The 72,089-nt window shown below is 39.8% G+C and overlaps 2 protein-coding genes across 2 annotated transcripts; one reads left to right on the top strand and one right to left on the bottom strand.

Annotated features, from left to right (window-relative positions):
• Positions 1 to 20,051: 20,051 nt before the first annotated feature.
• On the bottom strand, positions 20,052 to 21,551 carry LOC119805246 (germ cell-less protein-like 2). Its single transcript, XM_038317170.1, has one exon. It carries the CDS (start codon positions 21,549 to 21,551, stop codon positions 20,052 to 20,054), a length of 1,500 nt encoding a protein of 499 aa, XP_038173098.1.
• A 15,532-nt stretch (positions 21,552 to 37,083) lies between these two features.
• LOC119805223 (germ cell-less protein-like 2) lies at positions 37,084 to 38,583 on the top strand. Its single transcript, XM_038317137.1, has one exon. It carries the CDS (start codon positions 37,084 to 37,086, stop codon positions 38,581 to 38,583), a length of 1,500 nt encoding a protein of 499 aa, XP_038173065.1.
• Positions 38,584 to 72,089: the final 33,506 nt, after the last annotated feature.

The raw sequence follows: 72,089 nt of genomic DNA, 5'->3' as shown, positions 1-72,089 counted from the left end.
TTGCTCCTGCAGACCAGGGGAAACTGCCTTTCCTCAGGTAATCAGGGAAAACAGGGGTCCTGCTCTATGTCAGGTCTCTTAGGGAGCCTGGATTTCAAAAGAAAAAGCTTTGTCTTTTCAAAGGTGACTGAGGACGATTTGTGTCTATTTTCATGTGCATGCTTATATTTCATTTACATTTGTATGTGCAGTCTTTCACTGTGATAAAAATGAGAACATGTGGAATATTTATCCAAGTATTTAAACATTTAATTGGAGTGGCCAATATTGTAGAAATACAGCTTAGATGACTCAGGAAAATACAGAACTATAAAGTGACCAAGAACAATAAGAAGAATTTTCCCAAAGTATTCTACAGTTAAATGGACACTAAATCTCAAGTTCATCACATCTTATAGAAAATCAAAGGAATACAAGAAAGAAGCCATTCTACATTCTACATATGTAGCATGTAGTAAAATGACAATGGGTATTACTGTAGACAATAAAGAAACCAGCCAAACATACTCAAGGAAATAAAAGGAAACTGATAAAGAGAAATTGTTGTTAGAAAATTCAGTAATATATAAATCACATGATATGTCAGGATCAAAGGCCTATCATTAGCAAAAATGTATCCCAACCCACGGTGTTAACAAACTATAATATGGAATGTGTCTCTATCAATCATAAATAATAAAAGTGATAAATAACAAACTAATCTGATAACAAACTGTTCATATCTCTGAGAAGGGAAAGGAACTTTCTCATTCCATAATACTTAAAACCATAACAGAACTGAGATGCAGCTCAGCAGGAGAGCTCTGCCTACATGCTCTGGGCTCTGGGTCCCAACACCAACATCACAACAAACCAACATGCAGAAAACTGTGACATCATCCACAATAGGGAGTAGTAAGAGCTTTCCTTGTGAAACCGAGCAACACATTGTTTTAATGATTCTTTTGTACATCTTAATTCACTGAGTGAGACAAATAATTGAACTGTGTAGGCAGAGAGGAAGAAATAAATTTGCCGTTACTCATACTATCATTACTGATTTGTTTATGGTATAAGACATATAATCTATTTATAAGTTATTAATGTACATTTACTCGATTGTGGGCATAGGCTCTTGGTACAGTGTTTGCCTACTATGTACAAAGATCTGATTTGAAATCCCAGCATTGTAATAAGAATTAAATAGGGCAAAGTCACCCAGGCCTTTTCTAAAAGATTCCATGTATCCTGGGTCCCACAATTGGCACACCAGCCTAGTCTCGCGTTCCTGACTTCACTGCAGAAGAGGTCTTGCTTGGCCCAGTATCCTGTCTACCTACTCACCACATCATAGGAATCTCTAATATCAGATCCAACATTTCCACTCAGACTTGTCTACTCCCATACTCCCATCTTGGAACAGGAAGAACAACCTATGTGCTGGTCCAGTAGCCTCTGTCCATCTGAATTCATTACCCCCCAAGCCGTTTCCAACTTCAAGACCTAACGCAACCATTCATCTTCTTTTTACCCCAACCCTGCTCCATCATTCACAGACTCAGAACTAACAAAGGATGTGCACATACCCAGATCTCATCTTAGGTATATGAACAATAAAAAAGATCAAAACAGTATCTTCTTTCTAGAAGCCAAGAGTCAGAAAAATGCTTACCAATGAGATTTTCATACATAAGTTCAGGGCACAGAAGTTAAAAAAAATGATAAACCTTCTCAAAGAATTCAAGGAATTGAAAGAAGACACAAAGAAAGATCTCAATGAAATAAAAAAGATTGAGCTTAAAGATCAAGCAGCGAACCTAGACCAAATAAGCTGGGATCATGGAAAATCAAAAAGTGGGGTAATATGAAAAAATGACTAATAAGCATAAATCATGGGGAACAATAGCAAGCCTATGGCATAGACCAGGTCTTCAACAAGCTCCTGGAACAATCCCCAAACTAAGAATAGATACACCCATCTAACACACTGAAAACATAGAACACCAAATAGAAAAGACCAGAAAAGAAAATCCCCACAATATATCACAGTTAATATTCCAATTATACACAACAAAGAATGTACATTTAAAATTGTAAGAGAAAAACTGCACACCAGGTATAAAGGGAAACCTGTGAAAATGACTGCTGATTTTTCAGTGGAAGCTTTGGAAGTGCCTTGAGCAATGTACATTAAGTCCTAAAAGACTATGACAGCCAGCATCTAATAATATACTCACCACTACTATGTGTCATGATTTAAGGTGAAAGAAATTAAGAAAGCTTTTTATAATATTAACAGCCTAGAGAGTTTATGCTTGTCTTTACAGCCAAATATTACATGGTGTATATGTACCACATCATCATTATCCATTTGTCAGCTGAAGAGTATTTAGGTGGTTCCCACTTCCTCGCTATTGTGAATAGAGTTGAGTTGAACATGGATGACCAAGTATCCATGGAGAGGGATGTCAAGACCTTTGAACATATGTCAGAGTGTTGTAGCTGGATCATATGATAAACTAAACTTTTTTGTTATTCCCCTCCTGACTTTTAAATTGGATGTGCAAATTTGTTATCGGTGAATGATGTTTCTCCACTCATACATCTCTAACGTTTGTGGTCTGATGTTTTGTTGCTCTTAGAAAAAACTTATATATTTTATATCAGTTTTGTGTGTGTGCACGCGCATATGCTGTGACTCTTGAGCTGACAATGATGTCTCCAAGAACTATAGACTAGCAGAAACTCGAGTATTAGGCATGAAAATCCTCTTTTGAGATGTTGCTGAAGAGTGTTCAAGAAGTGTTCAAAACAACATGGGCTAGTTTTCATAATATCAGAGATCATGTGTAAGCTGACAGGATGGGACACCGTGGCACCTATGAGCCACAAAAATGACTAGATGCTCTTATAGCACTGAAAGTGGAATAGTAAGCTCATATCTCGACAATAACCAACAGCGGTCTAATAAGGTATAAGGCCCGTTCAACGGGAAGGATATCATACCTGGTCCTGGAAACCTATCCAGTGTGCAGGGCTAGTGAGGTCATGTGTCTTAGAGAACATTCTATGGTGTCTTTACTAAACCAGCATAATTCCTAACTGCATTCTAAATACTCATCCTTATGCCCACAGACAAGTGTAGCTCTGAACCTCCATTGAAGAAGTTTCTGCAAAGTTTCTCTTTGCAGCAGAAAGAGACCATTACAAATTACCATGACTATTCAAAATACAAAGAACAACTGATACTGGGGTTCCCAAAACCAATGGACACATCTATAATACAGCGCTTGTACCTAAGACTCAGGAACATCATGGAAGAAGAGAAGAAAGATTGGACGAGTCAAAGTACCAGGAGGTCTGCTGTGAGATTCTGCATCCTAAAAAGTACAGACATGCTTCAACCGTGAAACCTTACCAATAGGAGTGCCTAAGCACAACCTGAGAAAGTAGGCCCCCCATAGACATACTAACATGAAAGGAAGAACTCTCAGGGATCCTCACTCCTAGGTAAAGAACTACAGAGAACTCTGGAAAGCTGAGTGCAGGAGAAATAATCTTCCCCAGTGGTAGAGACCCCTAATTGGTTATTAAATACCAAGTGTTCTACTCTGAAGTTGCATCCATGCAGTAACATTAAAATGAATTCAGCAGGTTGTTTAATATATTTATGTGGCAATATATGTAATAAGTACAACGGAAGAAAGGGGGATCATTGAATAGAGAGAAGATGAGGCAGGGTAGAGGGAAGGGATGGGAGTGAGAATAGTGAAGGGAAAATTATATAATTACATTTTAATTGAGACACTTACCAGGGATAATACTAAAAAGACATGAAATTAAAAATATATGAAACCAGGGAAAACAAATAAATACAAGCTCAGACTAGGACTTTCTGAAAGGGAGTCCAAGAGCTCAGGAAATAATACTAAACTTGTCAAAGACTATCATATGGAGTTTCAAGGATGGTGTACAACGATAATAGATTGTAGAACTGAACTACAGCATGTTTGTACAATGGAAAACATCATTGGTAGATGATTAGTATCTATATAATTTGTATTTTATATATGAAACCATTACTTTAAATTAAAGCATTCAGACAGCCTATTCAAAATGGAGTACTGAAATGAAAAAAATGGTTCTCAAAATATGGAGTGTAAGTGGACAGACAATAAATATGGCCCAACATCTTTAGTCATACAGGAAATGCCTATTGAAACTACATCATGACTTTAACTCTCTCCAGTAAGAATTCAAATATGGTAGAATATACCTTATTCTCAGCACCTCATGGAACCTTCCCAAAAGTTTACCACATACTACGTAATAAAGCAAACGTCAGCAGACATTAAAAAAATGGAATAACCCCATGTATCTTATCAAATCCCCATGGCTTAAAATTAGAATTCAGTAGCAACACTAATTCCAGAAAGTCCACAAAACACATGGAAACTAAACAATGCTCACCTAAATCACCAATGGGTCAAGGAAAAAATAAAGGAAGTAACAAAAGACTTCCTAAAATTCGATGAAAATGACCACACAACATACCCAAACCTATGGAACATGATGAAAGTGGTGTTAAGGGGAAAGTTTATAGCACTAAATGCCTACATAAAGAAGCTGGAAAAATCCCACACTAGTAAGTTAACGGAACACCTGAAAACTCTAGAACAAAAAGAAGCAAACTCACCCAGTAGGACTAGACAGCAGGAAATAATCAAATTGAAAGCTGAAATCAACAAAATTGTAGAGAAACCTTTATCCAAAACGTAGAGTAAGAATATCGGAAGGGGGAGGAGGAGGGGAGGAGATGGAAATTTTTAATAAAAAATGAGAAAAAATTAATCCATGATACAGAAAAAATAAATAAATATAAAAATAAATAAAAAGAGAAAGAATATCCAACTAAGCAAACTCAGAAATGAAAAGGGGGACATAACAGCAGACATGGGAGAAATCCAGAGAATCATCAGGTCAAACTTCAGAAACCTGTATTCCATAAAATTGGAAAACTTAAAGGAAATGGATAATTTTCTAGATAAATATCACTTACCAAATGTAAATCAAGACCAGCTAAGCAAACTAAATTAAAGAGACCTATAACTGCTAAAGAAAAAATACAGTTATCAAGAGTCTCCCCTCTAAAAAAAAGGAAAGAAAGAAAGAAAAAAGGAAAAAAGGAAAAAGAAAAAAGAAAGCCCAGGACCAGATGGCTTCAGCACAGAATTCTTCACACAATAAAAACAGAAAAAAACAAACTCTTTTTATGACCTGATACCCAAGCGATACAAAGACATTACTAAGAAAGAGAATAACAGAGCAATCTCACTCATGAACATACTCAATAAAATACTGACAAATCAAATCCAAGAACACACCATGATCAAGTTGGCTTCATCCCACAGATGCAGGGATGGTTGAACATACAAAAATCTGTCAATGTAATCTACCATGTAAACAAAATGAAGCATGAAAGACCACATGCTGATCTCAGTAGATGCTGAAAAAGCCTTCTACAAAACACAACATCCCTTCATGGTAAAGGTCTTGGAGAGAGCAGGGATACAAGAAACATACCTAAACATAATAAGGGCAATATACAGCAAGGCAACAGCCAACATCAAACTAAATAGGGAGAAACAAAGTGATCCCACTGTAATCAGCAAGAAGACAAGGCTGTCCTCTCTCTCCGTATCTATTCAATATAGTACTTGAGGTTCTAGGTAGTACAATAAGACGACAGAAGGAGACCAAAGGGATACAAATTGTAAAAGAAGAAGTCAAACACTCACTATTTGCTGATGATATAATAATTTGCATAAGTGACCCCAAAAATTCTAACAAGGAATTTTAAAACTCATAAACACCTTCAGTAATGTAGCAGGATACAAGATTAACTCAAAAACATCAGTAGCTCTTTGTTTCCATGGGGGATAAATGGACTGAGAATGAAATCAGAGGAACATCACCCTTCCCAATAGTCACAAATAACATTAAAATATTTTGGAGTAAATCTAACCAATGAAGTGGAAGACCTGTATGACAAGAACTTTAAATCTTTGAAGAAATTGAAAAAGACACCATAAAGTGGAAAAATCTCACATGCTCTTGGGTTGGTTGAATTAACATAGTAAAAATGGCAGTCTTACCAAAAGCAATCAACCATCAAAATCCCAGCAAAATGCTTCACAGAACTTGAAAGAACAATATTCAATTTTATATGGAAAAGCAAAAAAAAAAAAAACCCAGGATAGTCAAAACAGTCATGTACAACAAAGTAAATTAAAATAAAATGGATAAAAGAAGGCATAATCAACAAATGGTGTTGGCATAACTGGATATCAACATGTAGAATAATGAAAATAGGTATCGCCATATCTGTTGCCATGCACAAAACTAAAGTCCAAATGGATCAACAACCTCAACATGAAGCCATCCACACTGAACCTCATAGAAGAGAAAGTGGGAAGTATAATTGAGTGCATTGGCACAGGAGATCACTTCCTAAATATAACCCCAGTAGCACAGACACTGGGAGCAGCAATTAATAAATGGGACCTCCTGAAACTGAGAAGGTTCTGTAAAACAAAGGACACGGCCAACAAGACAAAACAGCAGCCTACACAATGGGAAAAGATCTTCACTAACACCACATTATACAGAGGGTTTATCTCCAAAATATATAAAGAACTCATGAAAGTGGTCATGAAAAGAAAAAATACTCCAATAAAAAATGGGGTACAGACCTAAACAGAGAACTCTCAACAGATGAATCCCAAATGGCGGAAAGACACTTAAGGAAATGCTCAACATTCTCAGCCATCTGAGAAATGCAAATCTAAACAACTCTGAGATTCCATCTCACACCTGTAAGAATGGCCCTTATCAAAAACACTGATGACAACTTATGCTGGAGAGGATGTGGGGAAAAAGAAACACTCCTGCATTCTTGGTGGGAGTGCAGTCTGGTACAGCCATTTTGGAAATCAGAATGGCAATTTCTCAGAAAATTAGGCAACAACTTACCTTAACACCAAGCAATACCTCTTTTGGGTATATTCTTAAATGATGCTCGATCATACCATAAGGACATGTGCTCAACTATGTTCATAGCAGCATTATTTGGTATAGCCAGACCCTGGAAATACCTAGATGCCCTTCAGCCAAAGAATGGATAAAGATGATGTGGTACATTCACACAATAGGGTATTTGTAGGCAAATGGATGGATCTAGAAAGCATCATATTGACTGGGGTAACCCAGACCCAGAAAGTCAAATATACTACGTACTCACTCATAAGTGGGTTTTAGACATAAAGCAAAGAAAAGCCAGCCTACATTTCACAATCCCTGAGAACCTAGACAACAAAGAGAACCCTAAGAGAGACATATGTGGATCTAATCTACATGGGAAGTAGAAAAAGGGTGAATTGGGAGTGTGGGGATAATGGGAGAAGGTAGAAGGGGAGGGAAAAGGAAGGAAGGGGAGTGGAGAAAAAATATGGCTTAATAAAAACAATTTTTTAAAAAAAGCAACGATAAATGCTGGAAATGATCCAGAGAAAGGGAATCCAATATATACACTTTCTGAGAGTGTAAATAATTCTACTCACTTTCAAAATCAGTATAGACTTCTCACCAAACCCAAATGTGGAACTTTCATGTCATCCAGACATAGTGCTCCTGACTGCATACACCAAGGACACTATGTTAGCCTACCAAAGAGATACTGGCACATTCATTTTAAGCCTTTCCTTCTACTCCATCTCCATTCTCTGTAACTCCACTGACCTGAAGAAGAACTCTGTACCAGGGACCCACAGCCACCACACTAGGCTAGGAATCACATAGGTGATCTTTGTCCTCCATCCTCTCCTCCATTCTGATCTCTCTAGCCTTGCTCTCAGCTCTGCTGCAGCCTGCCCGAAGAAGCTCCTCTGGCCAGCCACCTCAACCCCTGAGGGACTTGGCCTCTTGGTGCAGACCCAGGGTCCCACTAGTTCTTCCCCGACTGTCCCCATCGCCCCTCTAACTCATCTCCATTTCTTTGTGGTCTCCCATTTACTGGAAGAATCGTTCTCTATAAAGGACTCTAGAGCCACCATACTAGGCAGGAATGCAGAACTGACCCCACAGGCACCACTCTTGGCTGGGATTCAGAGACTACACAGCCACCATGTGTCTAGGAGGTCCCAGAGCAGACAAAAGCAAGTAACTAACAGAAAACGCACCTAACAAAGACAAGATTAGACATCCACACCAAGAAATACTTCAAACAACATGACTCCAGATACCTCGATCCATACAAACAACCAAGACAAAAAATGTCTCTTCTCAGAGCCAATAACCCTGAGAAAAGCAATTTAGCTGAAGGACAAGACAGGGATTTCAAATTACAAATTATGAATATGTTAAAGGACATTAAATAAGATATGAATGAATGCCTTAATGAAGACCACGAGAGCGCAAACTAATAACAGTTGAATGAGGTAATAAAACCTACTCAAGAAATGAAAATAGACTTTACCAAGGAAATAGAATCACTAAAGAAAACCCAAACTAATATAAAATGTGTAAAATGAAGATGAAAAATTTAGTAAGTCAAACAAATCACTAATAGATTTCAAAAACCATGCAGGGAAATATCTGCATTGTCTTGAAGAACAAAATAGCTGAAATACATAAACTAAGTCAAGGAAAATGTAAGATCTAAAAAAGATACAATCACAAACCATCAAGGAAATCTGGGACACTGTGAAAAGACCAAACCTATGAATGACAGTTACGGAGAAAAAGAATAAGCACACACAGGTCAAAGGCACAGAAAATATTTTTAATAAAATTATAGAAGAAAATTTCCCCATCATAAAGAAAGAGATTCCTATAAAGATATAAGAGGCATACAGAACACCAAATAGACAAAATCCCAAGAGAATCTTTCCATGACACGTAATAACCAAACAGAAAAAAAGTATATTAAAAACTCCAAGGGGAAAAGACCACGTCACATATAAAGACAGATTCATTAAAATAAACACCTGCTTCTCAATGGAGACTCTTAAAGTCAGAGCACCCTAGATTGAAATTCTCCAAGCCACACCATACTATTTTACCCAACAGAATTATCAATGGAAATCTCTGGAGAAAGAAAAAATATTTCATAAATAAAACAAGTTTTAGCTAATTTTGTGAACCAATCCATCTGTACAAAAGGTACTAGAAGGAAAAAACAACCCTCAGTCAACACCGTCCTAAGCAGAGTGAAAAACACAGCTAGTCCATTAAAATGAAGAACAATCTTGTCTTGAAGCCTGTCCTGGAACTCGCTTGTAGCCCAGGCCGGCCTCAAATTCACAGTGACGGGGTTAAAGGCATACACCATCGCCACCTGGACTCTACTTGAAGTCTTAACTAGAGCAATAAGACCAATGAGATTCAAAGAGGAACTGAAAACTCAAAGCAGCCTTATTTGTAGAGCATATGATTTTATACATAAAAGACCACAAGGTTCCATCAGGAAATTTCTTCAGTTGAATAGCACCTGCAGCAAAGCAACAGTATATAATAATAGTGTGTGTGTGTGTGCGTGCGCGCACGCACACACACACACACACACACACACACACACACACGGGGCGGGGGGAAGAAAGAGAAAGCAAAATTTCTCACAGACCTCGAAAGAACAATCCTCAACTTTATAAGAAAAATAAAAACTCAGGATAGCCTAAACAATCTTAAAATCCTGTACAATTACGGAACTTTTTAAAATGTATCACAATCTCTGACTTTAAAACTTTACTATAGTTCCACAGTATTGAAAACTGATTAAAGCATATAGGAAGATCAAAGGAACTGTTATCAATCCATCTTGGATATGAAGTTACATGTCTACAATCAGTAGATTTTTGACTAAGAAGGATAAATTGTGAAATGGAAAAGAAGGACATTTAATCTGCTTATTTATTTTTAATTGTCCTAAAGCTGCAGTTTCCTGAGGTTACTTTTTTTTTGAAACCCGCCTTTTTGCTTCTAGTTGAAACCACGCCAAATGGCAGGGGTAAGACACAGGCTCTCTCTGTTTGTAACCTGTCATCACAAGCTCTGTCAGGCATAGCTGCACCTGTTTAACTATCATTTTTTTTTAACTTTTAATCATAAAATTAAGAGAATTTTTGAATCCTCTCCTCTGTTTTATTGACTGACTCTGGGGTAAAATTTGTTTTCTAAACTTACTCCTGCTTGCCTTTTATGCTCAGTTGGGTGAGATTTCGCTGGCTACTGGACCTGCATGTGGCACCTCAATCTCAGCAGTAACCAAGGCGATTCTTGGGCCACCTTACAGATTTTAAAAACTTCTGCCTTTGTTTCTGCTCCCCTATAACTTTCTCTAGCTATCAACATGGATAACTGAATACTCTTTTTTTATCATTTACAAATTTTTATTTCCGATTTAAATTTTGTCTTGCTTCTCTATACTTTTTTAAATTTTGATTTTTATTTTTGAGTGCTCAATACTCACATATCCACCTGTGGTGAAATTTTTACTCGCAGGTTCCTCACGTTCTCCTTCGTACTTCTTCCATATTTTGTGGGGTTTGCAGATCAGCCCTACGTTGCGTGCCATTATGGTCATGGTCTGGTGGTAGCCCCAACCATAAATTATTTCTCTGGACCAGCGTGGAGGTGTGGGAATAAAGACACAACGCACATGGCTTTATCGGGAGGGGCATTCTCAGTAATCCCTCATTAAAATCCTGATTTCACCTTCTGAAAAATTCCTCTCATTTATTCTCCAAACAGCTTTTATACCAAAACATAAACCGAGGGGTAAAGTCATTAGTATTCTGTTTCCTAGGTAACAAGGTAAATGGCTTTTAGTCACATCCACATCTACCTGTGTCTCCTCCTCTGTCACATCGTCCTGGTCTTTATTCACACATTCTCCAAATTAAAAAAAAAAAAAAAAAACAAGAAACAACAACAACAACAACAAAAACCCCAGAGCAACGTCCTGACCTTTTGTTAGGTTAACGGCAGCCTGTCTAAAAGGTTATGTGACTTCTTCTTAAGGTACTGTCTATAGCATGAGAGCCTGGCTGTCATGCCATGTAAAAATATGGACCTACAGTATATATCCCCTAAAATGTGGATGTTAGCTTTTAAGTCAATGATAAACAAGCTAAGATCCATAGAACAAGTGAGGTTAGTTACATATTAAGTGAGTGGGGGTTCAGACAGATGTCATTAGGAAAGGAAAACAGAATAGAAAGCTATGCATGGGTTGTGTCGGTCTGTAACAGAGGATCAAGTAGAAATGTGGAGGCAGAAGGGGACAGTGAAGAGAATATGGAGAGAACCCTCTAAAATTCAGGGCCTTTGGAGGGGTAGTATGGAAACCCAAAACAGTAAGAGCTTCCTAATTAGTATGTACATATATGCAGGCTATCTAAATGAAATCACCAAATGATGGGGAGACGGAGCCCTAATTGACCATCTCGTTACCAAATGAAGCTTCAAGTACTGAGACTGGGTTTCATCTAATTGAGTTGTTAGTTAAAGGGGTCCCATAAGAATCCTCAAACGAGAAAGGCTGTTGCCAAGACTATAGGTTACACTTCACAAACTGACAGTGAGGCCCCATTGCTGAAGGTACCAACTACAAAACTCATTGAACGTTGAGAAGTTGAGCTGATGCCACATACTTCCTTCACCCCTAGGTTCTAATTTTTCTTGGTACTCTGTAAGCTGCACAAATAAAAATGTAAACACCAGGCAAGCCACATACTCTTGGATCTATGATGGTGTCCTGCCTGCAAGATATAGTCAGGCTATTGTGGCACAAACTTGTGGGAATGACCAACCAAAAATTATATTGGACTATAGGCTCCTCTACAAGATGGAATACATACCTGACACTGCAGGATAACCAAGAACTCTGGTTATAAAGACCAGGGACCTAGAATAAAACCAAATACTAACTACTGATCCAGAGATAGATAGATAGATGGAGAGATAGATAGAGAGAGAGAAAGATAGATAGATGATAGATAGATAGATAGATATGAATAAAATTTAGCAATAAAATGTCTCTCAATAAAATTTTGTTATACTCTTAGATTAGTGACTTATTCAAGCATCATCAGAGATGCTTCCTCCCGTAGCAGAAGGGAACAAAGCAGAGGGGCACAGCTAGGCATCATGCAGAGAATGAGAGACCTACAGCCAGATGTTACAGAGAGAGTGAGAGACCTATAGCTAGATGTTACAGAGAGAGTGAGAGACCTTGGAACACTCAGGTTCCAATGGGATGTCTTTGTCAAATCCCTCCCTTATGTCTGAGGAAACCTTGTGGAAGAGGTGGCAGAAAGAGTTCGAGAGCCAGAGGGGATGGAGAACACGAGGAAAACAAGGTCCACTAAACCAACCTGATCAAAGCTCATATGAACTCACAGAGACGGAATCAGCAAGCACAGGGCCATAGGTCTGCACCAGGTCCTCTTCATATGTATTGCAGTTTCCTGTCTACTGATTTTATAGGATTCGTGTGAGAACCTGTGGGTCCCTGTTTCCTGCACCTTGTTTGGACTCTTCTGCTGCTGCTTGCCTGTCTTGCTCACCTCCAATGTGTTACTTTTTGTTTTCTCTTATTAAAGTTTATTTTATTATATGTTCTTATTATCCCTTAGATGCCTGTTTTCTATTGAGATACAGAAAGGAAATGGGTCCTTTCTGTAAAGGGAATAGGAGGGGAGTTACGTAGGAACTTGAAGGAGCAGAAAGAGGGGAAACCATTATTAGGTTATTATGTAATACTCCATGATGTGAGAAAGAATATCTTCAATAAAGGGGGGAAAGACGTGTATAGTTATTATTTTTATTGTAAAAAGAATATAGAAGAACCAAGTAGCCAAGGAAATAGTATAAAGTCATGTGTGATTTGGACACACGATTCTCTATTTTCATCTGACACTGATAATTCAAGAAGCAACCTCTAGGTCCAAATTTAAAGCCAATTGAACTGTCCAGCAATGGAAGCACCACATATGAAGTATGAAGCCTTGGGGAAATGTTGGAGACGTGATCTTGCTCCATGGCCCAAGCTGATGTCCAACTTAAGGGTGGATGTCTTTTCTCTTAAAATTTTTATTGAATTTTTTCTTTGACAATTTTGTGCACATATAAATTATATGCAGGTTTCTGTAAACTCTATATCTTTTCTAGTCTCCTCCACACTTCTAACAATCCTTCCTCCCTGTGGTTTTCTTCCAGACATTGATTTTTTGAGAAGTCCATAATTAAACCAGAATCTCTTGTATGACCATGAGTTCTATCCATTGGAGATTGACGTGGGGAGGGTGGGGGTACAAGGCTCAATGGGTTCACTACTGATGATAATGACTGTCCATCCCTCAGAATGCACCAGTACCTAATATTTCAGTAAGGGAAAGCCAGGCTGAATGAGTTCCTGCCAGACCCATGGTTGACTGTTGAGAGGCTCAGCCGTGAGTGAACTTATTGCATACACTCACACCTGGCCTCTATTTGAAGTCTTAAGTATAGCAATAAGGCAACTGAAGGAGACCAAAAACATTCAAAGAGAAAGTGAAAACTCAAAGCCTTATTTGCAGATCATATGATTTTCTATATAAAAGACCACAAGATTCCATCATGAAATCTTTTCAGTTGATTAGCACGTATAGCAAAGCAGCAGTATATAACATTAGCACACACAAACCCATTTGGGGGAGAGAGAGAGAGAGAGAGAGAGAGAGAGAGAGAGAGAGAGAGAGAGAGAGAGAGAGAGACAGTATTAACCTTCAGATATACAAGTGACAAGCACATTGAAGAAGATATCAGGAAACATTATCACTCAGAAAAATCTCAAGACATCTTAGGACAACTTCATCCTATCAAGTTAAATACTAACATAATAAAATCTTAAAGACATTGAAGAAAAAGTTGAGGAAAACACCAGAAGATATATTAATATAATAAAAATGGCCAGCTTAACAAAAATAACTCTACTGATTCAATGTAATCCCCATGAATATTTCTTTATATTCCTCCACGTACCTTGAAAGGGCAATTCTCAGTTTCATATGGAAAGAAAACAAAACAAAGGCAAGGTGTAGAGTAAGACTGCTCATTCATTTTCTGACCATCCAGACCCAAATAACACCACAGAAACTATATTAATTGCAATACTGTTTGGCCAATAGCTTATGCATATTTCTAGCTAACTCTTATATCTTAAATTAGCCCATTTCTATTAACCTGTGAATCACCATGAGACTGCGGCCTACCGATAAGCTTCTGGCTGGCAGCTGGCGTCTTTCTTCTTTCGGCAGCTACATGGCATCACTTTGACTCTGCCTGCTTTCTATATCTCTGTTTATATTTTCCAGGTGTCTTTCCTAAGTTATTGGCTGAAATGGCTTCTTTAATAACCAACGGTAATAAAATACATTCATAGCATGCAGAGAGAAACCCACAACACCAAGGAGAGCTCAAACAATCCTGAGTTTAAAAACGTAAAAAGAAGAAGAACTGCTGGAGTTCTTGGCATTCCAAATTTTAAGTTATACACAAAGCTATAGTAATAAAAACAGTGTGGTATCTGAGGAAAAAAAAAACAGACTCTGTGATCAATAAAATCCAGATGAAGACCCAGAATGAAAACCTAATTTTTGACCAACAAAAGCAATATTAAACACTGGAGATAAAAATATATTTTCAATAAATGATGCTAATTACACTAGATGTCTGCATATAAATGAATGCAAATTTAATCATATTTATCATCCTGAAAAAAGCCTCAGCCCCAAATGTATCAAGGAACTCTTTATAAGGCCACATACACTGAATTTGATAGAAGAGAAAGTGGAGTATAACCATGAGCTCATTAGCACAGGAAAAAACTTTCTAAATAGGAAACACATAGGCACTAAGAACAACAATTAATAAATGGGACCTCATGAAATTGAAAAGCTTCTGTATGGCAAATGATGCCATCATTCGGATATAGAGAGTCTACATAATGGGAAAACATCAGTTCTACATTTGAGAGAGGGTTAGTGTCTAGAATATATAAAGAACCAAAATGAAAAATCCAAGATAACAAGTAACCTATTTAAAACCCAGAGATAATAAAACTAGAGAGTTCTCAAAACATGAAGCACAAATGGCTGAGATACATTTAAAAATTAGTCAACATCTCTAGCCATCAGGGAAACGAAAATTCAAACTACTTTGAGACTCCATCCTACTCCAGTCAGATTGGCCCAGATCAATAAATCAAAGGACAGCACATGCTGTTTCGAATGGGGAAAGTGGAACATTTTATTCATTGCTGGTGGGAGTGCAGACTGGTACAACCCGTATGGAAATCACTGAGGAGGTTTCTCAGAAAGCCGAAAACTGATCTACCACAAGATCCAACCATATCACTCTTGAACATATACCCAAAAGATTCTACATTCTACCTCAGAGGTATGTGCTCATCCATGTTCTTTCTTACTCTATTCATAAGAGCCAGAAATTGGAAGCAGCTTAGATGATCAGCAGGTAATGAACAGGAAAGGAAAATATGGCAAAGCTATGCAATGCAATATTATTCAGCTGTTAAGGCCGAAACTATGAAATTTTCAGGTAAATGGGTGGAGGCTGAAACAACCATCCCGAGTGAGATAACCCAGACACAGAGAGAGAAATATTGCACATTTTCTCTTCTATGTGGACGTTAGCTTTTAAGGTTAGATATGTGTCTTTCTGTTCAAATAACAATAGAGGTCAGGTAACTAAGGAAGGATGGAAATGGAGGAGGGGATCTTCCCAGGAAGGGAGAGAAAATGTGATAAAAGACTTAGGGAAACTGGACTAGAAGGGTTAAATAGGGAGAGGTATGGGAAGGCAAGGAAAGGGGGCTGTAGTGAGGGACAACTAAGGCAACGGGCTTTTGAAAAGCCACATGGAAACCTTCTACTGTAGAGGCTTCCTAAAATACATCCTTTATGGGGATGGTCGTTCGTTTATTTTTATTTATTTATTTACTTATTTGTGTGTGTGTGTGTGTGTGTGTGTGTCTGTGTGTGTGTGTGTGTATGTTTGAGGGAGAAAGAAATAGAGAGGGAGAGAACATGAATTTATGTGGGAAGAGAGGTGAGGAGGATCTGGGAGGAGTCAGGGAAGAGGAAAGAATTTGATTTCAATATATTGTTGGAAAAAATTAATAAGAATGGGGACATTCAAAAAAATGAATGAAATAATATTGTTTCTGGAAAATGGATGCAAGTTGAGATCACCATATTAAGCAAACTGAGACTCGGAAAAACAAAGATTGTATATTCTTTTATTTATGGAACCTCGATTTTGTATAAAGATCTAAAACATTTTATATGACATATATGTGACATGAAAGCAGAAAAAGAAAGCAGGGAAGAGATTAGCAGGAGGAAAGATGGAGAAACTGAAAAAAGGAACGGTTTGGATAGTGGATATGGTAATGTCTTACTACTTAAACTGTCTGTATGACACCTAACAATATGTGCAATAGATATTGACCACTGAAAAATAAAAAATTGAAAACTTAAAGATTTAAATAAATATAAAAAGACCAAACAGCACAAGTAGGGTGTGATTCTTAATCTTGTCATCTTGAATCTATAGTCACCCAGGAATGGTGGCATGCCTGTGTGCGGTATGTTAATTATGCTCATAGGTGGTGTAGTTTCCTGTTTGGGGACTCCTAGACTGTATAAAATAGATGAAGCAAACTGAGAGCTAAGAGAGCATTTATCCTGGGATGGTTGTGGCCACAATGTGACTAGCTAATTCAAGCTCCTGTTGCCTTTGACGTCTTTGAAACCCAGCTATAAGTTACCTGACATAGTGGGCTGTATCCTTGAACTGTGAACCCTTAAGTTTTCCCACTTAAGTTGCTTTAGGAGACGATTTCTAGCACAGCAATAGAAAAAGAAATTAAGACACAAATTGGTAGAGAAGTGGGGCTGTTGCTTTGAAGAACCTAAGTGATCCTTTGTCCTCCCTCGGCTTACCTGTTTTGGGCTGAAATGTGCAGGAGTTTGGTACTCTGGACTAGAAAAGCTTTAACGTGCAGGAAGGAGATGGTAATGGACAATTCCAGTAGAAGCTCAAAGACGAGAACTCTGAGAGACATGTGGACACTAGTGGCCAACACATGAGGTTTCAAAAGGAACTCTATCCTGATATTTTGCTCAAGAATCTGTCTTCATTCTCACCATATTCTGAGATCCCGAATAAAGCTCCACTTAAAGATAATGGGTTGGTTTGTTTTGCAGAAGAATTTCAAGACAGGCAAGCATAGGCTGGAGAGATGGCTCGGTGGATAAGAGTACTGGCTGCTCTTCCGGGGTATCTGAATTCAATTCCCACCCCCACATGTTTGCTGACAACCTCTGCAACTTCAATCCCAGGGGGTCCAATGCTCGTTTCTGGCCTTTTTGAGCACCAAGCACAAAGTAATATACAGGCATACATGCAGGTAAAATACCCGCATGCATAAATAAGATAAATTTAAAAACAGGTGAGTATTCGGGCTAGTTCTGAGGAAGCAATTGGAACTGTTACAGAGATCAGCACTACTGAAGGGAAAGCTGTGCTTCCCTGGGGCCTTAGGGAAGGTGTTCTGAGGGCAAAGCACAAGTCCTTAGAGCCTCCATCATGTGATGATCCTAGTCCATTTAAAGAGAAAACGTCTAAGTGAAAGACCTTATTTTATTTATTTATTTGTTTATTTATTTATTTATTTATTTATTTATTTATTTTTGGTTTTTCGAGACAGGGTTTTCCTGTAGTTTCTAGAACATGTCCTGGAACTAGCTCTTGTAGACCAGGCTGGCCTTGAACTCAGAGATCCGCCTGCCTCTGCCTCCCGAGTGCTGGAATTAAAGGCGTGCGCCACCACTGCCCGGCAAGACCTTATTTTCTTTAAAAGGGAACTGCCCAAGAGTGTTTTCCCTAGAAGTATATAACTTATTTTTTATTTTGTGTGTTCACAATTAAGAAACCTTCGAGTTTTAAGTATTTGAAACTCTTTGGGGATGGTCACCCCACACCTTACAACTCCTCCTCCCAAGGTTCAGGAAATACTGAAGAAAAGGTTGGTAGAAAGCTTATTAAGATCCAGATGTCAGGGAAGACCATCACAAAACTATGTCTTTTACACATGACAGGAAGTGACACTCAATTTTCCACAGCCATAATTGCATACACAATACACAAGTCTTGCACACGAACTCTCTCTTCACTATTCCAGCATAGTTGGTGGAGAAGTTCACTATAGTTGATTGGTAAGCTCCGGACAGTTGAGAACTACCAGGGGAGAGAAAGTCAGTTTCCTTCAGAGATAAGATCCCTGGTAAGTTATCCATATACAGTGGACAACCCTACAGCCATGGGAATATGGACAACAAGTTGATCTCAGACCTACAGCCATATGCATATGGATAGTAAGTTGAACTCAGTAGATTAAATAAAAACAAATGAAGCTGGTAGGGGATGTGGGAAGATAGACCCAAAAGTTGGTGGGAGTCAGAGAGCATAGAAACAAAATATATTCATGTATGAAGGAAAACTAATAGAGAAATACAAAAATGAATTGTTGAAAATATTTATGGGGACTTTTAAAGTTGAACTAAATGCATTATTTCTTTTCTCTTCATTTTTATTGAGCTCTACATTTTTTCTGCTCCCCTCCCTGCCTCTCCACCCCCTTCAATCCTCCATCAAGGTCCCCAAGCTCCCAATTTACTCAGGAGATCCTGTCAGTGTCCTCATTGTTGTCTAGGTTCTCTGGGGTTGTGGTTTGTAGGCTGGTTTTCTTTGCTTTATGTTTAAAAACTGCCTGTGAGTGAGTACATGAATGCATTTTATACCACGACACGGTGGTGAGCCTATGAGGACGAAGGGATTGAAGGTTGTGGCTGAAAAGTGGTGTGGTTGAGTGTCATGTGGCCAAGGGGCAGATTTGTGACAGCTAGGGCTGTCAGCTTGGCAGTGGAGAAAGCTGAGGACTTGCACAGCACTCATCTCTTTTTATTATTGTGGATGTCATGTGATGAGCTGCGGCAAAGTCCTGCGGTGATGGAGCATCCCCTTGAAGCTTGGGATAAAATAAACCCTCTCCCTTAAGTTGTTCTCAAAAGGGTGTTTTATCACAGCAATCGGGAAAGAAACTAAGGCAGGGAAAGTGAAATAACTCTTTCTTGATAGCCAGAAGACTAGAATCATGAAGATCCATGTTCCATTTCCTGGCTTGTTTATCCCTTTCAAAACTTGCATTCTTTGCTACTTACAGTGACATAAATATATACATATATGTGTGTAAACATAGATACCTCCATGTAAACACACTGACTACTTAATTCACTTATTTGCATAGCAGATGGCATGTTCGATTATAAGATAAATATCCATTTTGTGCATAAATAGTTAAAAATAATCAGCAGTAAAATTTATCCAAATCATGTAAAATGATCTGAAAAACCAATTTTAAAATATCAATATGTTATATGTTACACTATCTGGAAAATCCTGACACTATTTGGTTATTTGAAAGCACACATCAATAGTGACTAATCTCAATTATTTTTTTAACCAATGACTTATATCTTATACACACATAAATAAATTACAATTCACAACAGTTTCAGCAATTAAGAGATTTTTTTTTTTATTCTGTCACAAGCTTGGCTGTTGTCAGATCTACTCAACAAGTTCATTTAGCTGATTTCCTTTCAAATACGTCTCTTATTGCCATTCGAAGTTTGACCACTGATGGTAACTAAAAATCAAAAGACCAGTTTCTTCTGATTTGCTTTGACAAATCCTTTGTTGGCTGTGTAATTTTTCTTCGGAAATGCATTAAAATGAAGTGAAGATGGAACTGAGTCGCCTGTGCTGGTGCTAGACTCCTAAGAATTTTCATTTTGTTGTCGGTCATCTTAACTGCATTCATAGCACAGGGTTGAAGTTAATGAATCATTCAATGTTTCTAAGCTGTTTCTATGGTCTAATAATTGACAAGATCACATGTGTTCTGTATTTCCTGGTGATAAAAACAAGAAATTGAAAAATATATATAAAGGGAAGTTTAAAGCTATGCGATCTAACTTCATTACGATTTTTCTCTCCTTATATTCAAAGGTAACCATTTTGTGACCAGTTGTTTTACTGAATGTTACTTTCCCGTTGGAATCAAAACACACCAAAGTTATTTTGAACACTACGTTTCGTACATGTTTTAAACAACAGCCATTACAACGCAGAGTACATTGCCTGAAAACGATGCAACGGTTGGTAAAGGTAATGTGTAGAGGGAAACAAAACCTAAACGCTCTCCACTTCCAGGAGTAACTACCATCTCTGCTAATCATTGTACCAAATCTCATGCCGCAGTCTTCAAATTCTTCACTGATGATTCGTGGCCCTATTTCCCTGTTTTCTTGTTCTTGAAGCAAAGCCAGCCATTGCTGTTTATAAATGGGTGTCAACCATTCTAAAGGTATTAGACGATCTCGTTCAAGAGTAGCTGTGTCACTCAGATCACAGATGATATGTTGAAATCTCAGTTTTTTAAATACCGGTTGATATATTAGTCCTTCTTCACTTTCAAGAAAACTGATGTTATCAAGGCATTTCATGTGCTTGGAAAGCCAGCTGTTGGCATTAGGTAAAATCTGCTTCACTGAGCCTTTCCAGGAAGGATTATAACAAAGGAATATCCACTCCTTCAGGGTGGTGTAGATGTCCATTTCATTCCGCATAACTAGTAAATCAGGTGAAGAAACAAGGAGATACATGAGCTTTGTATCAATTTCCCTGTAAAGTTCAACACTTGGGTGAGTCATCAAGTGGCAGAGAAGCCAGTCAAAGCAGCGTGTCTTTACAGATTTCAGTCCATATGTTTCTGCTGCCATGTAGTATGAGCACACGGTTTCCCTAGTGATGTTGTTGTTCATGGTCTCTTTACATTGCCGGATGACATGCTCCACCTGAAGCAGGCATGCTGCTGCCAAAACGTGAGGAACTCGACGGGGTATTATTGGCAAGTCCTCGTCCCTGTACAATGACCCAAACACATAGTGCAAGGAGCCGACATCTATGTCCTCGTTCTTAATCTGCAGGTCAACAACATTACTGTGGGATTCTTTCCAAGTACCTTTTAGTATCTTAGCAAAGAAGGCTGACTGGCATAAAAATGCCTTGTGTAGAGGCCATTCTACCTCAAGTGCCCGGATTCTAATATCGCAGTCCTTACCGTCCAAAAATAAAGTTTGGTAAGCATACTTAGATGATAGTTTCGGTTTTTTCCTGTAGATGTTGCCAAAAAGTTGCTGTAGGTTGACTGCCTGGTTCCAAGATCCGTGGATGTTAGGGGTTGATGCCACACAGTCCCAAAGGCCCCCTTTGCGCTTGCGACTGCCAGAGATGTAACTGGGACCTGCTTTTTCTTCTGGCGGCGGCGCTGGCTCTCCCAAGCTGGAATCGCTGCATCTCAAACTGCTGAGGCTGTTTACAAGCCCCATTGATTAAATCATCCAGCAGCTCTCAAAGAGACTACCAGAAGCTTTTCTCCCATTATATTACTGTACGTTTTGTGTCAGCCACTACTGCCTAGGCTAGCTGAATTTCTCTAGCTCAGCCTCAGACGTCACAAAGACAGCCATTCAGTCATTAGTCATTGTCTACTACTGCCCTTCTGGAGCAGTGGCCCCGCCCCCTGGCAACAGGCCCCTTTAAAACTATTGAAGTGTGATGTAGCTTCTCCCCTTCTTCCCCTTAACTCCTGCTCCTTCCTCTCTCCTTCCCTCCTCCCCTCCTTTCCCTTCTACCTAATTTCCTTCTTTCTTTCCTTTCTTCTTTTCCTTTCCCCATTCTCCTTCTCCTTTCCTCTGCCCCCCCTTTCCCTCCATGGTTTCTAAAGGGGTCACACTATGGTGCTGAAGATGACCTCACTCAAATAGTCAAAACCACCTGCCTCAGTCTTTTAAGTAGAATCATCTTTTCCATAAACATAATGACCAAGTCAAAGCTATCATGATGAGTGTTAAAGTTTGCACATATTCCAACTTCCACCCCTGGGGTGCGATAGATCACTCCCTGTCAGTAGTATTGAACGTAATATTTACCAACAACTCTTAGCAATTCAAATTCAAACCACTGTTATTGCTTATTTTATTAGTCATTGTTTGATTATTTAGAAGAAGAGTATTAGTTTCATGTATGTAATAGTATATATACATATGCCCAAAATTTCTGTGTATGCTTTGCCTTGTCTGTATCGATTTAAAAATATTTTGTATACTTAGGGTTCCTTATAAATCCAGTTATTTTATTAATGTATATGTTATGCATTTTTTATATTTATGTTTTACAGATTTGCCTTTGCCTATTAAGTGATTATGGGACTCTTTTAAATAAACTGCAATTCTTTCAAAACCAAGCAAATTTTTAATTATTTGTTTTTATGTTTCAGACAAATATCTCTCATGTTTCCTTGCTGAATTTTAGTAGTAACACTGAACTTATTTTCTATAACTAAATATTAACTTTTTACCACTTAGTGGATTCTCATATTTTAAAATGACAAGGCATTTTACAAAAGAGCGTATTTACTGTAAGCCAGTTTATTTTTTCAATCAGAAAAAGGTTCATCTATGCTCATGTACACATAGAAAAAATGCAGACACTAATATAACACAATTTACCAGAGACTGTCTTGGAAAGTTGGCTGTATGGGCCATGTCAGGCCCACACCCATACAGGATAGACTCTGTCACATTTTTCATCCTTTTTACTTGCAGATTGTGTGAGTTGGGCTTTATTATATAGTGCAATGACCATCATGACTTCTCAAAGCACACCAATCTCATAGTGATAGGCATGTGCAATGACAATTAAATGCTCAAGTTATTTTTACACAATAGTTTTTGTCTATTTATTAACTATCACAAAATGAGCAATGAATGCAGTGTTTGTCAGATTTTATTTGTGGAATCAGTAACTCACATTTCACCCCATTTTCAAATATCAAACTATTCTGATTTATAATACCAAACTAAACCATTGTTTTGGTATTGTTTACAATTGACAACTCAAAATTGTTTGCATATATGGATTGAAATGAGGATACAAAATGGAATAGTTAAATGAGGTCAATTTAACATATTGATCATCTTAACATTTTTGTGATAACATACTTGAAATATATACTGTCTGTTACTTGTAAGAAATACAGTGTATTTTATTGACATTTCCTTGTACAAGTGCAAAGATAGTTTTATACCCTGCTTTCTAGAAGCTGATAAGAATAAAGGGTTGATAATTTTTTATTAAAAATTTCTGCCTCTTCCCCACCTCCCATTTATCTCCCCCTCCCCCCTCCACTCCTCCCCCCTCTCCTGTCCGAAGAGCAGTAATGGTTCCCTGCCCTGTTGGAAGTCCAAGTTACTCCCCCCTCCATCCAGGTCTAGGAAGGTGAGCACTCAAACAGGCTAGGGGCCCCCAAACCAGAATGTGTAGTAGGATCAAAATCCAGTGCCATTGTCCTTGGCTTCTCAGCAGCCCTCATTGTCCGCCATGTTCAGGGAGTCTGGTTTCATCCCGTGCTTTTTCAGTCCCAGTCCAGCTGGCCTTGGTGAGCTCCGATTAAGGGAGCCATTTTAGGGTTGGCAAGAGACTTGACTCTAGAGGGGTTCCCAGGTATCTAGGGAGATGCGCCCAGCTAGTTCCTTGGGCAGCTGAGGAGAGGGAGCCGGAAAAGGCCAGATCCTATAGCCATACTGATGAATATTTTGCATATCACCATAGAACCTTCATCTGGCGATGGATGGAGATAGAGACAGAGCCACACATTGGTGCACTGTACTTAGCTCCCAAGGTCCAAATGAGGAGCAGAAGGAGGGAGAACATGAGCAAGGAAGTCAGGACTGTGAGCGTTGCCCCACCCACCGAGATGGTGGGGCTGATCTAAAGGGTTGATAATTTTAAAAAGCATAAAAAACTTAATTCTTTTAGTCTGCATGCATTTTCAAAACTGCTTTGAAGACATTTGCTTTAATTAGGACATGTCACCTTTCCCAGATTTGTTTATAAGCTCTCCACCTAAACTTGTTAATTCTCTATATTATGGGTTTCAGAGGTAATAAGATGTTTTGTTAACTAACTTGCTTGCTCTTTGTCATCTCTTCTTATAACTCTGATTTTGATCTTATCTATGTAGTTTTCATAGATCAGAATGGCCTTTTTATTTTTACTGTTAGTTTACAGGAATAATTCACGAGGATACTGAAGATCCCCCCGCACTAAATGTCATTAGGGACTGTGCTCCCAACAGTGTTATTATCAGGTTGGGCTATAGAGGCACCATAGGTCTTCTACCCCATCCAAGGGTCACCTCATTTTTCTCCATTTATTGATATTCTGTGTTGAGACTTTCTTCTCTAATATGTTCCCAGAAAATGCATAAGTTGTGAAAGTATTTGCACTCTTATAAGCCCGATGCCTGATACAATCACAAATACAAAAAATCCACCCATGAGGAAAGTTTGAGCATAGATGGCTAGAAAAATGATGACATAAGGTTAAATAAAGGGTTAACTAAAGCTAAGGATACATTTTAAAAGTCATATGTAAACTTACTACTTTATAATCCCATTCAGAACATGTAAGTTACAAAAGAGAGATTTAGAAGGCAGACATCCTGTATGTCTACATAATGCTGCTTCTGAAAGCCAAGCAAAACACAACAAAAAATTCAGTGCCAGACATAGGATACTTCCACATAAATTGTTGGTCAGGAAGTTCCCTGAAGTCTCCAAAACAATCCAGGTTAATGCCATTCTTTTTGTTTGCCCACCATAACTAGTTCTGCTTCTAAAGACAAAACACCCTTGGTCACAAAATGTCGAGAAATCAGGCTGGAATGAAGCTTCCTTCTTGCCAGTTAGTTCTTACAGGAGTGGAATTTCTATGCAGGATGCTGGCAGAGTAATGGAATCAATGTTCTTACCCAGACATGAAACCCATAATCTACAATACCAACCTGCCAGCCAAAATGTGACCACCTGCACAACTAGTGACATAGGGGTAATCAGTGTATCTCTGATTGGATCTGAGGCCCATTCTGCAAGAGGGAATTCATATCTGTTACTTTCAATGTGGTCAAAGACCATGGCTGAGAAGGTCTTTGGCCCTAGGGGAGAACTTACAACATGGAAACATGACATGTAGACTGTATTGGTGCCAAGCCCCCTTCTAAGTGTCTATTTGTATATCCATAGAGAAAAGCTACTCCAAGGCTAAATCAGAGAAGCCCCTTTGGCTATAAACACTGATGAATCAAGATACAGGTAACTGCTCAAAGTGCTTGATAATAAGTGATGGTTGGATGGTATTAATGTCCTCTTTAGGGCTGAACATGCATGGATAATACCAGAAAAAAGAGTTTGAAGAACATAAAAGATGACAGATAAAAGAAGGACTATGAAAAATTAACTTTTCAGCACAGTACAGTCAATGTCGTCCTGTCTGCACAGCAGTTGTGAGTGTATGCAATAAGTCTGCTCATGGCTGAGCCTCCCAAATGTCAACCATGGGTCTGGCAGGAACTCATTCAGCCTGGCTTTCCCTTACTGAAATATTAGGTACTGGTGCATTCTGAGGGATGGACAGTCATTATCATCAGTAGTAAACCCATTGAGCTTTGTACCCCCACCCTCCCCACATCAATCTCCAATGGATAGAACTCATGGTCATACAAGAGATTCTGGTTTAATTATGGACTTCTCAAAAAAATCAATGTCTGGAAGAAAACCACAGGGAGGAAGGATTGTTAGAAGTGTGGAGGAGACTAGAAAAGATATAGAGTTTACAGAAACCTGCATATAATTTATATGTGCACAAAATTGTCAAAGAAAAAATCCAATAAAAATTTTAAGAGAAAAGACATCCACTCTTAAGTTGGACATCAGCTTGGGCCATGGAGCAAGATCACGTCTCCAGTCTCTTCCTGCAGGGGTTATTCTCCCCGGATACTGCCTCTCTCTTCCTGTCCCTTCCCAGCTTGCACCCAGAATCCTCCCCCCCTCCCCCTGCCTCATCCTCCAGTCTTTGGGGCCACAAAATCCCACAGCTCACCCTGTTTGGGCTCTGGGGACCTGGAATTGAGTGCACCCAGGCCGGTGGGAGGTCCCCTCCTTCATTTGACTGCCTGGGGCAAGGTAGGCCTTTGTCTGAGAGCTGCTTGGCCTGCAAGGGGACCTGACAGTCTGCCAGAGGATCCATCATTCTTTGGGGTGAGTGAGGAGTGAGTGCCTGAACCGCGGCAGCTGCCCGGAGAGGGACCACCGACATTCCACAACTCCCCCGCCACCCGCACACTTCCTGCTCTTCCTGCAGGGGTTATTCTCCCCGGATACTGCCTCTCTCTTCCTGTCCCTTCCCAGCTTGCACCCAGAATCCTCCCCTCTCCCGCCCCCCCTCCCCCGCCTGATCCTCCCGTCTTTGGGGCCACAAAATCCCACAGCTCACCCTGTTTGGGCTCTGGGGACCTGGAATTGAGTGCACCCAGGCCGGTGGGAGGTCCCCTCCTTCATTTGACTGCCCGGAGCAAGGTAGGCCTTTGTCTGAGAGCTGCTTGGCCTGCAAGGAGACCTGACAGTCTGCCAGAGGATCCATCATTCATTGGGGTGAGTGAACTTAATTCATTGGGGTGAATTGAACTTCTAAAAGAAGACCCAAAGGGGATTATTCAGAGGAACAAATGGGCAGGCGCCAATGCAAGAATTCCTTCAACAATTTGAAAAACAACATGAAAGCACCAGAACCCAGCGAACTTATAACAGGAGGACTTGAACACACTAATCAAGAAGAAGTAGAAAAAATTGACTTTATGAAAGTAATAGAGTCCCTTAAACAGGAGGTGAAAAACTCCCTTTAGGAAATGGACGAGAAGAATAACAAAAAGTTTGAAGAATTGAGTAAATCCGTAAATGATATCCTAGGAAACCAAGAAAAAACAATCAAACAGATAATGGAAACAGTACAAGACTTGAAAACTGAAATGGAGGCAAGGAAGAAAACACAACCCGAGGGCCAACTGGTTTTGGAAAATCTATGTAAACGAACAGAGACTACAGAAACAAACATAACCAACAGAATACAAGAGATAGAAGAAAGAATCTCAGATTCTGAAGATACCATAGAGACAATAAATGCACTGATCAAAGAAAACAGCAAATCCAACAAATCCTCATCAAAAAACATTCAGGAAATCTGGGACACAATAAAAAGACAAAACCTAAGAATAATAGTCGTAGAAGAAGGAGAAGAAATACAGCTCAATGGTTCAGAAAATATATTTAATAAAATTATAGAAGAAAACTTCCCAAACCTAAAAAAAGATATTCCTATTAAGGTTCAAGAAGCTTACAGAACACCAAATAGACTGGATCAAAAAAAAACATCCCCTCGCCATATTATAATCAAAACATACAGAATAAAGAAAGAATATTAAGAGCTGAAAAGGAAAAAGGTCAAGTAACATATAAAGGTAAACCTATCAGACTAACACCTGACTTCTCTATGGAAACCATGAAAGCCAGAAGGTCCTGGATAGATGTTTTGCAGAAACTAAGAGACCATGGATGCAAGCCCAGATTACTATACCCAGCCAAGCTTTCATTCACTATAAATGGAGAAAACAAAATATTCCAGGATAAAAACAAATTTAAACAATACATAGCCACAAATCCAGCCTTACAGAAAGTAATAGAAGGAAATTCACAAACAAAGGAGTCCAGCATTGCCCAAAATAACTCAGACATCTAGCGACTCTTCACCAGCACATCGCAAAGAAAGGAAACACACAATCTCTACTACCAAATAAAAAATGACAACTGGAATTAACATCCACTGGTCATGAATATCACTTAATATCAATGGACTCAATTCACCTATAAAAAGGCACAGGCTAAGAGATTGGATACGAAAACAGGATCCAACATTCTGCTGTTTACAAGAAACACACCTCAACCACAAAGACAGACATCTACTCAGAGTAAAGGGTTGGGAAAAGGTTTATCAAGCAAATGGACCTAAGAAACAAGCCAGTATGGCCATACTAATTTCTAACAAAGTTGACTTCAAACTAAAATCAATCAGAAGAGATGGAAAGGGACACTTTATACTCATTACAGGAAAAATCTATCAGAATGAAGTCTCAATCTTGAATATCTATGCCCCTAATACAAAAGCACCCACTTATATAAAAGAAACATTACTAGAACTCAAGACAGCCATCAAACCAAACACACTGATAGTGGGAGACTTCAACACCCCTCTTTCACCAATGGACAGGTCAATTCGACAGAAACCTAACAGAGAATTAAGAGACTTAATAGAGGTAATGAACCAAATGGACTTAACAGACATCTATAGAACGTTCCACCCAAACAGGAAAGAATATACCTTCTTCTCTGTGGCTCATGGAACCTTTTCGAAAATTGACCACATACTCGGTAACAAAGCAAACTTCCACAGTTACAAAAACATATTAGTAACCACCTGCATCTTATCGGATCACCATGGATTAAAATTAGAATTCAACAACAATGCTACCCCCAGAAAGCCTACAAACTCATGGAAACTGAATAGTCAACTACTGAACCACAGCTGGGTCAAGGAAGAAATAAAGAAAGAAATTAAAGTCTTTCTTGAATTTAATGAAAATAAAGACACAATATACTCAAACTTATGGGACACTATGAAAGCAGTGCTAAAAGAGGAAAATTCATAGCACTAAGTGCCCACTTTAAAAAAAAAAACGGAGAAAGCACACATTGGAGACTTAATAGCACACCTGAAAGCTTTAGAAAAGAAAGAAGCAGACTCACCTAGGAGGGGTAGAAGACTGGAAATTATCAAACTGAGGGCAGAAATCAACAAAATAGAAACACAGAAAACAATCCAAAGAATCAATGAAACAAAAAGCTGGTTCTTGGAGAAAATCAACAAGATTGACAAACCCCTAGCCAAACTAATCAAACGGCAGAGAGAGAACACACAAATTAATAAGATCAGAAATGAAAAAAGGGACATAACCACAGACACAGAGGAAATCCAAAGAATCATTAGATCTTACTACAACAGCCTGTATGCCACAAAATTGGAAAATGTAAAAGAAATGGACACTTTTTTAGATAAGTACCATGTACCAAAGTTAAACCAGGACCCGGTAAATGCTCTAAATAGTCCTGTTAGTCGCGAAGAATTGGAAACTGTTATCAGAAACCTCCCTACCAAAAAGAGCCCAGGACCTGATTGGTTCAATGCAGAATTCTACCAGAACTTCCAAGAAGACCTAATACCTATACTCCTTAAGGTATTTCATAATATAGAAACAGAACAGTCATTGCCAAATTCCTTTTATGAAGCTACAATTACCCTGATACCTAAACCACACAAAGACTTAACCAAGAAAGAGAATTACAGGCCAATCTCACTCATGAACATCGATGCAAAAATTCTCAATAAAATACTGGCAAACAGAATCCAAGAACACATTAGAAAAATTATCCACTATGATCAAGTAGGCTTCATCCCAGAGATGCAGGGCTGGTTCAACATACGAAAATCTATCAATGTAATCCATCATATAAATAAACTGAAGGATAAAACCATATGATCATCTCATTAGATGCAGAAAAAGCATTTGACAAAATTCAGCACCCCTTTATGATAAAGGTCTTGGAGAGATTAGGGATACAGGGGTCATTCCTAAATATAATAAAGGCTATTTACAGCAAGCCGACAGCTAACATCAAATTAAATGGAGAGAAACTCAAGGCCATCCCACTAAATTCAGGAACGCGACAAGGCTGTCCACTCTCTCCTTATCTCTTCAATATAGTACTTGAAGTTCTAGCAATTGCAATAAGACAAAACAAGGGGATCAAGGGGATTCGAATTGGAAAGGAAGAAGTTAAACTTTCATTATTTGCAGATGATATGATAGTGTACATAAGCGACCCGAAAAACTCCACCAAAGAACTCCTACAGCTGATAAACTCCTTTAGTATCATGGCAGGTTACAAGATCAACTCCAAAAAATCAGTCGCCCTCCTATATACAAAGGATAAGGAAGCAGAGAAAGAAATCAGAGAAGCCTCACCTTTCACGATAGCCACAAATAGCATAAAATATCTTGGGGTAACTCTAACCAAGGAAGTGAAAGACCTATTTGACAAGAACTTTAAGTCTTTGAAGAAAGAAATTGAAGAGGATACCAGAAAATGGAAGGATCTCCCTTGCTCTTGGATTGGGAGGATCAACATAGTAAAAATGGCAATACTACCAAAGGCAATCTATAGATTTAATGCAATCCCCTTAAAGATCCCATCAAAATTCTTCACAGATCTTGAGAGGACAATAATCAACTTTATATGGAAGAACAAGAAACCCAGGATAGCCAAAACAATCTTATACAATAAAGGAACTTCTGGAGGCATTACCATCCCTGACTTCAAACTCTATTACAGAGCTACAGTATTGAATACAGCTTGGTATTGGCATAAAAACAGAGAAGTCAACCAATGGAATCGAATAGAAGACCCAGATCTTAACCCACAAACCTATGAACACCTGATTTTTGATAAAGGAGCTAAAAGCACACAATGGAAGAAAGAAAGCATCTTCAACAAATGGTGCTGGCATAACTGGATGTCAACCTGTAGAAGAATGAAAGTAGATCCGTGTCTATCACCATGCACAAAACTCAAGTCCAAATGGATTAAAGACCTCAATATCAATCTGAACACACTGAACCTGTTAGAGGAGAAAGTGGGAAGTACTCTACAACATTTGGGCACAGGAGACCGCTTCCTACGTATAGCCCCAGCAGCACAGACATTAAGGGCAACATTGAATAAATGGGACCTCCTGAAGCTGAGCAGCTTCTGTAAAGCAAAGGACACTGTCACTAAGACAAAAAGGCAGCCTACTGACTGGGAAAAGATCTTCACCAACCCCACAACAGACAAAGGTCTGATCTCCAAAATATATGAGGAACTCAAGAGACTAGACTTTAAAATGCTAATGAACCCAATTAAAAAATGGGGCACTGAACTGAACAGAGAATTCTCAACAGAAGAAGTTCGAATGGCCAAAAGACACTTAAGGGCATGCTCAACCTCCTTAGCAATCAGGGAAATGCAAATCAAAACAACGTTAAGATACCATCTTACACCTGTCAGAATGGCTAAAATCAAAAACACCAATGATAGCCTTTGCTGGAGAGGATATGGAGTAAGGGGTACACTCATCCATTGCTGGTGGGAATGCAAACTTGTGCAACCGCTTTGGAAAGCAGTGTGGAGGTTTCTCAGGAAATTTGGGATCCACCTACCCCAGGACCCAGCAATCCCACTCTTGGGAATTTACCCAAGAGATGCCCAAACATATTACAAAACCATCTGTTCAACTATGTTTATAGCAGCATTATTTGTAATAGCCAGAACCTGGAAACAACCTAGATGCCCTTCAGTGGAAGAATGGTTGAAGAAAGTGTGGAATATATACATGCTAGAATACTACTCAGCGGTAAAAAACAATGACATCTTGAATTTTGCATGCAAATGGAGGGAAATAGAAAACACCATCCTGAGTGAGGTAACCCAGGCCCAAAAAGATGAACATGGGATGTACTCACTCATAATTGGGTTCTAGCCATAAATAAAGGACATGGAGCCTATAATTCGTAAAAATCCTAGAGAAGCTATATAAGAAGGTGAACCCAAAGAAAAACATATAGTTATCCTCCTGGATACTGGAAGTAGACAAGATTGCCGGACAAAAAATGGGAACATATGGGTGGGGTGGGATGGGGGGAGGGGGGATGGGGCAAGAAAAGTGTGAAGTGGAGGATGGGAAGAGCTTGGGGGAATAGGATGGTTGTGATATAGGAAGGGTGGATATGGGATCAAGGAATTATATATCTTACTTAAGGGAGCCATTCTAGGGTTGGCAGAGGCTTGACTCTAGAGGGGTTCCCAGGTGTCCAGGAAGACGCCCCCAGCTAGGTCCTTGGGCAGCTGAGGAGAGGGTGCCAGAAATGGCCAGATCCTATTGCCATACTCATGAATATCTTGCATATCACCATAGAACCTTCACCTGGCATTGGATGGAGAAAATGACAGAGCCCCACATAGGAGCACCGGACTGAGCTCCCAAGGTCCCGATGAGGAGCAAAAGGAGGGAGATCATGAGCAAGGAAGTCAGGACCGTGAGGAGTGCGTTTACCCATTGAGACGGTGAGACAGATCTAACGGGAGACCACCAAGTCCAGTTGGAATGGAACTGATGGAACAGGGGACCAAACCGGGCTCTCTGAATGTGGCTGACGGTGGAGGAGGACTGAGAAACCAAGGACAACGGCAATGAATGTGAACTCTACAGCATGGACGGGCTCACTGTGAGCCTTAACCTTCACCTGGCGATGGATGGAGATAGAGACAGAGCCCCACATTGGAGCACCGGACTGAGCTCCCAAAGTTCTGATGAGGAGCGGATGGAGAGAGATCATGAGAAAGTCAGAACCATGAGGGAAGCGTTCACCCACTGAGACAGCAGGACAGAACTAATGGGAGACCACCAAGTCCACTTGGAATGGGTCTGATGGAACATGCGACCAAATCGGACTCTCTGAGGGTGGCTGATGGTGGAGGCTGACCGAGGAGCCAAGGACAATGGCGATGGGCTTGGTCTCTACGACATGGACGGGCTCTGTTTGAGCCTTGTCAGTTCGGTTGCTCACCTTCCTGGACCTGGGGGGAGTTGGGAGGACCTTGGTCTCAACATAGTGTAGAGAACCCTGATGGCTGTTTGGCCTCAAGAGGGAGGGAGTTGGGGTGTGGGTGGAGGGGAGGGGAGGGAAGGGGGAGGAGGAGGGGAGGAGATGGCAATTTTTAATAAAAAATAAATAAACTGGAAAAAAAAAGATCACGTCTCCAGCATTTCCCCAAGGCTTCATACTTCATATGTGGTGCTTCCATTGCTGGACAGTTCAATTGGCTTTAAATTTGGACCTAGAGGTTGCTTCTTGAATTATCAGTGTCAGATGAAAATAGAGTATCTTGTGTCCAAATCACACATGGCTTTATACTATTTCCTTGGCTACTTGGTACTTCTATATTCTTTTTACAATCGAAATAATAACTATATGCATCTTTCCCCCCTTTTTGAAGATATTCTTTCTCACATCATGGAGTATTACATAATAACCTGATTATGGTTTCCCCTCTTTCTGCTCCTTCAAGTTCCTACGTAACTCCCTTCCCATTCCCTTTACAGAAAGGACCCATTTCCTTTCTGTATCTCAATAGAAAACAGGCATCTAAGGGATAATAAGAACATATAATAAAATAAACTTTAATAAGAGAAAACAAAAAGTAACACATTGGAGGTGAGCAAGACAGGCAAGCAGCAGCAGAAGAGTCCAAACAAGGTGCAGGAAACAGGGACCCACAGGTTCTCACACGAATCCTATAAAATCAGTAGACAGGAAACTGCAATACATATGAAGAGGACCTGGTGCAGACCTATGGCCCTGTGCTTGCTGATTCCGTCTCTGTGAGTTCATATGAGCTTTGATCAGGTTGGTTTAGTGGACCTTGTTTTCCTCGTGTTCTCCATCCCCTCTGGCTCTCGAACTCTTTCTGCCACCTCTTCCACAAGGTTTCCTCAGACATAAGGGAGGGATTTGACAAAGACATCCCATTGGAACCTGAGTGTTCCAAGGTCTCTCACTCTCTCTGTAACATCTAGCTATAGGTCTCTCACTCTCTCTGTAACATCTGGCTGTAGGTCTCTCATTCTCTGCATGATGCCTAGCTGTGCCCCTCTGCTTTGTTCCCTTCTGCTACGGGAGGAAGCATCTCTGATGATGCTTGAATAAATCACTAATCTAAGAGTATAACAAAATTTTATTGAGAGACATTTTATTGCTAAATTTTATTCATCTCTATCTATCTATCTATCTATCTATCATCTATCTATCTTTCTCTCTCTCTCTATCTCTCTCTCTCTCTATCTATCTATCTCTGGATCAGTAGTTAGTATTTGGTTTTATTCTAGGTCCCTGGTCTTTATAACCAGAGTTCTTGGTTATCCTGCAGTGTCAGGTATGTATTCCATCTTGTAGAGGAGCCTATAATCCAATATAATTTTTGGTTGGTCATTCCCACAAGTTTGTGCCACAATAGCCTGACTATATCTTGCAGGCAGGACACCATCATAGATCCAAGAGTATGTGGCTTGTCTGGTGTTTACATTTTTATTTGTGTAGCTTACAGAGTACCAAGAAAAATTAGAACCTAGGGGTGAAGGAAGTATGTGGCATCAGCTCAACTTCTCAACGTTCAATGAGTTTTGTAGTTGGTACCTTCAGCAATGGGGCCTCACTGTCAGTTTGTGAAGTGTAACCTATAGTCTTGGCAACAGCCTTTCTTGTTTGAGGATTCTTATGGGACCCCTTTAACTAACAACTCAATTAGATGAAACCCAGTCTCAGTACTTGAAGCTTCATTTGGTAACGAGATGGTCAATTAGGGCTCCGTCTCCCCATCATTTGGTGATTTCATTTAGATAGCCTGCATATATGTACATACTAATTAGGAAGCTCTTACTGTTTTGGGTTTCCATACTACCCCTCCAAAGGCCCTGAATTTTAGAGGTTTCTCTCCATATTCTCTTCACTGTCCCCTTCTGCCTCCACATTTCTACTTGATCCTCTGTTACAGACCGACACAACCCACGCATAGCTTTCTATTCTGTTTTCCTTTCCTAATGACATCTGTCTGAACCCCCACTCACTTAATATGTAACTAACCTCACTTGTTCTATGGATCTTAGCTTGTTTATCATTGACTTAAAAGCTAACATCCACATTTTAGGGGATATATACTGTAGGTCCATATTTTTACATGGCATGACAGCCAGGCTCTCAGGCTATAGGCAGTACCTTGAAGCCTGTCCTGGAACTCGCTTGTAGCCCAGGCCGGCCTCAAATTCACAGTGATGGGGTTAAAGGCATACACCATCGCCACCTGGCCTCTACTAGATGTCTTAACTAGAGCAATAAGACCAATGAGATTCAAGGGCAGGGAACCCTTACTGCTCTTCGGACAGGAGAGGGGGGAGGAGTGGAGGGGGGAGGGGGAGATAAATGGGAGGCGGGGAAGAGGCAGAAATTTTTAATAAAAAATTATCAACCCTTTATTCTTATCAGCTTCTAGAAAGCAGGGTATAAAACTATCTTTGCACTTGTACAAGGAAATGTCAATAAAATACACTGTATTTCTTACAAGTAACAGACAGTATATATTTCAAGTATGTTATCACAAAAATGTTAAGATGATCAATATGTTAAATTGACCTCATTTAACTATTCCATTTTGTATCCTCATTTCAATCCATATATGCAAACAATTTTGAGTTGTCAATTGTAAACAATACCAAAACAATGGTTTAGTTTGGTATTATAAATCAGAATAGTTTGATATTTGAAAATGGGGTGAAATGTGAGTTACTGATTCCACAAATAAAATCTGACAAACACTGCATTCATTGCTCATTTTGTGATAGTTAATAAATAGACAAAAACTATTGTGTAAAAATAACTTGAGCATTTAATTGTCATTGCACATGCCTATCACTATGAGATTGGTGTGCTTTGAGAAGTCATGATGGTCATTGCACTATATAATAAAGCCCAACTCACACAATCTGCAAGTAAAAAGGATGAAAAATGTGACAGAGTCTATCCTGTATGGGTGTGGGCCTGACATGGCCCATACAGCCAACTTTCCAAGACAGTCTCTGGTAAATTGTGTTATATTAGTGTCTGCATTTTTTCTATGTGTACATGAGCATAGATGAACCTTTTTCTGATTGAAAAAATAAACTGGCTTACAGTAAATACGCTCTTTTGTAAAATGCCTTGTCATTTTAAAATATGAGAATCCACTAAGTGGTAAAAAGTTAATATTTAGTTATAGAAAATAAGTTCAGTGTTACTACTAAAATTCAGCAAGGAAACATGAGAGATATTTGTCTGAAACATAAAAACAAATAATTAAAAATTTGCTTGGTTTTGAAAGAATTGCAGTTTATTTAAAAGAGTCCCATAATCACTTAATAGGCAAAGGCAAATCTGTAAAACATAAATATAAAAAATGCATAACATATACATTAATAAAATAACTGGATTTATAAGGAACCCTAAGTATACAAAATATTTTTAAATCGATACAGACAAGGCAAAGCATACACAGAAATTTTGGGCATATGTATATATACTATTACATACATGAAACTAATACTCTTCTTCTAAATAATCAAACAATGACTAATAAAATAAGCAATAACAGTGGTTTGAATTTGAATTGCTAAGAGTTGTTGGTAAATATTACGTTCAATACTACTGACAGGGAGTGATCTATCGCACCCCAGGGGTGGAAGTTGGAATATGTGCAAACTTTAACACTCATCATGATAGCTTTGACTTGGTCATTATGTTTATGGAAAAGATGATTCTACTTAAAAGACTGAGGCAGGTGGTTTTGACTATTTGAGTGAGGTCATCTTCAGCACCATAGTGTGACCCCTTTAGAAACCATGGAGGGAAAGGGGGGGCAGAGGAAAGGAGAAGGAGAATGGGGAAAGGAAAAGAAGAAAGGAAAGAAAGAAGGAAATTAGGTAGAAGGGAAAGGAGGGGAGGAGGGAAGGAGAGAGGAAGGAGCAGGAGTTAAGGGGAAGAAGGGGAGAAGCTACATCACACTTCAATAGTTTTAAAGGGGCCTGTTGCCAGGGGGCGGGGCCACTGCTCCAGAAGGGCAGTAGTAGACAATGACTAATGACTGAATGGCTGTCTTTGTGACGTCTGAGGCTGAGCTAGAGAAATTCAGCTAGCCTAGGCAGTAGTGGCTGACACAAAACGTACAGTAATATAATGGGAGAAAAGCTTCTGGTAGTCTCTTTGAGAGCTGCTGGATGATTTAATCAATGGGGCTTGTAAACAGCCTCAGCAGTTTGAGATGCAGCGATTCCAGCTTGGGAGAGCCAGCGCCGCCGCCAGAAGAAAAAGCAGGTCCCAGTTACATCTCTGGCAGTCGCAAGCGCAAAGGGGGCCTTTGGGACTGTGTGGCATCAACCCCTAACATCCACGGATCTTGGAACCAGGCAGTCAACCTACAGCAACTTTTTGGCAACATCTACAGGAAAAAACCGAAACTATCATCTAAGTATGCTTACCAAACTTTATTTTTGGACGGTAAGGACTGCGATATTAGAATCCGGGCACTTGAGGTAGAATGGCCTCTACACAAGGCATTTTTATGCCAGTCAGCCTTCTTTGCTAAGATACTAAAAGGTACTTGGAAAGAATCCCACAGTAATGTTGTTGACCTGCAGATTAAGAACGAGGACATAGATGTCGGCTCCTTGCACTATGTGTTTGGGTCATTGTACAGGGACGAGGACTTGCCAATAATACCCCGTCGAGTTCCTCACGTTTTGGCAGCAGCATGCCTGCTTCAGGTGGAGCATGTCATCCGGCAATGTAAAGAGACCATGAACAACAACATCACTAGGGAAACCGTGTGCTCATACTACATGGCAGCAGAAACATATGGACTGAAATCTGTAAAGACACGCTGCTTTGACTGGCTTCTCTGCCACTTGATGACTCACCCAAGTGTTGAACTTTACAGGGAAATTGATACAAAGCTCATGTATCTCCTTGTTTCTTCACCTGATTTACTAGTTATGCGGAATGAAATGGACATCTACACCACCCTGAAGGAGTGGATATTCCTTTGTTATAATCCTTCCTGGAAAGGCTCAGTGAAGCAGATTTTACCTAATGCCAACAGCTGGCTTTCCAAGCACATGAAATGCCTTGATAACATCAGTTTTCTTGAAAGTGAAGAAGGACTAATATATCAACCGGTATTTAAAAAACTGAGATTTCAACATATCATCTGTGATCTGAGTGACACAGCTACTCTTGAACGAGATCGTCTAATACCTTTAGAATGGTTGACACCCATTTATAAACAGCAATGGCTGGCTTTGCTTCAAGAACAAGAAAACAGGGAAATAGGGCCACGAATCATCAGTGAAGAATTTGAAGACTGCGGCATGAGATTTGGTACAATGATTAGCAGAGATGGTAGTTACTCCTGGAAGTGGAGAGCGTTTAGGTTTTGTTTCCCTCTACACATTACCTTTACCAACCGTTGCATCGTTTTCAGGCAATGTACTCTGCGTTGTAATGGCTGTTGTTTAAAACATGTACGAAACGTAGTGTTCAAAATAACTTTGGTGTGTTTTGATTCCAACGGGAAAGTAACATTCAGTAAAACAACTGGTCACAAAATGGTTACCTTTGAATATAAGGAGAGAAAAATCGTAATGAAGTTAGATCGCATAGCTTTAAACTTCCCTTTATATATATTTTTCAATTTCTTGTTTTTATCACCAGGAAATACAGAACACATGTGATCTTGTCAATTATTAGACCATAGAAACAGCTTAGAAACATTGAATGATTCATTAACTTCAACCCTGTGCTATGAATGCAGTTAAGATGACCGACAACAAAATGAAAATTCTTAGGAGTCTAGCACCAGCACAGGCGACTCAGTTCCATCTTCACTTCATTTTAATGCATTTCCGAAGAAAAATTACACAGCCAACAAAGGATTTGTCAAAGCAAATCAGAAGAAACTGGTCTTTTGATTTTTAGTTACCATCAGTGGTCAAACTTCGAATGGCAATAAGAGACGTATTTGAAAGGAAATCAGCTAAATGAACTTGTTGAGTAGATCTGACAACAGCCAAGCTTGTGACAGAATAAAAAAAAAAATCTCTTAATTGCTGAAACTGTTGTGAATTGTAATTTATTTATGTGTGTATAAGATATAAGTCATTGGTTAAAAAAATAATTGAGATTAGTCACTATTGATGTGTGCTTTCAAATAACCAAATAGTGTCAGGATTTTCCAGATAGTGTAACATATAACATATTGATATTTTAAAATTGGTTTTTCAGATCATTTTACATGATTTGGATAAATTTTACTGCTGATTATTTTTAACTATTTATGCACAAAATGGATATTTATCTTATAATCGAACATGCCATCTGCTATGCAAATAAGTGAATTAAGTAGTCAGTGTGTTTACATGGAGGTATCTATGTTTACACACATATATGTATATATTTATGTCACTGTAAGTAGCAAAGAATGCAAGTTTTGAAAGGGATAAACAAGCCAGGAAATGGAACATGGATCTTCATGATTCTAGTCTTCTGGCTATCAAGAAAGAGTTATTTCACTTTCCCTGCCTTAGTTTCTTTCCCGATTGCTGTGATAAAACACCCTTTTGAGAACAACTTAAGGGAGAGGGTTTATTTTATCCCAAGCTTCAAGGGGATGCTCCATCACCGCAGGACTTTGCCGCAGCTCATCACATGACATCCACAATAATAAAAAGAGATGAGTGCTGTGCAAGTCCTCAGCTTTCTCCACTGCCAAGCTGACAGCCCTAGCTGTCACAAATCTGCCCCTTGGCCACATGACACTCAACCACACCACTTTTCAGCCACAACCTTCAATCCCTTCGTCCTCATAGGCTCACCACCGTGTCGTGGTATAAAATGCATTCATGTACTCACTCACAGGCAGTTTTTAAACATAAAGCAAAGAAAACCAGCCTACAAACCACAACCCCAGAGAACCTAGACAACAATGAGGACACTGACAGGATCTCCTGAGTAAATTGGGAGCTTGGGGACCTTGATGGAGGATTGAAGGGGGTGGAGAGGCAGGGAGGGGAGCAGAAAAAATGTAGAGCTCAATAAAAATGAAGAGAAAAGAAATAATGCATTTAGTTCAACTTTAAAAGTCCCCATAAATATTTTCAACAATTCATTTTTGTATTTCTCTATTAGTTTTCCTTCATACATGAATATATTTTGTTTCTATGCTCTCTGACTCCCACCAACTTTTGGGTCTATCTTCCCACATCCCCTACCAGCTTCATTTGTTTTTATTTAATCTACTGAGTTCAACTTACTATCCATATGCATATGGCTGTAGGTCTGAGATCAACTTGTTGTCCATATTCCCATGGCTGTAGGGTTGTCCACTGTATATGGATAACTTACCAGGGATCTTATCTCTGAAGGAAACTGACTTTCTCTCCCCTGGTAGTTCTCAACTGTCCGGAGCTTACCAATCAACTATAGTGAACTTCTCCACCAACTATGCTGGAATAGTGAAGAGAGAGTTCGTGTGCAAGACTTGTGTATTGTGTATGCAATTATGGCTGTGGAAAATTGAGTGTCACTTCCTGTCATGTGTAAAAGACATAGTTTTGTGATGGTCTTCCCTGACATCTGGATCTTAATAAGCTTTCTACCAACCTTTTCTTCAGTATTTCCTGAACCTTGGGAGGAGGAGTTGTAAGGTGTGGGGTGACCATCCCCAAAGAGTTTCAAATACTTAAAACTCGAAGGTTTCTTAATTGTGAACACACAAAATAAAAAATAAGTTATATACTTCTAGGGAAAACACTCTTGGGCAGTTCCCTTTTAAAGAAAATAAGGTCTTGCCGGGCAGTGGTGGCGCACGCCTTTAATTCCAGCACTCGGGAGGCAGAGGCAGGCGGATCTCTGAGTTCAAGGCCAGCCTGGTCTACAAGAGCTAGTTCCAGGACATGTTCTAGAAACTACAGGAAAACCCTGTCTCGAAAAACCAAAAATAAATAAATAAATAAATAAATAAATAAATAAACAAATAAATAAATAAAATAAGGTCTTTCACTTAGACGTTTTCTCTTTAAATGGACTAGGATCATCACATGATGGAGGCTCTAAGGACTTGTGCTTTGCCCTCAGAACACCTTCCCTAAGGCCCCAGGGAAGCACAGCTTTCCCTTCAGTAGTGCTGATCTCTGTAACAGTTCCAATTGCTTCCTCAGAACTAGCCCGAATACTCACCTGTTTTTAAATTTATCTTATTTATGCATGCGGGTATTTTACCTGCATGTATGCCTGTATATTACTTTGTGCTTGGTGCTCAAAAAGGCCAGAAACGAGCATTGGACCCCCTGGGATTGAAGTTGCAGAGGTTGTCAGCAAACATGTGGGGGTGGGAATTGAATTCAGATACCCCGGAAGAGCAGCCAGTACTCTTATCCACCGAGCCATCTCTCCAGCCTATGCTTGCCTGTCTTGAAATTCTTCTGCAAAACAAACCAACCCATTATCTTTAAGTGGAGCTTTATTCGGGATCTCAGAATATGGTGAGAATGAAGACAGATTCTTGAGCAAAATATCAGGATAGAGTTCCTTTTGAAACCTCATGTGTTGGCCACTAGTGTCCACATGTCTCTCAGAGTTCTCGTCTTTGAGCTTCTACTGGAATTGTCCATTACCATCTCCTTCCTGCACGTTAAAGCTTTTCTAGTCCAGAGTACCAAACTCCTGCACATTTCAGCCCAAAACAGGTAAGCCGAGGGAGGACAAAGGATCACTTAGGTTCTTCAAAGCAACAGCCCCACTTCTCTACCAATTTGTGTCTTAATTTCTTTTTCTATTGCTGTGCTAGAAATCGTCTCCTAAAGCAACTTAAGTGGGAAAACTTAAGGGTTCACAGTTCAAGGATACAGCCCACTATGTCAGGTAACTTATAGCTGGGTTTCAAAGACGTCAAAGGCAACAGGAGCTTGAATTAGCTAGTCACATTGTGGCCACAACCATCCCAGGATAAATGCTCTCTTAGCTCTCAGTTTGCTTCATCTATTTTATACAGTCTAGGAGTCCCCAAACAGGAAACTACACCACCTATGAGCATAATTAACATACCGCACACAGGCATGCCACCATTCCTGGGTGACTATAGATTCAAGATGACAAGATTAAGAATCACACCCTACTTGTGCTGTTTGGTCTTTTTATATTTATTTAAATCTTTAAGTTTTCAATTTTTTATTTTTCAGTGGTCAATATCTATTGCACATATTGTTAGGTGTCATACAGACAGTTTAAGTAGTAAGACATTACCATATCCACTATCCAAACCGTTCCTTTTTTCAGTTTCTCCATCTTTCCTCCTGCTAATCTCTTCCCTGCTTTCTTTTTCTGCTTTCATGTCACATATATGTCATATAAAATGTTTTAGATCTTTATACAAAATCGAGGTTCCATAAATAAAAGAATATACAATCTTTGTTTTTCCGAGTCTCAGTTTGCTTAATATGGTGATCTCAACTTGCATCCATTTTCCAGAAACAATATTATTTCATTCATTTTTTTGAATGTCCCCATTCTTATTAATTTTTTCCAACAATATATTGAAATCAAATTCTTTCCTCTTCCCTGACTCCTCCCAGATCCTCCTCACCTCTCTTCCCACATAAATTCATGTTCTCTCCCTCTCTATTTCTTTCTCCCTCAAACATACACACACACACACACAGACACACACACACACACACACACACACACAAATAAGTAAATAAATAAATAAAAATAAACGAACGACCATCCCCATAAAGGATGTATTTTAGGAAGCCTCTACAGTAGAAGGTTTCCATGTGGCTTTTCAAAAGCCCGTTGCCTTAGTTGTCCCTCACTACAGCCCCCTTTCCTTGCCTTCCCATACCTCTCCCTATTTAACCCTTCTAGTCCAGTTTCCCTAAGTCTTTTATCACATTTTCTCTCCCTTCCTGGGAAGATCCCCTCCTCCATTTCCATCCTTCCTTAGTTACCTGACCTCTATTGTTATTTGAACAGAAAGACACATATCTAACCTTAAAAGCTAACGTCCACATAGAAGAGAAAATGTGCAATATTTCTCTCTCTGTGTCTGGGTTATCTCACTCGGGATGGTTGTTTCAGCCTCCACCCATTTACCTGAAAATTTCATAGTTTCGGCCTTAACAGCTGAATAATATTGCATTGCATAGCTTTGCCATATTTTCCTTTCCTGTTCATTACCTGCTGATCATCTAAGCTGCTTCCAATTTCTGGCTCTTATGAATAGAGTAAGAAAGAACATGGATGAGCACATACCTCTGAGGTAGAATGTAGAATCTTTTGGGTATATGTTCAAGAGTGATATGGTTGGATCTTGTGGTAGATCAGTTTTCGGCTTTCTGAGAAACCTCCTCAGTGATTTCCATACGGGTTGTACCAGTCTGCACTCCCACCAGCAATGAATAAAATGTTCCACTTTCCCCATTCGAAACAGCATGTGCTGTCCTTTGATTTATTGATCTGGGCCAATCTGACTGGAGTAGGATGGAGTCTCAAAGTAGTTTGAATTTTCGTTTCCCTGATGGCTAGAGATGTTGACTAATTTTTAAATGTATCTCAGCCATTTGTGCTTCATGTTTTGAGAACTCTCTAGTTTTATTATCTCTGGGTTTTAAATAGGTTACTTGTTATCTTGGATTTTTCATTTTGGTTCTTTATATATTCTAGACACTAACCCTCTCTCAAATGTAGAACTGATGTTTTCCCATTATGTAGACTCTCTATATCCGAATGATGGCATCATTTGCCATACAGAAGCTTTTCAATTTCATGAGGTCCCATTTATTAATTGTTGTTCTTAGTGCCTATGTGTTTCCTATTTAGAAAGTTTTTTCCTGTGCTAATGAGCTCATGGTTATACTCCACTTTCTCTTCTATCAAATTCAGTGTATGTGGCCTTATAAAGAGTTCCTTGATACATTTGGGGCTGAGGCTTTTTTCAGGATGATAAATATGATTAAATTTGCATTCATTTATATGCAGACATCTAGTGTAATTAGCATCATTTATTGAAAATATATTTTTATCTCCAGTGTTTAATATTGCTTTTGTTGGTCAAAAATTAGGTTTTCATTCTGGGTCTTCATCTGGATTTTATTGATCACAGAGTCTGTTTTTTTTTTCCTCAGATACCACACTGTTTTTATTACTATAGCTTTGTGTATAACTTAAAATTTGGAATGCCAAGAACTCCAGCAGTTCTTCTTCTTTTTACGTTTTTAAACTCAGGATTGTTTGAGCTCTCCTTGGTGTTGTGGGTTTCTCTCTGCATGCTATGAATGTATTTTATTACCGTTGGTTATTAAAGAAGCCATTTCAGCCAATAACTTAGGAAAGACACCTGGAAAATATAAACAGAGATATAGAAAGCAGGCAGAGTCAAAGTGATGCCATGTAGCTGCCGAAAGAAGAAAGACGCCAGCTGCCAGCCAGAAGCTTATCGGTAGGCCGCAGTCTCATGGTGATTCACAGGTTAATAGAAATGGGCTAATTTAAGATATAAGAGTTAGCTAGAAATATGCATAAGCTATTGGCCAAACAGTATTGCAATTAATATAGTTTCTGTGGTGTTATTTGGGTCTGGATGGTCAGAAAATGAATGAGCAGTCTTACTCTACACCTTGCCTTTGTTTTGTTTTCTTTCCATATGAAACTGAGAATTGCCCTTTCAAGGTACGTGGAGGAATATAAAGAAATATTCATGGGGATTACATTGAATCAGTAGAGTTATTTTTGTTAAGCTGGCCATTTTTATTATATTAATATATCTTCTGGTGTTTTCCTCAACTTTTTCTTCAATGTCTTTAAGATTTTATTATGTTAGTATTTAACTTGATAGGATGAAGTTGTCCTAAGATGTCTTGAGATTTTTCTGAGTGATAATGTTTCCTGATATCTTCTTCAATGTGCTTGTCACTTGTATATCTGAAGGTTAATACTGTCTCTCTCTCTCTCTCTCTCTCTCTCTCTCTCTCTCTCTCTCTCTCTCTCTCTCTCTCTCTCCCCCAAATGGGTTTGTGTGTGCTAATGTTATATACTGCTGCTTTGCTATACGTGCTAATCAACTGAAAAGATTTCATGATGGAATCTTGTGGTCTTTTATATAGAAAATCATATGATCTGCAAATAAGGCTTTGAGTTTTCACTTTCTCTTTGAATGTTTTTGGTCTCCTTCAGTTGCCTTATTGCTATACTTAAGACTTCAAATAGAGGCCAGGTGTGAGTGTATGCAATAAGTTCACTCACGGCTGAGCCTCTCAACAGTCAACCATGGGTCTGGCAGGAACTCATTCAGCCTGGCTTTCCCTTACTGAAATATTAGGTACTGGTGCATTCTGAGGGATGGACAGTCATTATCATCAGTAGTGAACCCATTGAGCCTTGTACCCCCACCCTCCCCACGTCAATCTCCAATGGATAGAACTCATGGTCATACAAGAGATTCTGGTTTAATTATGGACTTCTCAAAAAATCAATGTCTGGAAGAAAACCACAGGGAGGAAGGATTGTTAGAAGTGTGGAGGAGACTAGAAAAGATATAGAGTTTACAGAAACCTGCATATAATTTATATGTGCACAAAATTGTCAAAGAAAAAATTCAATAAAAATTTTAAGAGAAAAGACATCCACCCTTAAGTTGGACATCAGCTTGGGCCATGGAGCAAGATCACGTCTCCAACATTTCCCCAAGGCTTCATACTTCATATGTGGTGCTTCCATTGCTGGACAGTTCAATTGGCTTTAAATTTGGACCTAGAGGTTGCTTCTTGAATTATCAGTGTCAGATGAAAATAGAGAATCGTGTGTCCAAATCACACATGACTTTATACTATTTCCTTGGCTACTTGGTTCTTCTATATTCTTTTTACAATAAAAATAATAACTATACACGTCTTTCCCCCCTTTATTGAAGATATTCTTTCTCACATCATGGAGTATTACATAATAACCTAATAATGGTTTCCCCTCTTTCTGCTCCTTCAAGTTCCTACGTAACTCCCCTCCTATTCCCTTTACAGAAAGGACCCATTTCCTTTCTGTATCTCAATAGAAAACAGGCATCTAAGGGATAATAAGAACATATAATAAAATAAACTTTAATAAGAGAAAACAAAAAGTAACACATTGGAGGTGAGCAAGACAGGCAAGCAGCAGCAGAAGAGTCCAAACAAGGTGCAGGAAACAGGGACCCACAGGTTCTCACACGAATCCTATAAAATCAGTAGACAGGAAACTGCAATACATATGAAGAGGACCTGGTGCAGACCTATGGCCCTGTGCTTGCTGATTCCGTCTCTGTGAGTTCATATGAGCTTTGATCAGGTTGGTTTAGTGGACCTTGTTTTCCTCGTGTTCTCCATCCCCTCTGGCTCTCGAACTCTTTCTGCCACCTCTTCCACAAGGTTTCCTCAGACATAAGGGAGGGATTTGACAAAGACATCCCATTGGAACCTGAGTGTTCCAAGGTCTCTCACTCTCTCTGTAACATCTAGCTATAGGTCTCTCACTCTCTCTGTAACATCTGGCTGTAGGTCTCTCATTCTCTGCATGATGCCTAGCTGTGCCCCTCTGCTTTGTTCCCTTCTGCTACGGGAGGAAGCATCTCTGATGATGCTTGAATAAGTCACTAATCTAAGAGTATAACAAAATTTTATTGAGAGACATTTTATTGCTAAATTTTATTCATATCTATCTATCTATCTATCATCTATCTATCTTTCTCTCTCTCTATCTATCTCTCCATCTATCTATCTATCTCTGGATCAGTAGTTAGTATTTGGTTTTATTCTAGGTCCCTGGTCTTTATAACCAGAGTTCTTGGTTATCCTGCAGTGTCAGGTATGTATTCCATCTTGTAGAGGAGCCTATAGTCCAATATAATTTTTGGTTGGTCATTCCCACAAGTTTGTGCCACAATAGCCTGACTATATCTTGCAGGCAGGACACCATCATAGATCCAAGAGTATGTGGCTTGCCTGGTGTTTACATTTTTATTTGTGCAGCTTACAGAGTACCAAGAAAAATTAGAACCTAGGGGTGAAGGAAGTATGTGGCATCAGCTCAACTTCTCAACGTTCAATGAGTTTTGTAGTTGGTACCTTCAGCAATGGGGCCTCACTGTCAGTTTGTGAAGTGTAACCTATAGTCTTGGCAACAGCCTTTCTCGTTTGAGGATTCTTATGGGACCCCTTTAACTAACAACTCAATTAGATGAAACCCAGTCTCAGTACTTGAAGCTTCATTTGGTAACGAGATGGTCAATTAGGGCTCCGTCTCCCCATCATTTGGTGATTTCATTTAGATAGCCTGCATATATGTACATACTAATTAGGAAGCTCTTACTGTTTTGGGTTTCCATACTACCCCTCCAAAGGCCCTGAATTTTAGAGGGTTCTCTCCATATTCTCTTCACTGTCCCCTTCTGCCTCCACATTTCTACTTGATCCTCTGTTACAGACCGACACAACCCATGCATAGCTTTCTATTCTGTTTTCCTTTCCTAATGACATCTGTCTGAACCCCCACTCACTTAATATGTAACTAACCTCACTTGTTCTATGGATCTTAGCTTGTTTATCATTGACTTAAAAGCTAACATCCACATTTTAGGGGATATATACTGTAGGTCCATATTTTTACATGGCATGACAGCCAGGCTCTCATGCTATAGACAGTACCTTAAGAAGAAGTCACATAACCTTTTAGACAGGCTGCCGTTAACCTAACAAAAGGTCAGGACGTTGCTCTGGGGTTTTTGTTGTTGTTGTTGTTGTTTCTTGTTTTTTTTTTTTTTTAATTTGGAGAATGTGTGAATAAAGACCAGGACGATGTGACAGAGGAGGAGACACAGGTAGATGTGGATGTGACTAAAAGCCATTTACCTTGTTACCTAGGAAACAGAATACTAATGACTTTACCCCTCGGTTTATGTTTTGGTATAAAAGCTGTTTGGAGAATAAATGAGAGGAATTTTTCAGAAGGTGAAATCAGGATTTTAATGAGGGATTACTGAGAATGCCCCTCCCGATAAAGCCATGTGCGTTGTGTCTTTATTCCCACACCTCCACGCTGGTCCAGAGAAATAATTTATGGTTGGGGCTACCACCAGACCATGACCATAATGGCACGCAACGTAGGGCTGATCTGCAAACCCCACAAAATATGGAAGAAGTACGAAGGAGAACGTGAGGAACCTGCGAGTAAAAATTTCACCACAGGTGGATATGTGAGTATTGAGCACTCAAAAATAAAAATCAAAATTTAAAAAAGTATAGAGAAGCAAGACAAAATTTAAATCGGAAATAAAAATTTGTAAATGATAAAAAAAGAGTATTCAGTTATCCATGTTGATAGCTAGAGAAAGTTATAGGGGAGCAGAAACAAAGGCAGAAGTTTTTAAAATCTGTAAGGTGGCCCAAGAATCGCCTTGGTTACTGCTGAGATTGAGGTGCCACATGCAGGTCCAGTAGCCAGCGAAATCTCACCCAACTGAGCATAAAAGGCAAGCAGGAGTAAGTTTAGAAAACAAATTTTACCCCAGAGTCAGTCAATAAAACAGAGGAGAGGATTCAAAAATTCTCTTAATTTTATGATTAAAAGTTAAAAAAAAATGATAGTTAAACAGGTGCAGCTATGCCTGACAGAGCTTGTGATGACAGGTTACAAACAGAGAGAGCCTGTGTCTTACCCCTGCCATTTGGCGTGGTTTCAACTAGAAGCAAAAAGGCGGGTTTCAAAAAAAAAGTAACCTCAGGAAACTGCAGCTTTAGGACAATTAAAAATAAATAAGCAGATTAAATGTCCTTCTTTTCCATTTCACAATTTATCCTTCTTAGTCAAAAATCTACTGATTGTAGACATGTAACTTCATATCCAAGATGGATTGATAACAGTTCCTTTGATCTTCCTATATGCTTTAATCAGTTTTCAATACTGTGGAACTATAGTAAAGTTTTAAAGTCAGAGATTGTGATACATTTTAAAAAGTTCCGTAATTGTACAGGATTTTAAGATTGTTTAGGCTATCCTGAGTTTTTATTTTTCTTATAAAGTTGAGGATTGTTCTTTCGAGGTCTGTGAGAAATTTTGCTTTCTCTTTCTTCCCCCCGCCCCGTGTGTGTGTGTGTGTGTGTGTGTGTGTGTGTGTGTGTGTGTGTGTGTGTGTGTGTGTGTGTGTGCGTGCGCGCACGCACACACACACACACTATTATTATATACTGTTGCTTTGCTGCAGGTGCTATTCAACTGAAGAAATTTCCTGATGGAACCTTGTGGTCTTTTATGTATAAAATCATATGCTCTACAAATAAGGCTGCTTTGAGTTTTCAGTTCCTCTTTGAATCTCATTGGTCTTATTGCTCTAGTTAAGACTTCAAGTAGAGTCCAGGTGGCGATGGTGTATGCCTTTAACCCCGTCACTGTGAATTTGAGGCCGGCCTGGGCTACAAGCGAGTTCCAGGACAGGCTTCAAGACAAGATTGTTCTTCATTTTAATGGACTAGCTGTGTTTTTCACTCTGCTTAGGACGGTGTTGACTGAGGGTTGTTTTTTCCTTCTAGTACCTTTTGTACAGATGGATTGGTTCACAAAATTAGCTAAAACTTGTTTTATTTATGAAATATTTTTTCTTTCTCCAGAGATTTCCATTGATAATTCTGTTGGGTAAAATAGTATGGTGTGGCTTGGAGAATTTCAATCTAGGGTGCTCTGACTTTAAGAGTCTCCATTGAGAAGCAGGTGTTTATTTTAATGAATCTGTCTTTATATGTGACGTGGTCTTTTCCCCTTGGAGTTTTTAATATACTTTTTTTCTGTTTGGTTATTACGTGTCATGGAAAGATTCTCTTGGGATTTTGTCTATTTGGTGTTCTGTATGCCTCTTATATCTTTATAGGAATCTCTTTCTTTATGATGGGGAAATTTTCTTCTATAATTTTATTAAAAATATTTTCTGTGCCTTTGACCTGTGTGTGCTTATTCTTTTTCTCCGTAACTGTCATTCATAGGTTTGGTCTTTTCACAGTGTCCCAGATTTCCTTGATGGTTTGTGATTGTATCTTTTTTAGATCTTACATTTTCCTTGACTTAGTTTATGTATTTCAGCTATTTTGTTCTTCAAGACAATGCAGATATTTCCCTGCATGGTTTTTGAAATCTATTAGTGATTTGTTTGACTTACTAAATTTTTCATCTTCATTTTACACATTTTATATTAGTTTGGGTTTTCTTTAGTGATTCTATTTCCTTGGTAAAGTCTATTTTCATTTCTTGAGTAGGTTTTATTACCTCATTCAACTGTTATTAGTTTGCGCTCTCGTGGTCTTCATTAAGGCATTCATTCATATCTTATTTAATGTCCTTTAACATATTCATAATTTGTAATTTGAAATCCCTGTCTTGTCCTTCAGCTAAATTGCTTTTCTCAGGGTTATTGGCTCTGAGAAGAGACATTTTTTGTCTTGGTTGTTTGTATGGATCGAGGTATCTGGAGTCATGTTGTTTGAAGTATTTCTTGGTGTGGATGTCTAATCTTGTCTTTGTTAGGTGCGTTTTCTGTTAGTTACTTGCTTTTGTCTGCTCTGGGACCTCCTAGACACATGGTGGCTGTGTAGTCTCTGAATCCCAGCCAAGAGTGGTGCCTGTGGGGTCAGTTCTGCATTCCTGCCTAGTATGGTGGCTCTAGAGTCCTTTATAGAGAACGATTCTTCCAGTAAATGGGAGACCACAAAGAAATGGAGATGAGTTAGAGGGGCGATGGGGACAGTCGGGGAAGAACTAGTGGGACCCTGGGTCTGCACCAAGAGGCCAAGTCCCTCAGGGGTTGAGGTGGCTGGCCAGAGGAGCTTCTTCGGGCAGGCTGCAGCAGAGCTGAGAGCAAGGCTAGAGAGATCAGAATGGAGGAGAGGATGGAGGACAAAGATCACCTATGTGATTCCTAGCCTGGTGTGGTGGCTGTGGGTCCCTGGTACAGAGTTCTTCTTCAGGTCAGTGGAGTTACAGAGAATGGAGATGGAGTAGAAGGAAAGGCTTAAAATGAATGTGCCAGTATCTCTTTGGTAGGCTAACATAGTGTCCTTGGTGTATGCAGTCAGGAGCACTATGTCTGGATGACATGAAAGTTCCACATTTGGGTTTGGTGAGAAGTCTATACTGATTTTGAAAGTGAGTAGAATTATTTACACTCTCAGAAAGTGTATATATTGGATTCCCTTTCTCTGGATCATTTCCAGCATTTATCGTTGCTTTTTTTTAAAAAATTGTTTTTATTAAGCCATATTTTTTCTCCACTCCCCTTCCTTCCTTTTCCCTCCCCTTCTACCTTCTCCCATTATCCCCACACTCCCAATTCACCCTTTTTCTACTTCCCATGTAGATTAGATCCACATATGTCTCTCTTAGGGTTCTCTTTGTTGTCTAGGTTCTCAGGGATTGTGAAATGTAGGCTGGCTTTTCTTTGCTTTATGTCTAAAACCCACTTATGAGTGAGTACGTAGTATATTTGACTTTCTGGGTCTGGGTTACCCCAGTCAATATGATGCTTTCTAGATCCATCCATTTGCCTACAAATACCCTATTGTGTGAATGTACCACATCATCTTTATCCATTCTTTGGCTGAAGGGCATCTAGGTATTTCCAGGGTCTGGCTATACCAAATAATGCTGCTATGAACATAGTTGAGCACATGTCCTTATGGTATGATCGAGCATCATTTAAGAATATACCCAAAAGAGGTATTGCTTGGTGTTAAGGTAAGTTGTTGCCTAATTTTCTGAGAAATTGCCATTCTGATTTCCAAAATGGCTGTACCAGACTGCACTCCCACCAAGAATGCAGGAGTGTTTCTTTTTCCCCACATCCTCTCCAGCATAAGTTGTCATCAGTGTTTTTGATAAGGGCCATTCTTACAGGTGTGAGATGGAATCTCAGAGTTGTTTAGATTTGCATTTCTCAGATGGCTGAGAATGTTGAGCATTTCCTTAAGTGTCTTTCCGCCATTTGGGATTCATCTGTTGAGAGTTCTCTGTTTAGGTCTGTACCCCATTGGAGTATTTTTTCTTTTCATGACCACTTTCATGAGTTCTTTATATATTTTGGAGATAAACCCTCTGTATAATGTGGCGTTAGTGAAGATCTTTTCCCATTGTGTAGGCTGCTGTTTTGTCTTGTTGGCCGTGTCCTTTGTTTTACAGAACCTTCTCAGTTTCAGGAGGTCCCATTTATTAATTGCTGCTCCCAGTGTCTGTGCTACTGGGGTTATATTTAGGAAGTGATCTCCTGTGCCAATGCACTCAATTATACTTCCCACTTTCTCTTCTATGAGGTTCAGTGTGGATGGCTTCATGTTGAGGTTGTTGATCCATTTGGACTTTAGTTTTGTGCATGGCAACAGATATGGCGATACCTATTTTCATTATTCTACATGTTGATATCCAGTTATGCCAACACCATTTGTTGATTATGCCTTCTTTTATCCATTTTATTTTAATTTACTTTGTTGTACATGACTGTTTTGACTATCCTGGGTTTTTTTTTTTTTTTGCTTTTCCATATAAAATTGAATATTGTTCTTTCAAGTTCTGTGAAGCATTTTGCTGGGATTTTGATGGTTGATTGCTTTTGGTAAGACTGCCATTTTTACTATGTTAATTCAACCAACCCAAGAGCATGTGAGATTTTTCCACTTTATGGTGTCTTTTTCAATTTCTTCAAAGATTTAAAGTTCTTGTCATACAGGTCTTCCACTTCATTGGTTAGATTTACTCCAAAATATTTTAATGTTATTTGTGACTATTGGGAAGGGTGATGTTCCTCTGATTTCATTCTCAGTCCATTTATCCCCCATGGAAACAAAGAGCTACTGATGTTTTTGAGTTAATCTTGTATCCTGCTACATTACTGAAGGTGTTTATGAGTTTTAAAATTCCTTGTTAGAATTTTTGGGGTCACTTATGCAAATTATTATATCATCAGCAAATAGTGAGTGTTTGACTTCTTCTTTTACAATTTGTATCCCTTTGGTCTCCTTCTGTCGTCTTATTGTACTACCTAGAACCTCAAGTACTATATTGAATAGATACGGAGAGAGAGGACAGCCTTGTCTTCTTGCTGATTACAGTGGGATCACTTTGTTTCTCCCTATTTAGTTTGATGTTGGCTGTTGCCTTGCTGTATATTGCCCTTATTATGTTTAGGTATGTTTCTTGTATCCCTGCTCTCTCCAAGACCTTTACCATGAAGGGATGTTGTGTTTTGTAGAAGGCTTTTTCAGCATCTACTGAGATCAGCATGTGGTCTTTCATGCTTCATTTTGTTTACATGGTAGATTACATTGACAGATTTTTATATGTTCAACCATCCCTGCATCTGTGGGATGAAGCCAACTTGATCATGGTGTGTTCTTGGATTTGATTTGTCAGTATTTTATTGAGTATCTTCGCAACAATGTTCATGAGTGAGATTGCTCTGTTATTCTCTTTCTTAGTAATGTCTTTGTATCGCTTGGGTATCAGGTCATAAAAAGAGTTTGTTTTTTTCTGTTTTTATTGTGTGAAGAATTCTGTGCTGAAGCCATCTGGTCCTGTGCTTTCTTTTTTCTTTTTCCTTTTTTCCTTTTTTCTTTCTTTCTTTCCTTTTTGTTAGAGGGGAGACTCTTGATAACTGTATTTTTTCTTTAGCAGTTATAGGTCTCTTTAATTTAGTTTGCTTAGCTGGTCTTGATTTACATTTGGTAAGTGATATTTATCTAGAAAATTATCCATTTCCTTTAAGTTTTCCAATTTTATGGAATACAGGTTTCTGAAGTTTGACCTGATGATTCTCTGGATTTCTCCCATGTCTGCTGTTATGTCCCCCTTTTCATTTCTGAGTTTGCTTAGTTGGATATTCTTTCTCTTTTTATTTATTTTTATATTTATTTATTTTTTCTGTATCATGGATTAATTTTTTCTCATTTTTTATTAAAAATTTCCATCTCCTCCCCTCCTCCTCCCCCTTCCGATATTCTTACTCTACGTTTTGGATAAAGGTTTCTCTACAATTTTGTTGATTTCAGCTTTCAATTTGATTATTTCCTGCTGTCTAGTCCTACTGGGTGAGTTTGCTTCTTTTTGTTCTAGAGTTTTCAGGTGTTCCGTTAACTTACTAGTGTGGGATTTTTCCAGCTTCTTTATGTAGGCATTTAGTGCTATAAACTTTCCCCTTAACACCACTTTCATCGTGTTCCATAGGTTTGGGTATGTTGTGTGGTCATTTTCATCGAATTTTAGGAAGTCTTTTGTTACTTCCTTTATTTTTTCCTTGACCCATTGGTGATTTAGGTGAGCATTGTTTAGTTTCCATGTGTTTTGTGGACTTTCTGGAATTAGTGTTGCTACTGAATTCTAATTTTAAGCCATGGGGATTTGATAAGATACATGGGGTTATTCCATTTTTTTTAATGTCTGCTGACGTTTGCTTTATTACGTAGTATGTGGTAAACTTTTGGGAAGGTTCCATGAGGTGCTGAGAATAAGGTATATTCTACCATATTTGAATTCTTACTGGAGAGAGTTAAAGTCATGATGTAGTTTCAATAGGCATTTCCTGTATGACTAAAGATGTTGGGCCATATTTATTGTCTGTCCACTTACACTGCATATTTTGAGAACCATTTTTTTCATTTCAGTACTCCATTTTGAATAGGCTGTCTGAATGCTTTAATTTAAAGTAATGGTTTCATATATAAAATACAAATTATATAGATACTAATCATCTACCAATGATGTTTTCCATTGTACAAACATGCTGTAGTTCAGTTCTACAATCTATTATCGTTGTACACCATCCTTGAAACTCCATATGATAGTCTTTGACAAGTTTAGTATTATTTCCTGAGCTCTTGGACTCCCTTTCAGAAAGTCCTAGTCTGAGCTTGTATTTATTTGTTTTCCCTGGTTTCATATATTTTTAATTTCATGTCTTTTTAGTATTATCCCTGGTAAGTGTCTCAATTAAAATGTAATTATATAATTTTCCCTTCACTATTCTCACTCCCATCCCTTCCCTCTACCCTGCCTCATCTTCTCTCTATTCAATGATCCCCCTTTCTTCCGTTGTACTTATTACATATATTGCCACATAAATATATTAAACAACCTGCTGAATTCATTTTAATGTTACTGCATGGATGCAACTTCAGAGTAGAACACTTGGTATTTAATAACCAATTAGGGGTCTCACCACTGGGGAAGATTATTTCTCCTGCACTCAGCTTTCCAGAGTTCTCTGTAGTTCTTTACCTAGGAGTGAGGATCCCTGAGAGTTCTTCCTTTCATGTTAGTATGTCTATGGGGGGCCTACTTTCTCAGGTTGTGCTTAGGCACTCCTATTGGTAAGGTTTCACGGTTGAAGCATGTCTGTACTTTTTAGGATGCAGAATCTCACAGCAGACCTCCTGGTACTTTGACTCGTCCAATCTTTCTTCTCTTCTTCCATGATGTTCCTGAGTCTTAGGTACAAGCGCTGTATTATAGATGTGTCCATTGGTTTTGGGAACCCCAGTATCAGTTGTTCTTTGTATTTTGAATAGTCATGGTAATTTGTAATGGTCTCTTTCTGCTGCAAAGAGAAACTTTGCAGAAACTTCTTCAATGGAGGTTCAGAGCTACACTTGTCTGTGGGCATAAGGATGAGTATTTAGAATGCAGTTAGGAATTATGCTGGTTTAGTAAAGACACCATAGAATGTTCTCTAAGACACATGACCTCACTAGCCCTGCACATATCCTTCCCGTTGAATGGGCCTTATGCCTTATTAGACCGCTGTTGGTTATTGTCGAGATATGAGCTTACTATTCCACTTTCAGTGCTATAAGAGCATCTAGTTATTTTTGTGGCTCATAGGTGCCACGGTGTCCCATCCTGTCAGCTTACACATGATCTCTGATATTATGAAAACTAGCCCATGTTGTTTTGAACGCTTCTTGAACACTCTTCAGCAACATCTCAAAAGAGGATTTTCATGCCTAATACTCAAGTTTCTGCTAGGCTATGGTTCTTGGAGACATCATTGTCAGCTCAAGAGTCACAGCATATGCGCGTGCACACACACACAAAACTGATATAAAATATATAAGTTTTTTCTAAGAGCAACAAAACATCAGACCACAAACGTTAGAGATGTATGAGTGGGGAAACATCATTCACCGATAACAAATTTGCACATCCAATTTATTTTTTTTTATTTTTTATTTTTTATTTTTTTGGTTTTTCGAGACAGGGTTTCTCTGTGGCTTTGGAGCCTGTCCTGGAACTAGCTCTTGTAGACCAGGCTGGTCTCGAACTCACAGAGATCCGCCTGCCTCTGCCTCCCGAGTGCTGGGATTAAAGGCGTGTGCCACCACCGCCCCGGCTTGCACATCCAATTTAAAAGTCAGGAGGGGAATAACAAAAAAGTTTAGTTTATCATATGATCCAGCTACAACACTCTGACATATGTTCAAAGGTCTTGACATCCCTCTCCATGGATACTTGGTCATCCATGTTCAACTCAACTCTATTCACAATAGCGAGGAAGTGGGAACCACCTAAATACTCTTCAGCTGACAAATGGATAATGATGATGTGGTACATATACACCATGTAATATTTGGCTATAAAGACAAGCATAACCTCTCTAGGCTGTTAATATTATAGAAAGCTTTCTTAACTTCTTTCACCTTAAATCATGACACATAGTAGTGGTGAGTATATTATTAGATGCTGGCTGTCATAGTCTTTTAGGACTTAATGTACATTGCTCAAGGCACTTCCAAAGCTTCCACTGAAAAATCAGCAGTCATTTTCACAGGTTTCCCTTTATACCTGGTGTGTAGTTTTTCTCTTACAATTTTAAATGTACATACTTTGTTGTGTATAATTGGAATATTAACTGTGATATATTGTGGGGATTTTCTTTTCTGGTCTTTTCTATTTGGTGTTCTATGTTTTCAGTGTGTTAGATGGGTGTATCTATTCTTAGTTTGGGGATTGTTCCAGGAGCTTGTTGAAGACCTGGTCTATGCCATAGGCTTGCTATTGTTCCCCATGATTTATGCTTATTAGTCATTTTTTCATATTACCCCACTTTTTGATTTTCTATGATCCCAGCTTATTTGGTCTAGGTTCGCTGCTTGATCTTTAAGCTCAATCTTTTTGATTTCATTGAGATCTTTCTTTGTGTCTTCTTTCAATTCCTTGAATTCTTTGAGAAGGTTTATCATTTTTTTTAACTTCTGTGCCCTGAACTTATGTATGAAAATCTCATTGGTAAGCATTTTTCTGACTCTTGGGTTCTAGAGAGAAGATACTGTCTTGATCTTTTATATTGTTCATATACCTAAGATGAGATCTGGGTATGTGCACATCCTTTGTTAGTTCTGAGTCTGTGAATGATGGAGCAGGGTTGGGGTAAAAAGAAGATGAATGGCTGTGTTAGGTCTTGAAGTTGGAAACGGCTTGGGGGGTAATGAATTCAGATGGACAGAGGCTACTGGACCAGCACATAGGTTGTTCTTCCTGTTCCAAGATGGGAGTATGGGAGTAGACAAGTCTGAGTGGAAATGTTGGATCTGATATTAGAGATTCCTATGATGTGGTGAGTAGGTAGACAGGATACTGGGCCAAGCAAGACCTCTTCTGCAGTGAAGTCAGGAACGCGAGACTAGGCTGGTGTGCCAATTGTGGGACCCAGGATACATGGAATCTTTTAGAAAAAGCCTGGGTGACTTTGCCCTATTTAATTCTTATTGCAATGCTGGGATTTGAAATCAGGTCTTTGTACATAGTAGGCAAACACTGTACCACTGAGCCTGTGCCCGCAATCGAGTAAATGCACATTAATAACTTATAAATAGATTATATGTCTTATACCATAAACAAATCAGTAATGATAGTATGAGTAACGGCAAATTTATTTCTTCCTCTCTGCCTACACAGTTCAATTATTTGTCTCACTCAGTGAATTAAGATGTACAAAATAATCATTAAAACAATGTGTTGCTCGGTTTCACAAGGAAAGCTCTTACTACTCCCTATTGTGGATGATGTCACAGTTTTCTGCATGTTGGTTTGTTGTGATGTTGGTGTTCGGACCCAGAGCCCAGAGCATGTAGGCAGAGCTCTCCTGCTGAGCTGCATCTCAGTTCTGTTATGGTTTTAACTATTATGGAATGAGAAAGTTCCTTTCCCTTCTCAGAGATATGAACAGTTTGTTATCAGATTAGTTTGCGATTTATCACTTTTATTATTTATGATTGATAGAGACACATTCCATATTATAGTTTGTTAACACCGTGGGTTGGGATACATTTTTACTAATGATAGGCCTTTGATCCTGACATATCATGTGATTTATATATTACTGAATTTTCTAACAACAATTTCTCTTTATCAGTTTCCTTTTATTTCCTTGAGTATGTTTGGCTGGTTTCTTTATTGTCTACAATAATACCCATTATCATTTTACTACATGCTACATATGTAGAATGTAGAATGGCTTCTTTCCTGTATTCCTTTGATTTTCTATAAGATGTGATGAACTTGAGATTTAGTGTCCATTTAACTGTAGAATACTTTGGGAAAATTCTTCTTATTGTTCTTGGTCACTTTATAGTTCTGTATTTTCCTGAGTCATCTAAGCTGTATTTCTACAATATTGGCCACTCCAATTAAATGTTTAAATACTTGGATAAATATCCCACATGTTCTCATTTTTATCACAGTGAAAGGCTGCACATACAAATGTAAATGAAATATAAGCATGCACATGAAAATAGACACAAATCGTCCTCAGTCACCTTTGAAAAGACATAGCTTTTTCTTTTGAAATCCAGGCTCCCTAAGAGACCTGACATAGAGCAGGACCCCTGTTTTCCCTGACTACCTGAGGAAAGGCAGTTTCCCCTGGTCTGCAGGAGCAAACTTACCACAAATTAACTGTTTCACATGCAAATGTCCCTGCGTCCACAGAGCATGTCATCTTGCTCTTGCTCTTTTTGAATATTCCTTGGCTTGGAGAGCTGAAATTTATAAAAAAGAAATGTAGAGCAGGCATTCACAGAAATTAGACTTTTATAGGTATTGGAAAAAGAGACCAACTCCAGAGGAATGGAATTTATTCCTGGCATCTTTCACTCTGTGGACATTCACCGCATCTCCATCCACACAGCCCTTATCCTGGAGTCTTCCACTCTGTGACATGGAGCATCTCTCCATCCACACAGTCTGTTTTACCTCTCATTTCATTTCATAGCATTCTACTCAAAGATAACTTTTATATTTCATTGATTTTGGAAAGAAATGTATATTTTGAGACTATGTTGAGTTCACTGGTTATTTTCATTGAAGTGTAATTTTAAATGTGATAGACCCGGGCCCCAGCAGATCTGTGGCCATAGCACAGTCCCGGAATCCATGAGCACACTGACTCTGACCCAGAGCCAGTGAAAGAAACATACCCAGAATTTGGAAAATGATCCAGCAAAAGAGACACCTTATCCCTGATACCAGAAACAGAGAAAGACACCCTGACCCTGAAACCGGAGCACACTTGTCCCCTAGAATCACAGCCAGTTAAAGAAATATGACCTGACTCTGAAAGTAGAGACAGAAGACAAAAAAAGGACCAGTAGGAGAAACAGTTTGGCACCAAAATCAGAGCCATCTCTGACCCTGACCAACTGAAACATGAAACCAACCAATTCCTCAGAAGGAAAATCCAACCAATTCCTCAGCAGGGAAGTAGGTGCTTCTAGTCTAGAGGTGTGACTTCCTCTTGACTTTAGCAGTAGGCAGCCTCTTCCAGTTAAAGAGGCAGGACTGCCCCGACCTTCACCTGACCTTAACCTATGGCCTAGTCAGAGTCTGAGTCAATCCCAGGTCTGTAGCTATGCAGGCTTGAAATTCCCCAGGCCCTTCCCTCTTGTCATCCCTACTATAAAGCCCCCATCCCAAACTGCTCAGGGTCTCTCCTGTTCCTTTCCTTCTGCTACTACTGCTGCTGCTGCTGCTGCTGCTGCTCCAAATGGATGGAGAGGTCAAAGATAACTTGCAATAAAGACTCTTTCCTTTGCATTGGATTCAGTCTCTCGGTGGTATTTTGGGGATCTAGACTTTGGGCATTGTTGATGTTTCTTTCCCACCTGGTCCCTCACCCATTTAGTCCCCCACAGACGTTTATATTAATTATAAACTGCTTGGCTTATTAGCTCAGGCTTAATATTAACTAGGTCTTACAACTTAAATTACCCTATAATTCATGTCTATGTTTAGTCATGTGGCTTGGTACCTTTTATCATTGAGGCATTCTCATCCTGCTTCTTCTGTGCCTGGCTTGCAACTGCGTCTCTGTTTTTCCTCTTCCCAGAATTCTCTTAGTCTTGTTGCCCCACCTATACTTCCTGCCTACTACTGGCCAATCAGCATTTTATTAAAAAATGAGTGACAAATCTTTACAGTGTACAAAAGCTGTATCCCACATCAGGGCTATAACAAATCCATATATCTTACTCTTCTGCATGTACTGCCTACTAGTGCATGTAACAGTAAGACCCCTAAAATCAAGAAAGAACAGTACTCCCACTTGTCCCCAAATTTCTCTGTAGGAAATCACCCCCTTCAAGACAAACACTGGTCCATCACCAGCACTTTGCCTAGGATCCCTTCCCTTCTCTTAGTCTCTGGATCCATGTCTTTCACTGTCCTTGGAACCTCCTCTCAGAACTCTAATAAAATCTATCAAAGACTTCTGAGCTCTTTACCAACCTCACTCCTGGTTCATGTCCTGCTCCCAATTTCCCTTTCCCTCTCATGCCTGAGACATAAAACACATCTCCAGATAATCTTCCAGCCAGTCTCCTAAGTCATAAACCCTAGAATCCCTATATGGTTATCCTTTCTTGTGCATGGCCCTGATCTTTGGTTGGATCATGTCTCAACTGAAACACAGCTCAGCTATAATTGTGTTGCAGTCTTCAGAGATTGAAGCATTTAATCTTGCAGGGGAGTTCCTAAATCAGATGTTAAACAACCCCAAATATCCTAGGAAGTACCTGAAACTGACTGTATCTACTAGGCCCCTCTTTCCCCAAAGTAAACAACAAAAATTCTGTAGGTCACACTCAGACAAGCCTATCCCTAGCCAAGTCCAACTGCCTTAGAATCATAGAACAGCCAAGCAATTTGGAAGAGGTTTAGATCAGCTGAGTCCCTGGATGGACACTTTCTGAGCATTTGAGAAGCCTGCAGGCTCTGCAGTGTTCCTGATGCCCCCCTTTTGTGAGCAGTCAGTCACCCATGCTGGACTGGAATATGTGGATACAGCTGTGTCTCTGAGTCATTTTTGTTCCTGTAAGAAACCCTAATAATACTCATTGGTTCACTAACTTGGACATTGGTGCGATCCGTACTTTGTCCTGTTGTGGGCTTTCTATCTGGGATGAGTAGAGGAGTGTTGTGTCGCCCGCGGAAAAGACTTGGCACACACCAGCTCCCCCTTCACATGTCCAAACACAGATTATTTCTGGTCTATGGCCCATCAACTATCCTTGCTTTATCTCATTATGTTTTATTAGGTTCTATGATTGACATTGATTAGTGACCCTAACCACTGTCTTCATTTCCTGACAACTCCATTTCTTAGTACAAGTCCCTCTGTAAAAAGTTACCCAGAATGTAACTTCCTCTGCTGCAAAAGCATCCCTGAGTGCTCAGCTCCTGTCCAAAGGATGAACAGAAAGCATTTCCATATAGGAGGGTCTGTGGTACTGTCCCAGATCTGGGTACCTAATGTGCCAAAGGCATTGCCAATGCCCCAGAACCCGAGATCCTCCCGGGGTGTGTACAGCAGTACTTGTGGCCTACTGCGGATTTGACTGGTCTGTGCACAACTGGCATTCACAGCTTGTTAGTGACAAATCAATACCCAGATCCTAAAGACAAATCTGCCAGAGTTCCTTATGAAGCACGATGTGCCCACTGACATCTACAGAATTCACTACATGAGTCACTCTTCCCCTGATAGAAAGCAATCTCACGGTAGCCATGGTGACAGCTCTGCAGGGCCCAGCATTCTGGCTACTGCTCAGAACAATAGCATGTATGATTTCCTTAATACCCTCTCATTATACTGTGTCGGGGATCAGCAGCAAGCCTGCCACAGTAAGAATGGGGGAGCCACTGAAGGCAGAATGAGCTTGGGGGGTGTGTGGTCTGATGCCCTACAGTATCTGAAGAGACACCCATCCTCCAGCACTTGCTGTTTAGTCACAGAGGAGGCTTGTCACATGCTGCTCCCTCTAGCTGTCTGCCTCAGGCAGCTTCTCTGCTGCCACTGCTCCCTGGTATTGTGGCCCTTCCTCAGGTGTCCCTGTCTCATTCATCACCATCCTCCCTCCACATATCGCCAGCGGCAGAGGAGAGGCAAGAAGGGTGAACTAAATGTCAATACCGCGTTCCTGACAGCAGCAAGCACCTTCAAACACGGGTATGCCAGAGGACACAAAAGCAATGCTTTCCCCAAAATTCAGAATGCTAACAGCTGAGACAGATTCTATTCCATGTAAGGAGTATTATGGAGTATTTATGCTTTCTCCAAATCCAGAGTTGATGACCAACTCACTGATGACACGACATTAAAAGGTATTCTCAAGTGTGTGGTATAACTCACCTCACATCCCAGCAATCCTGACTGAGAGATAAGTGGAGCTTATTAATACAAGGCAGGCGGCCTGGTCTATATAGTGTGTTCCGTGCCAGCAAGTTTCCACTCTAAGCTCCTGCCACTCACTTTGAAGAAGTCATAACTCTGGTAAGAAATTCACATTGCCATATTCTGCAGGGACCCGAGACTGACTTAGCTGGAGCAATGCTGTAAGGAAGGTTGTCAGACCCATAGTCACGTTCCCAGATTAGTTGCCTGTGCTTGCACTGATGGAGAGCATCAGCAGCAACAGCAACGTGAAAACCCAGCACATCTGAGTCCAGGAGGTGGCTTTATATTCTACACTTGAACAGGAGGCAGCTTTGGCCTGTGTCTATAGGAGGCCTCTGTAAGTGATCCCAGGCTGCAGAAATCCTAGAGGAGACGGACTGATGATATCTGCTCACATTGTCAACAATGGAAGTCAGATCTCTGAAGAAGGTTTTGCCATCCCTCTCAGCCTGACCCAAGGATGGTTTTGCCAATCCCTATTGGTCTAAGACATTGTGGTATTTTACATGGCCGTGCTCATGTCAACAACACGTTCACCCAGGCTTCCTCCACTCACCCCTCACCTTACCTGACAGTTTGGGTTCTGCTGCAGGCATACACACTATTCCAACGCTACCCAGGGGAAGTACGAGCTGACTGCTGTTGGAAGCACTTCTCCAAGGGACTATATCTGACATGGAAAAAAAAAAAAAACTAACACACAGGAAAGGACATGGGATTTAAGATATCCAGAACCAAAACTTCAAAACGTTTTCATTATTTCCAATGAGCAAGGAAGATCCCGTCTTAAAGGGGACTTTTCCTGTACAGAGGATTGCAGAACTTACTACCATGCATAAATGTCAGGGTCTGGACTCTACCACTAACAAAAGAAGGAAAATGCTTAAAATGTGTCACTTTCATGCTAGCTGGCATCTCAGCAGCATGGCCACCAGGTGGCAGTACAATTTTAGAAATTGTGTATCCTAGAGACCTCAGCCCTTTCCATCTCTTTCCTGAATCTCTCATGGACCAGGTTTAGGTCTCTGGACTACTGACACAGGATATAACTACAGCTATGTTTTGTCTTTGGAGGACTGTGGGACAGGGGCGGGGCAGATAAGATCTTTGGCATCTGCTCTAGGTCCCTAGGCTGGGAGTATCTGCAGAATCCCCATGGTTCCAGTAGAAGCCTGAAGTGAGGTAAGAGATGAATCTGTCCTGGGAGTCAAAGTCCTTTGAGGATGTGGAGCAGTGAGTGACGGTGGAGGAAGTAGCACCCCACAGCTGAACTGCTTCAAGGACATTCACTCTACTTAGGATATGTGGGTGGCAGAAGTGGCAGAAATCTAAAGGCTCCTCTAGTTTTGAGTCCTTAACACACTGGACTATTTCACCATCCAGAGTAGGAATCTTTTAGAAAGGGCATTTTTAATGGATGATCCAGCAGAATGCCGAGTACCAAGAACAGAGCGTTTCCCTGGCATCTCTCCTCTCTCTGTCAGTGCCACTAGGCACTCCTTGCCTGCTTCACCCCTGGTTTTGTGATCTTTAATATGCCCATTACTGAAAGTACAATGCGGTTTTCAGAGGCTCTCTGCCTTAAGCTGTGACCCCCACCATGCGCTGTTGGCACTATCTCTCACTAGGAGGTGGGAGCTCTCTAGAGTCTAGACAGACTGTTTCTTCAAGACAGATTGTGAGCTTTCCCTTGTGCTTTATGAAAATTCCTACTTTACTGGACCATTAATGCTAAGATATGGGGGACTCATCATCATCTCTGCATAAGCATTACGTAGATCTCCCTCATGCCCTCCTCCCTGGAGGATATAGTACACTGTTTCTGGGTGCCATCTGCTGCCTTCCTCTGTTCTTGTTTCTCTTACTGCTAAGGTAGAATGCCTCCAGCCCTCCTCACATGAAGTATGTTTGGCTTAGGGCTAGGGTTAGGGTTAGGGTTAGGGTTAGGGTTAGGGTTAGTGTTATCGTTGTTCGTGTTATATGGAACACTGGGATACCTTTAGAACCACACTTACTTATCTTATACCTCTTCTGGATAGTTGTATAAATATCACAGATGCTCTCATTCATTTATTCAAGAGGCATTTATCATACACTCTCTATGTACTGGGCGATCTCATGAATGCTAGAAATGCTTCTAGAAACACCAAGAGGGGTCAATCACACGGCATCTACTACCGTGCCTTTGGAGTGCACACTCTGGATTGTAGGACATGCCTGCTCCTTGTTTCTAAAGCACTTTGGGATCAGGGCTGCCATGTCATATGCGGTTGTTTACCTTCTGTGGTCTTTCCACCAAGAGCGGCACCTGTCTCTACAAGGTCTGCAGCCTGTGTCTCCAACTGATTGTTATAACTTGACATGTGATAAAGACTGGGGACTTATTATTTCTGGCACAATATATCTCCGTGCATTACAAAGCCTCAGGAGAAAATCTTTTAGACAAATGTCACAAGGGAGAAAGACCTAGCTTCCTCTGGTGCAACCTCTTCAATGTCCACCCAGGAACCAGTCTTTGGATCTGTAGGATACAGGGAACTATCACATCAACAGACCCCACAGCTTGGGTGAGAAGGCTTTGCTTTAAGTATGCACAAGAAAAACATACACAAATGGTTCTGTCTGTACATGGTTGTATACGCTTCTGCACACAAAGATGATTCAGACAGAGCCCATGTCTTCTGAACTTCACAGTCCAACATGGAGTAAACAGGAATTGGTAGCCACAGGGAATATGAGTACGTATTCTTCTCTCAACCTACCCTAAATGCCAATCTACCGAGGCCTGCCCTCCTGCACTCTACAGAGGAGGAATTTGACTGAGAGGTATTTGATCCCTTGAGTATGAAGTGATAAAATGCACATACAGGTATGTCCCTCATTGAGCTCAGACATCTATCCACTTGCCAGGACAACAAAATGCTCAGACTCTACTTGCAAAGGTGTGTCTTCCATTGAGTATACATCTAAAATTCCCAGCTCCCAGCACGAGCTTGTTTCTATAAATGTGTTATGTAAGATCTGAAAATTGCTTCTCTAAGCTGATGGGACATGTGCTTCCCTTCTTTCGATTTCCAATACTTGTCTTTATATCCCTGGCAGAGGTGCAGCTGGTGTCTGCCAGGAGGACAAGAAGTCCTTTGGAGCCTCCGCTTGCCTTTCCTCCATGCCCAAGTAGGACAGTTGAACTTAGAAAATGTTTATCTCATGGTGGATCCTTCAGCGTAGGATAATGTTCATTCCACCATGCGTTCAACTTCCATTCCCACTGATGATAAACTGGGCCTTTATCCTGCACCCTGTGGGTAGAGTGCTCCCGAACTTCCGTTCTCGTGTTGATTTACTTCATGATGAATCTACGCCAACACGTTACTATCTTACCATTGCCCTAGCCTCAGAGAGGCACCTATTGGGTCATTTACTTAAAGTTTCCTAATTTCAAATGTTGTAGTGGACAATAAACCTATGATAAAAAATACTTTCTGAGGAAGAAATTATTGAATCAGCATAATCCTGTCAATTATGTATGTTAAAGTTTAAATTCACAGATAGCTTTTTTTGACAGACTTCGTCAATGATTTACGAAGCTCTGCACAGCAGTGAATGTCTTCATGCCTACAAGAAGCCGCATGGCTTCTGTTGTACTATCAGTCCCTGGAAATCCTGGAGCAGTGCTCCTGCCGTCACAAGACAAGACCACTGTCCTGGGGTTTCCACTGCTTTTCAACCTATCATGTAAAGTAATTCTCCTTGTCTTTGTGGTCATTTTCATGTTATGATAGTCAGACAAATGTCTCATTGCTACAACATGTATATATGATTATGTGTTGAAGTACCTGATCTTAGCCAAGCATTGATGGCACACACCTTTAATTGCAACACTCAGGAGGCAGAGCATGCAGATATTTGTGAGTTTGAGGCCAGGCTGGTCTACATAGTGAGTTCCAGGACAGGCTCTAAAGCTATAGAAAAACCCTGCCTGGAAAAAAACCAGATAAATAATCTTTTACTGTGCCACCTAGAATGAAAGAAAATTACTTTCCAATATGGAATTAGCGGGACAGATATTATACCTAGTCTACTGTGTATTATGTGACAGATGCTAAAGGTTGGGAATTTGAACTCATTTTCAGTGTCATCTCAGTGTAGGAAGAATGGTCCACAGCAAGTGACATACAGGTTCATATTTCTCAGGATTCAGTCAGGGTTTTGGTCATACCTGTAATCCTAGCACCCAGGAGACTGACATGGGAGGATTACTGACAGCTTGAGTGCCTACTGAGCTTCAGAGAGATTCATGTCAGCCTAGGCTGTGGTGAGAGGCTGCTAGTTCATTTCCTGGCTGCCCAGACTCTGGATATAATCATACAGAAACCATATTATTTGCAATACTGTTTGGCCAGTAGCTTAAACATATTTCTGACTAACTCACTATCTTTAAATTAACCCATCTCCATTAATCTGTGTATCATCATGAGGCTGTGGTTTACCAGGTAAAGTTCCAACATCTGCCTCTGGTGGTGCTACATGGCTTCTCTCTGACTCTGTCTCCTTTCTCTCAGCATTCAGTTTAGTTCCCCCCCCCCACGTCCTGCCTACCTCTATTCTGCTCTGTGCGAGTCCAAGACAGGTTCTCTATTAACCAATGGTATTCAGAGCATACAGAGAGGAATCCCACATCACTAGGCTACAGTGTGAGACTCTGTCTCAAAAGTTAACCAAAAAAGCATTTTCAACCCTTTATAGAGTGGTGATATATTTTCCTTTAAACGGAATCCGTTTAACGTTTAAAGTAACATATTACTATGAAAATGTAAAATTATGATAATAAAAGTAATTACAAAGTAAATATGACAGTATTTAAAACATTTTGTTTTTACTTAAAATGTCCTTAAACTGAATATATTAATTTATGCATTTAATTGTCTCGCTTGGCATGATCAAGGAAATGAATACCTTTCCACACTCCTATTTCATAAGCATTCTCATATCCAGTTCTGACACTTTGGGTCATGGGATTCAGTTTCCATGCATCAGTGTGGAAGAATTGAGAGCCAGATCATTAGGAAGGATACAGGGGCTAACAGTGCCTGTGCCACAGAAAGTAGGATTGAAACAGCAGTGATATGATGCCAAAGCCACCAAAGCTAGCTGTGTAGGCAGCCCCACGTTAACCAGCCATTAGTATGCTCTCTGGACCCCACTTATGGCATTCCGCTCCATCGATCTTCCCTGCTAATCACTCATCCTTGGGGCCTTGTTTGGATCACAAGGCAAAATGACCAGAGAACCAAATAGAGTAAATGTGAGTCCTTGCTTCCTAAAATATAGCTTTGCTGTCTATGAAAGACATGGAAACTCAGACTCTTTCAAAATGGGAACGTGATTTCAGCCAATGTGTTGTTACCAGAATATGTCCTAAGAAGCGTCCTTTATTGCAGAAACGGATTTTAAACGTACAAGACATAATACCTATACTTACCTGTGGATATAAGGATGAGGTTTGGAATGTAATTAAGGAATCATGTTGGTCTAGCAATGTGGTGACCGCAGATTGACTTCTAAGATCCATGACCTCAACACCCAGGGAGATGGGCAGATTTCTACTATTGGGCATGATTTCCCTTCTGTTGAGAGGGCCTTAGGTCCTATTACACAGCTCTAGGTGACAAGCAACCTGTCAGTGCCTCTACTGCTGGGCTGGTCACTGCTTCTGCTTCTAAAGGTCCCAGCTAGGTAGAAATGTTAACCGTTTCCCTCCCTTGGCAGCTGGCAGAGCACTTTCTGGTACTGTGGAGGCTTGATCTCAGAAAGGTGGCTTTCAATTAAATCCAGCTTGAATAATAGGAGTCCTGGGTTCTAAATGTGCAGTTCCTTCAGAAATAGTGACTTACTTTCAACCCCTGAGAAACAGTGTGTGGGGATGATATTCAAGGGCAACAGCAATATCCTATATAGCTTTGGGAGTCACTTGGACTACCCTGGAAAGCCCCTCAAAAGGAGGTGTCTTCAACCTAGTACTGAGGTATTTATTAGTTTTATGTCTCTACAGAAAATGGAGACCATCACAGGAAACCACAACTGGACACATGCAGAGATCAATAGATTGTGGGAATCCCAGACCTAGCAGATATATCTGCAGCACAGGTCTTGCCTCATGTCTCAGGGAACATCTCAGAAGATAAGGTAGCAAACGTTTAAGAGCCAGAATACTGGGAAGCCTGCTGTAAGACTGTCTCTCTTAGAAATAGCTGCATAAACAAGAAGACCTGAACAGTGACAATATCGATAGATGTGCTAATACAGGAGGGGGGAATCTCATGGGGCCCCACCTAGTCAAAGAACTACAGGCAACTTAGGACTGCTAAGAGAGGTAGTCTCTCCCAGAGCTGAGTCCCTTGATAGGTTATCCAATACAAAGCGGTCAGCCCTGAAACTTATACACACAAACACAGAACATGGGCCCAACAGGTTGTATGCACGTGTATGTATGTGTGTGTGCATATATGTGTATGCGTGCATGTATGTATTTGTGTATATATCATATATATACACATATACATACAAATGTAAAATAATTGAAGAGAAAGAGGCTATCAACTTGACAATTGAGGGACAAGGGAGGGGCTGGAAGGAGGAAATGTATCTTTAAAATGTAAGTTATTAAAAAGGTTAAAAACCAGGACAAAAAGCCAGAGGAAAGAAAACTGAGTAGCATTCTTTTGAAAAATCTCTTTAGAAAGCAACAGATTTCTTCATATTATTTCATAAAACTTACTACGGGTTGATTCTCCTCATGCCCCAAGCCTCATCGTCACCCTCCATCCTTCCATCCCCACAGCACCTTTCCAGGCCCAGTTTACTCCACCCGTCCACGTTCATATCACATTGTGTTCTACCATTCTCCTCATGTCCACTGCCATAAGCCAGTACATATATTCTTTTGAGAGATGAAGATGGAATTATTTCCCTTTCCTGTTGACCTGCAAGACAGACTCTCTAGTTAGTGCTGGCTTTTATTATTAAGGGTCTGAGGAGTTCAGAAATTGAAATGTCCTTGACTGAGAAAACAGATGGTAGAGAATTTGGAGAAGATGGTAGTAGGAAAGAGGAACAGGAAATCAGAAAGGAGTTGAGGGCTTCGTTAGAGCTCAAGTGAGGTCATTTCCATCTACCCTGGACCTAGAGAAAACTCCAGTATTTTAGGGGAATCCGTGCTGATTTGTGCCTTGTGTACTGCATTCGTTATTGTCTGCTCTCGTGGCTAGATATCTGACAAGAAGCATCTAGTGGGAGGAAGGAGGCACTTTATTTATAGGTCAAAGCATAAGCATGGTGGTACAACGGTAAGGCAGTGGATGACAATCTGTTCAGCAGCCAGGAATCAGTGGATAGACAGCAAGTGGAGTCAGGGCAATAAAAACTGAAGGCCTGTGCTGGTCAAATTATACAGGAGGTAAAGGTGTGCCATGAAGCCTGTGAACCGGGATTCAGTCCTATGGTCCCACAGGTGTTTTTCTCACACATAAATAAGCAAATGTAATAAAAGAAAGGAAAATAAACAAGCCCGGAAGGCATGTGTGGCATGAATCACTTCCTCCAGCACCAACTCTTAAAGGGCCCATGAAGCTTCTAAAATAGTGCCACCCACAGTGGACCACATGTTAAATAAAACAAATAAGCTGATGCGGGTAGGGAAATGTTTCGGTTGCAAAATACAGCCTGCATATACTACTAGTAAAGGTAAAGAATTTTTGGTGTTCCAAATGAAACAGATTCTCTTCTGGTATCATTTTTGTCCACACATGACTACAGTATTCGGGGTGGCAACATTTATCTTCAGGTCACTGTGCAAATGACTGAGGGGCACATAGCAGGAGTTAGTGTTTAAATCACTAACTTGGTCTATAGACCGCTTCTCAAAGCATGAACATGAGATGATGTAAAACCTCATCACTTCCCCCTCAGCCTGTTCCTGACACTTGCTACCAAAGCTTGAAACCCTGTAGTTGACCCGTGTTTATCTGTCCATCTGGGTCCTATGTTTAACTAACACAAGAAACTACTTTCCTACCTAACTTCCTAACAGTCAAACCACTATTTTCTCAGGAGTCTCAGTGTTATTGGTGGGATAACAGGAAGGAATAATCTGCAAATACCTGTGCTACTTGGAATTGGAGTTCTCTGGTTGCGGTAATATGAATGTCACTGACCCCCATAAGCTCATAGGAAGTAGCAATATCAGGAGGTGTGGCCTTTAGGGAGGAGGTGTGGCCTTGGTGAAGGAAGTGTTTCACTGTGCAGATGGGCTTTGAGGTCTCCTATATGCTCAAGTCGTGCCTAGTATGTCAGACCACTTCCTGTTGCCTTGAAGACAAGTGGTAGGACTCTTAGGTCCATCTCCAGCACCGTGTCTGCCTGCATGCCACCATGTTTCCCTCTGTGATGACAATGGACTAAACCTCTGAAACTCTAAGTCACCAATTAAAAGTTTTCCTTGATAAGAGTTGCTATGGTCATGGTGTCTTTTCACAGCAATGGAAGCCCTAACTAAGACTCTGGCCCAAACATCTTTTTTTCCCTTAGAATATTTGCAGTGCTAGGATCTTCTGCCAGTTTCTTAGCCACTCAAGTTCAAGCCAGCCCCGCATTGCCTCCTGAAACACACACGCTGTACTTCAGAACTCAGCTGCTGCCACCTAAATTAATGGTTAGGGAGATTGTAACACAGATGTCTCTTTGGGGGAGGTAAAATAAAGTGTGAAAAGGATGGGTCGTTAAAGGATCAGGGGAAGGAAGAACGGAAGAAGTCACAGGCCTTTTATATGTCTTTGCTCAGTTTACAATGTATAGGAAAGGTGGCCAAGCCATGCTTTTTAATTTCTGCAAAAGCACTATTTAGACTGCGTTCTTATTTCTCATATCCCTATAAATTTCAGGCAATATCATTGGCTCATACTTATGTAATTTGGTATGTACCCTGCTATCAATTTTTCATTCCACATTCATTGAGATTGGCCACCTATTTTCTTCTCACTGCTTCCTGTTGGATCTGGGACAATGCAGCAGGGTGCTTGTTTGCTTATTTGTTTATAAAATTAAAGGTGTCAAGATGACGAGAAATATAAGTGCTCATACCCCCTTGTGAAGGAAAAGCACCTAGAGAAACATGTTTTTTATTACTATTTCAAGGCCTGCTGGGTAACATCTATGCACATAGTTCAATACCTTTAAATCCTGGGTAGGTCCTTATTCTTATCACCAGGGTTATTGCTCCTAATTCTTTCTTATGGATGGTTCAAGCGCCAAATGGTGTCTAAGGGAGTGCACATAGTCCGGTGAGGGTCAGATCATGGGAAGAACCAGTAATCACTACTGAGTTTCTTTTCTTAACAGCCTGAGAATGAAGGGAGATCGAATAAGGCAACACACGCACTGGTACCCTTATTGTGTAAT

The sequence above is a fragment of the Arvicola amphibius genome, chromosome X (assembly GCF_903992535.2).
Source record: "Arvicola amphibius chromosome X, mArvAmp1.2, whole genome shotgun sequence".
NCBI classification, from domain to species: Eukaryota; Metazoa; Chordata; class Mammalia; order Rodentia; family Cricetidae; genus Arvicola; species Arvicola amphibius.
This window is presented reverse-complemented; position numbering and strand designations above follow the sequence as displayed.

Coding starts and splice junctions, on each gene's coding strand:
- LOC119805246 (XM_038317170.1), bottom strand. CDS start 21,551: ATGGGGCTTGTAAACAGCCTCAGCAGTTTGAGATGCAGCGATTCCAGC.
- LOC119805223 (XM_038317137.1), top strand. CDS start 37,084: ATGGGGCTTGTAAACAGCCTCAGCAGTTTGAGATGCAGCGATTCCAGC.